The sequence below is a fragment of the Dendrobates tinctorius genome, unplaced genomic scaffold, assembly GCF_039654945.1.
Source record: "Dendrobates tinctorius isolate UK_male_01 unplaced genomic scaffold, ASM3965494v1 ptg000011l, whole genome shotgun sequence".
Classification (NCBI taxonomy): Eukaryota; Metazoa; Chordata; class Amphibia; order Anura; family Dendrobatidae; genus Dendrobates; species Dendrobates tinctorius.
In genome coordinates this window covers 20,561,789-20,633,877 of record NW_027361679.1, presented here as the reverse complement: position 1 = coordinate 20,633,877, position 72,089 = coordinate 20,561,789, and positions in this window count along the sequence as shown.

The window sequence follows — 72,089 nt, the reverse complement described above, 5'->3', positions numbered from 1 at the left end:
AAACAGTTGGCTGTAGGCGTTCGACCCTCCTCCTCCTCCTCCTCCTCCAGAAGCGACAGCTCGTCCACAGAGCGCAGTCGTACGAGCACTCCATCTGCAGCTGCCACTGTTGCACTGTCATGATTTGTAGTCTTGCCCTGTCCTGTATTTTGTATAATAGGTCATTTAACTTTCCTCTGATTCATTTGCTGTAAATTAACCATGTCTCCTTCCCCCAATACTTTGCAATGTCTTGTGATGTACCTGGACCATAATCTAATTTAGGCTTGTGTCAACAGCTAGTGGAACTTTGGCTATTGTTTTCCTAAGCAGAAGATAACCTACAATACACATCCTGTAGACTAAGTGGAGCCCTTACATTTCTAGAATCTTCTGATGGACCAAACCATTGAATAGTAGGTGTGACCCCTACCCCCCTTCAGATGGACTGATCCCAGGAGCCCTGACAATACATTCTTGCTTTAAGATCAGATGTGAGTTGGATGCTGAAAGAGAAGGGCGAGGCTGTCTGAGGAAGCCTCGGCCTTAGTGTGATCGTGGCGGATTTCTGGGACTCTAAAAGGACTATGGTTTTGTGATCTGGCACAAGGATTGTCGGGAGGTGCCCCCGAATCAGTTTCCTGTGGACTTATTTTGGGACTCTGCAAATTACCTTCGTGTTGTTCCTGTGTTCTGGTCAATAAATCTGTTGGATCGTTCCCAGGCCTGTTGTCCCTCCTTGCTCTGGAGAATACTCCCGTCACAAACTGGTGGCAGCGGTGGGATCAGAGCAGAAGAAATGGAGGACAACGGCCCATCAACTTCTGGAACCAGAGCCTCAGAGTACAAGAACTGGACTGCAAAGAACCTACAAACAAAGGCCCGTGAACTGGGAGTCAGCTGCAAGGGACTCTCCAAGGAGCAGCTGATTGAAGCTTTGGAAGCAGTTCGCCTGCAAGATGATGCTGAGGAAGGATCCTCACAGCAAAGAGAGGAAAGGCGGCAGTCGGAGGTAAATACCCAAAAAAGTCAGTGGGTTGTGTGGTACGAGGAGGAGATGGCCTTACTGGGAGAAGAGGCTACCATAGAAGATAAGAGGGAGGTCATGCGCACAGCCAAGGAGAGGCAGCGCAGGATGGAGGAGAGGGCAATGCTGGAGAGGGAGATCGCTTTGGAGGCAGCGAGAAGCTCCAGACAGACTGTACCCACAGCATCCCCCATGAGGGAACTCCCCAGAGTGTCCCGCAAAGACTTCAAGCCGTTTAATGAGGCTTCCGGTGACATTGAGGGCTTCTTCCTGGACTTTGAGCATCAGTGTCGATTATTGGAAGTCCCGGAAAGGGAGCGCGTCCGACATCTTGTGGGGCTCTTAGAGGGTGGAGCTGCCGCAGCCTATAGAGCTATGGACCCTCGGTGGAACTGTGAGTATGCAGAGATTAAACGGACTGTTCTAGAACATTATGCTGTGACCCCAGACACTTACAGGACCCAGTTTCGTACTTTAGCCTGTAATGAGGAAGTGTCTTTCAAGATGTATGCCCACAGACTCAAACAAATATGTAATCGCTGGCTGGAGGCAGAGGAGGCCTTAACCTGGAACACCTGTCTCCAGGTTATCCTAAAAGAACAATTTTTTGCCCAGTGCCCCGCTGAGATCAGGGAATGGGTGCGTGAGAGGAAACCTGCTACAGTGGAAGAAGCTGCATCTCTCGCTGATGAGGCTCTCACCATCAAGCCTCGGTGGAGAGTTCTGTTGGAGGATGGAGAGAGGCCTACCAGCTCCACAACACCGGTGGCCCCCAGTTCTTCTGTCCCCATTGTTCCCCGTTCCTCTGAGCCACCACCTCGTGTTGATACCTGTGTTAATGTGCCTCCTGTTGCTTCCACTGCGTTTTCTGGAATACGACGAGGAGAGGAAGTAGCAGAGCGCAGGTGTTATGGTTGTGGGCATCCGGGGCATCTGCAGGCCTCATGTCCAGCCAGCTCATGGAGGAATCGTCCTCAAACCCCTACAGCACCTTCAGGTGGGAGCCGACCGGCAGGTTCCCTTACTCCTCGCCCAAGAGGACGCATTGGATGGAGTGAGACACAGCACAGATGCTATCGATGTGGGCAGCCTGGGCATCTGCAAGCCTCCTGCCCAGCTGTTCAAATGAGGATTGATCCTGTACCCAATCATATTATTAATTATGTACAGCCAAGTGCCATGGAGGAAGACGTGTCACCACTAAGTGAGGACTGGCCTAGTGCCTCACCCACCCATGTTGCACCACTAGGAGTTTATGGTGTGCGACCCGCAGCTATGACGACTTCAGCTCATCGAGGTAAGCACTTGCAGGAGGTCGTGCTGGATGGACAAAGACTTGTTGGATTTTGTGACTCAGGGGCTTTCCTCACGCTGGCTGATCCCCGAGTGGTTCGGCCTGAGGCAATCCATAGAGGACCTGGAATTGTCATTGAACTGGCTGGTGGACAATGGAGGACTATTCCCACAGCCACTGTGGATCTGAACTTTGGTTTTGGGGTCAGGCGATGTTTGGTTGGGGTGATGGGTGGTCTGCCTGCAGCTGTTCTCCTGGGCAATGATGTGGGAAAGCTACGATGCCAATTCGTGGCTGCATGAAGCCACATGTAAGATACGCCATGCCTGTGTGTACTTAACCAGTGACCTGTAGAGGTCCCTAGTACGTACACAAATTAGGAGGGGAAGGGATTGTCATGATTTGTAGTCTTGCCCTGTCCTGTATTTTGTATAATAGGTCATTTAACTTTCCTCTGATTCATTTGCTGTAAATTAACCATGTCTCCTTCCCCCAATACTTTGCAATGTCTTGTGATGTACCTGGACCATAATCTAATTTAGGCTTGTGTCAACAGCTAGTGGAACTTTGGCTATTGTTTTCCTAAGCAGAAGATAACCTACAATACACATCCTGTAGACTAAGTGGAGCCCTTACATTTCTAGAATCTTCTGATGGACCAAACCATTGAATAGTAGGTGTGACCCCTACCCCCCTTCAGATGGACTGATCCCAGGAGCCCTGACAATACATTCTTGCTTTAAGATCAGATGTGAGTTGGATGCTGAAAGAGAAGGGCGAGGCTGTCTGAGGAAGCCTCGGCCTTAGTGTGATCGTGGCGGATTTCTGGGACTCTAAAAGGACTATGGTTTTGTGATCTGGCACAAGAATTGTCGGGAGGTGCCCCCGAATCAGTTTCCTGTGGACTTATTTTGGGACTCTGCAAATTACCTTCGTGTTGTTCCTGTGTTCTGGTCAATAAATCTGTTGGATCGTTCCCAGGCCTGTTGTCCCTCCTTGCTCTGGAGAATACTCCCGTCACATGCACACGATGTGTCCCCCTATCGAGCAGCTAGTGGAAAGCGTCAGCAGGCTGTGTTGCAGATGATGTGTTTGGGCGACAGACACACCGCCGAGGTGCTGGCCGAGTACTTGAAGCGACAAACTGAGTCATGGCTGGGCAGTGTACATCTTGAGGCAGGCAAGGTAGTTAGTGATAACGGCCATAATTTTGTGGCAGCCATAGCCCTTTCAAAACTCAGCCACATACCTTGCTTGGCTCACACCTTGAACCTGGTGGTGCAGTGCTTCCTCAAAAATTATCCGGAGTTAACAGCCCTGCTCCAGAAGGTGCGAAGACTGTGCGCGCACATCTGCCGGTCGCCTGTACACTCCGTTCGTATGCAGAAGCTGCAGCGATTGCTCCACCTTCCCAACCACCGCCTCATTATCGACATTGCAACAAGGTGGAACTCCACCCTGCACATGGTGGAGCGGCTGTGCGAGCAGAGGCAGGCCATAATGCATTTGTGGGAGGATACACGGCCAGGCACTTTGAGAGCAGACATGGAGTTGACAGGCGTGCAGTGGTCAAAGCTGAAAGACCTTTGTAAAGTCCTTCAGTGTTTTGAGGAATGCACACGGCTGGTAAGCGCAGACGACGCCATCCTAAGCATGAGCATCCCACTTATGCGTCTGCTCATGCAAACTTTGACGCACCTTAAGGAGCAGGCGTCTGCAGCCAATGTTGATGAGGAGGAAGAGGAGGAGGGAATCCTTGATGACATTCAGCCATTGTCTGCTCAGGGACCTCTCCTGGACGAGGTGGAGGAAGAAGAGGAGGAGGAGGAGGAGGATGATGGGAATGATTACTTAGGGGAGGAGGATGCATCTCGTGGGGCAAGTGAAAATGTTGGCGTGGCAAGGTCTGGTACAGGGTTTGTGCGTGACTGGAGGGATGTGGATTTGCCAGAAAGTGCTCCTCCACCCAGCACTCGCAGTGCATCATTGACACCGGGAACATTGGCCCACATGTCAGATTATGCCTTGCGGATCCTAAAAAGGGACCCCCGCATTGCCAAAATGATGAACAATGACAACTACTGGTTGGCCAGCATCCTGGATCCACGCTATAAAGGCAAATTACAAAACATCATGCCACAGGAGAACCTTGACCTAATATTGGCTAATAAACAAGCAACTCTGGTTAATCGGTTGCTTGAGGCATTCCCAGCACACAGCAGCGGTGATGGTTCTCACACGAGCCGTACGGGCCGGGGGCAGCTTGGCAGAGGTGTTCGTGGTGCACACAGCAGAAGTGGCGTTGGAGACCGGGGTTTCATGACAATGTTGTGGACTGATTTTTCAAATACCGCTCACACAACTGGTAATACTGCATCGATGGAAAGTGACAGGAGACAGCAGTTGTCAACTATGGTTACAAACTACTTTTCCTCCCATATCGATGTTCTCCCACACAGGTCATTCCCCTTTGACTATTGGGCCGCTAAACTGGACACCTGGCCTGAATTGGCCCAATATGCCTTACAGGAGCTCACTTGCCCAGCTGCAAGTGTGATATCGGAAAGAGTCTTCAGTGCAGCTGGATTAATCCTGACAGAAAAAAGGACCCGTCTGTCTACCCAAAATGTGGATGATCTAACCTTCATTAAAATGAACCACGCATGGGTTTCCAAGGATTTTGTCCCACCTTCCCCTGATGACACATAGGGTGACAGAAAAATGGCTTGCTTTGGTCCACCTCTTCCTGGTACTTCACCTATTTTGCCTTTTGCATCAGTTGAATGTCCAACATCAACATATGCCACTTTCTAAAACTCCCTAACTGTGCTGCCTCCCCCCCATGGCCGGGGTCACCACCTAGCGCACGACACCGTGCGAGTGCCGTTGCCCTGGACAGGTGGGTAGGCCGACTCTTGGGCGCGGGCACTGGCACAGGGTCCCTCATAGTGCAATCAAGTGTCTCTGACGGTGGTGGTGCACACCCGCCGTCAGACACACCGCTGTACTATGAGGGGCCCAGTGCCAGTACCGACGCCCACGAGTGTGCCCCCCTTGCTTGGCCAGGGCCCCAGCATTTGCAATCTTTACCTCTCCCTGCTCCTCCGCTGTGTAATCTGGGCCGTCAAATCCATACTGTGCCTGACACCGTCTGAGCCTGCCTCCTGATGTATAGACATATATTTTGAATGTGTACGCTATCCATACATGTTATCCGGGGATACGGTACCCTTTCTAACCTTTGTGCAATGACGTGCAATCCATACTGGGCCTAACACCGTCTGAGCCTGCCTCATGCTGTACAGACATATATTTTGAATGTGTACGCTATCCATACATGTTATCCGGGGATGCGGTACCCCTTCTAACCTTTGTGCAATGACGTGCAATCCATACTGGGCCTAACACCGTCTGAGCCTGCCTCATGCTGTATAGACATATATTTTGAATGTGTACGCTATCCATACATGTTATCCGGGGATACGGTACCCCTTCTAACCTTTGTGCAATGACGTGCAATCCATACTGGGCCTAACACCGTCTGAGCCTGCCTCATGCTGTATAGACATATATTTTGAATGTGTACACTATCCATACATGTTATCCGGGGATACGGTACCCCTTCTAACCTTTGTGCAATGACGTGCAATCCATACTGGGCCTAACACCGTCTGAGCCTGCCTCATGCTGTATAGACATATATTTTGAATGTGTACGCTATCCATACATGTTATCCGGGGATACGGTACCCCTTCTAACCTTTGTGCAATGACGTGCAATCCATACTGGGCCTAACACCGTCTGAGCCTGCCTCATGCTGTATAGACATATATTTTGAATGTGTATGCTATCCATACATGTTATCCAGGGATACGGTACCCTTTCTAACCTTTGTGCAATGACGTGCAATCCATACTGGGCCTAACACCGTCTGAGCCTGCCTCATGCTGTATAGACATATATTTTGAATGTGTACGCTATCCATACATGTTATCCGGGGATACGGTACCCTTTCTAACCTTTGTGCAATGACGTGCAATCCATACTGGGCCTAACACCGTCTGAGCCTGCCTCATGCTGTATAGACATATATTTTGAATGTGTACGCTATCCATACATGTTATCCGGGGATACGGTACCCCTTCTAACCTTTGTGCAATGACGTGCAATCCATACTGAGCCTAACACCGTCTGAGCCTGCCTCATGCTGTATAGACATATATTTTGAATGTGTACGCTATCCATACATGTTATCCAGGGATACGGTACCCTTTCTAACCTTTGTGCAATCACGTGCAATCCATACTGGGCGTGAGAACGGCTGGCGAGCTGTTAAGCAAGCTACAGCACCTGTCCAGACAAGTACAGGGATTCCCTAGCGAGGAGACTTATTTGATTGTTTTCTATGTTGGGACAGCAATTTTTGGGGAGCACTATACTCTGGAGAATGATAGATGGGGCCCACCATACACTGGAACATTCCAAAGGTGGACATCAGACACTGGAGCAGCATTTACAGGGCCCATTATACACTAGAGCATTAGAAATGGGGCCCATTATGTTTGTAGCATTATTTGGGCCCATAAGACAGTGGAGCTTCATCCATGGGGACCAACATATACTGTAGCATTATGTGGAGCTCATCATATACTGTTTCAAACATTATATGGGACCAATGATTTTGTATGGAGAAATAGATGGGCCTCGTCATGAGATGTAAAAAGTGAGGTATTTTTCATTGTACTATACCGCTATTTCTCTGCCGTATCGGAGCATGATGAGTTGTGGTATGTGTTAAAGGGGCGCTCTTTCGCCCAGGGCACATGAAAACCTGCAGCCAGCCCTCCCCCCCCACAAATTTAGCTAAATAACCCCCATTTTTCAGTGCGTAACTTGTATTATGAAGTTAATTAAGGTTGACAAGCTTAAGTAAGAAGAATTGATGCTTTTGGCATTCAAATGGGCACTGTAGGTGTGTTTCCTGTCCTCCTCTCACTGCCGACTTTTATTCCCCATTGACTTACATTGGGTTTCGTGTTTCGGGACGACCCCGACTTTTCCCTATAATCGGACGATCTTGCTCGACCCGACTTATGGAAAAGTCTGGTTTCACGAAACGAAACGCGACCCTAAAAAAGCAAAAGTCGCTCAACTCTAGTGAAGAGCAGTATGATACCAGAGATAGCTATGAGACTGATGCCTGCATGTGAGAGACACAGTTGGGTAGGTGGCAAGGGTGTGCAAAGAGTCAGACAATTTACTGTAGGATATTGCTGCCTTAGGGCTTATACCCATATGTGAGAAAAAAAAACGGTCCGATTTCCGGACCGATAAAACGGACGAGTGCTATGTGATTTCCTTGTGATTTTTCCACGGAACATCCATATGACATGTGTATGCAATCCATATGCAATGCGCCTTTAACATGAGGTTTTACATACAGCAGCTCTCTGTAAGTAAAAGCTCATGTTAAAATTGCAGTGTAAAATACAGCTGTACACATCATTTTAAAACCAAATAATCTTCAAAACATATATAGAAAGATAGATAGACAAAAAAGAACCCAGCAGCACATGTGAATGAATCTAGGCCACATGAAAACACAAAAAATACTAAAAACATTCAATTTAGATTATACTTCTCAAAATTTTCAAAATTTTTTTTTACTTACAGTAATAGATGAAAATGAAGGTTCTTAGGGCACAAATTGGCCAACTCTTGTATGCCCATCAACCACAGCAAGGTGACCTCCCTCTGATGGGTCCTTGCTCTACAGTATAAGCCACTTCTAGTCCACCAGCTTATCATTCTGGACAAACTTGTCACTACTGGGCTAAGCCTACAATTTATGGGCAGGCAGAGCTGATTACAGCACCTGCAAGGCCAATGGGAGGGGTGCAAGATCAGACTGGAGGCAGCCAACATCCAGTAATTAAATCAGTAATAAACAAACAACGATCAGCACCTCCTTAGAGAGGTGACTGGTTATACTGCTGAGAAAGTGATGTAAAGACTGTTACAAAGTGACAGCAGAATGTGCTAGGTGTAAATAAATTGTTGTAATTGTCAATGAAGTGTTGCTATTACAAATCAATTGTTGCAAATACCAACTGTCAATCTCTGATAAAATCAACTAATGCCTCTTGTAATACTGTTGACACCAAGCAAGTTGCCTTATATAACATTACTAGCTGAAGAGCCCGGCGCTGCCCGGGCATAGTAACTAACTGTGGTTAGTTATAGAAAATTATAATTATCCTCCATCCCATAGTCCTGTGCCCATGTACCCATCATACATATCCTCCATCCCATAGGCCCGTGCCCATATACCCATCATACATATTCTCCATCCCATAGTCCCATGCCCATATACCCATCATACATATTCGCCATCCCATAGTCCCGTGCCCATATACCCATCATACATATCCTCCATCCCATAGTCCAGTGCCCATATACCCATCACACATCCTCCATCCCATAGTCCCGTTCCCATATACCCATCATACATATCCTCCATCCCATAGTCCGGTGCCCATATACTCATCACACATCCTCCATTCCATAGTCAACCATTATGACATCATAATGAGCGGCGGCAGGGCTTGCAACCTTTGATGACATCAGCGTCGCCATGGCAACCATTGTGACATCATAATGAGGGGTGGGACTTGATACGCACACACTGCTTACCCAGTATGCAAATAAGGGCATTGTGACATCACAATGAGGGGCGGGGCTTGATGCGCACACACTTTCCCCCCCAGTATGTAGATAGGGGCAAAATTGTTTGGTGAATTGGAACGCGCGGGGTTAAAATTTAGCCTCACAACATAGCTTAGGACGCTCTCGGGGTCCAGACGTGCGACTGTGCCAAATTTTGTGGCTGTAGCTGAGACGGTGCGGATGCCTATCCCGGACATACACACACACACACATACATACACACTTTGAGCTTTATATATTAGATGTACCATTTACCTGTAAATCTACTTTTTAATAAAGTAGTAAATCAATTAAAAATTGTATATGACTACACCCTTCCATGATCTCTAATTGGGTAGCTCCTCAGTCATATAGATCCAAAAAGGGGGTAAAGGCCCCTAAAAATTAACTTTCAATAGTACATATTCTCAATACAAAAAAGGTGCTAGGATCAAACAAGGGCCACCCAGTATATCTAATATATAAAGCTCAATGTGGGTGTGTGTGTATCTGTGTGTGTATGTATGTATGTCTGGGATTGGCATCCGCACCGTCGCAGCTACAGCCACAAAATTTGGCACAGTCACATGTCTGGACCCCGCGAGCGTCATAGGCTATGTTGTGAGGCAAAATTTTAACCAAGCGTGTTCCAATTCACCAAAGAATTTTGCCCCTATCTACATAATGGGGAAAAAAGTGTATGTATTGGCATCTGCACCGTCGTAGCTACAGCTACAAAATTTTGCACAGTCACACATCTGGACCCCGAGAGCGTCATAGGCTATGTTGAGAGGCAAAATTTTAACCCCGCGCGTTCCAATTCACCAAACAATTTTTCCCCTATCTACGTAATATGGAAAAAGTGAAAGGAAAAGTGTTGGAGGCAAATTGACAGCTGCCAGATGTGAACAAGGGAGACTTAAAGAATGAGAGCGATGGCGCCAAAGAGTATATACTGTACAGTTGCTAAGGTGGGGCCCTGACATGGGATACTCACCACACACGGGGATATGAACACACACACAAAATGTGCCACACACTACCACGTGCTTCATCACATATACCACCCTCAGCACACATTTCACCACACATACACCAGCCTCGCCATATAAAAGTCGAAACACAAAAGTCGCCACTCAAAACTCGCCACGCTGTCCCAGAGCTGTTTAAAAGATGAAAAATGAGCTGTGATTGGTTGCTATCAGCAACAGTTTTCTTTGTAGACAATTGTGGTAACTGAGGCCTATTATTCTTATCATTTCTATGGTGTTATCGTCCTTCTGTAAAGCTGGAAATAACACAATTTATTACCGTGCCAACACAGACCACCCTCTGACACAGACTGCAGGGGGTGCCCAGTATCACACAGGATAGTATTAGATACACAGCTCAGCAGTCAGTATCACACAGGATAGGATTAGACACATGGCTCAGCAGTCAGTATCACACAGGATAGGATTAGATACACTGCTCAGCAGTCAGTATCACACAGGACAGGATTAGACACATGGCTCAGCAGGCAGTATCACACAGGATAGGATTAGATACACAGCTCAGCAGGCAGTATCACACAGGATAGGATTAGATACACAGCTCAGCAGTCAGAATCACACAGGATAGGATTAGATACACAGCTCAGCAGTCAGTATCACACAGCATAGGAATAAATACACGGCTCAGCACACAGTATCACACAGAATAGTATTAGATACATGGCTCAGCAGACAGTATCACACAGAAGAGGATTAGATGCATGTTTTTACGTGCAATATAATTATAATTTGTTATAACTAACCACAGTTGGTTACTATGCCCAGGCAACACCGGGCTCTTCAGCTAGTAGTGTAATATAAACAATAAAATGTATAATAACCAAATGTAAAGTGAGGAAAGGGGCTACTCTCTCCCTAAAAAAGCCCTGAAAGTAGCCCTACCAACCAGCAAAGGTTGGCACCCTATTTGTTGACGTGACGGTGTGGTAATGGCATGTACGTGGGATGCAGTGACGAGGCGCGACATGGATTGAACTTTGGGTAGTAACTTTTATAGATGGACGATAGCAGGGCTATCCTAAGCAACCAAACAAAATAACAGAAATTGTCCTCGCAGGGACCAAATACAATCAAACACTGATTATCAGAACATGACTACTCCGGCAAAGGCCGGTCACTATAGGGCCGCAGTATGGCCGACTATGGGTCCTTAGTTATTATGTGTCACTTAGCTGTCTTGACGTCCCTCGGCATGTCGCTTGGTGGTGTTCCTACGTCGCAGCCACTGGGCCTACCCACTGAGGATCTGATGTAGTCTTCGGGCATTCCAACACCCAGACAAAGCAGGGGCACAACAGGCTCTTAGAAGAGTTCCTTGGTGGATTGTCCCCCCTGTGGAGGCAGCAGTATACCGCCTGGGAGTGGGAGAGTGGAGGCCGCAGCCCCCGAACAGGGGAGGGCAGCGGCAGTGCCGAGTGGCAGTTGGTAGGCCACCGGCGCAGTCAGCAGCTGCATTATGGGACGCGCACAGGGCGATGGCTTGGCCCCTACCATGGACTGGAGCGTGGCGGTGGTGGCTGTGGACAGCAGTGGACAAGCTGCAGCCGCGGGTGGGAGTGAAGAGGCAATGGCCGTGGGCGGCCCCGGGCAGGCCACAACAGTGGACTGGAGTGAGGCGGCAATGGCCGTGGGTTGGAGCGAGGCGGCAACGGCAGCAGGTCACTGGGAAGCGGTGGTCTTCTGTCGGTCGGCTTGGCGATGTCTCCCTGCTGTCCACCGAGAGTCTCCCTTCTGTCGCTGTTCTCCTCTCTGGTTGCTGCTGGAGACTCTGGCTCCCGGAGTCCCCAGGGTCTTATGCTCCTTCTCTCCCATTCTGCTGACTCACTGTCCCTGGCATTGCCCGCTCCTTTTATTTAGGCTCCTCCCCCAACAGTCCCCTTGGTTCCTCCCCGGACACTCAGCGGGGGCTCCTCCTCCTACACTGGCACCCCCACTCCTCTATCACCAAATGTGACATTCTATATTTTAAAGGGAATAGCATCCTGCAACTTTTCCTTATAAGCAGAGTCCACAATGCACAACATTCAAAAAAATCAACAACCACCTCATGCTTTACAAATGTGTTACTGCTGATTGGAGGACAGGCTACGACTGAGAAATGTCCTCCTATGTCCCTTTCCTACGTATATTTTAGAAACATAGAAAAAGCAGGGGACAGCAACTCAAAACTTTGGTTTGTTAATAAGCAATGTGGTTTATTTCCAAGATAAAAGTAAAAAAGAGGGTTTGTACTGTGTTAGCCAGTTGAAAAAATAATGCTCTCAGTGTAAAAATCAAGATAATCTTGTAGTCATGATACCTTTAAATGGCTAACAAACATAAAAGAAATGATGTTAGAAAGACATGACCATCCTGTAGGTAAGTATAATAAAATTTATTTTTCAGTTCTTTCAGATCGGGATGGGGCCTTTTTATACAGGATTATAAAATGCTGTATATAAGCAATGAAAGGTGATGGCTGTAACTTATATTGACTAAAACTGCTGACAGGTTCCCTTTAAATCAACTCAACTCAAGTACATAATGGAAGTCAAAGAGAAACTCAACCATTTTTCCGGCAGACCCTACCTGGAGGGCCAGAAAATCACTGAGGTAAAGGAAACAGTGCTCAGCCATGCTGCTGCTCAGTTATTATGATGTAAATTGAAAATGAATATTCACTGCTCCACGCTCACCTATCAGCACCTGTGAAGATTTTTATTATCACTGACCTGGAACTGAGAGATGGGTGTGGGGAGCAGTCAATATTCATTTTCAATTTATATCTGATTAACTAGGCAGCATGTGCTCTCACTTCTCTGATGCTAACAGAAGAAATAAATAATAAAAAAAACCGTAGTTTCCCCCACATTTTTTAATAACCATCCAGGTGAAAGCAGACAGCTGCGGGCTGATATTATTAGGCTGGGAAGGGCCATATAACCATGGACCTACCCAGCTTATTAATATCAGTTCACAGCTGTCTCATTAGAATTTGCTGGTTATTAAAAATGAGGTGACCCCAAAAAATGATGTGGGTTTCCCAGCATTTTTGATAACAAGCAAAGGCAAAGCAAACAGCTTTGAGCTGATAATAATACACGGGTAGGTCCATGGTTATCTGGCCATTCACAGCGTAAAATTACCAGCCCTAAGCCACCCCAGAAATGGTACATAACATTAGATGCGCCAAATCTGGCGATTAGCCTTGGCTGTTTCCAATTGCCCTTGCACAGTGGCAGTGGGGTAATGGGTTTTGGGGTGGATGTCTGCAACTAGTGCTGACATCAAACCCAGGGGTTAGCAATGGAGAGGTGTCATTCAGACACCCCCATTACAAACCCAGTAGTTAAAAGAAATAAACATACACAAAAAGAAATCTTTATATAAAATAACACTCCAAGACAAATTTCTTGTCAAGTGTCGTTGCAGTCTCTTGTATGTTGGTGAAACCACAAACCCTGTAAGAGAACACATTTCTAAACACAAATCCACCGTAAGTTACAAAATCCTACTTTTACCTATCACGTACCATTTCAACACATTTGGTCACACTGTGGTCCCACTAAAGTTTCAGGTTATTCGAAAAGGTACATCAACCCTGCTGAGGAGGAGATGTGATCTGCCTACTCAAAAAAAGAAAAGCTTATTGGAGGCAAGAACTCAAAATTCTGAGACCCAATCGCCTTAATCAAGATTATGATCTGAAGTCCTTAATGTGAAATGATGAGATCTTCCAATCTACAATTAACCTATCCTGTTATCATTATGGCTGCAATTTTTCCAGCAAAAGCATCCCAAACATTTTTAATTGGAATTGTTTTTTTATAAAATAAAGGAATTGAAAAAAAATCCCAGGCATTTTTTTCCAAAAGTTTTTTTCAAAACTTTGTACATTTTCAATTCAGGTTATCTATGACTTATATTGCTTACTGTCTTCTATTGAATTTGTGGTTGCTCTCATTTTTTTCTCTGTATCAGGTATATTGGGATTAAAAATATGTTTCCCTCATAAACATTTATAACTCTTTTGGACATGACAGCACCGAGCTATGAACCTATTTCTCAAAGCATTTAACAGTGTTAAATATTTGTATCTGAAATGAATATCTGTCATTTTCAAATACATTATGATAGCCCAAGGCATTGTGTTTTATTCTGTAGATATTTTTTGTGGTTTTCATATCTCTATTAATCCTCTTTTTTCTCCCCTTTTATCACAGAGCCGCAACTAATCTGTCACCATTGTGTTATAACGATCACTGGAGCCTTCATTTGCATACTTCTCATTCCAGCACTTCTGTGTATTGTAAGCATACTTCATATATGTTTATGTCCTTGTATTTATGTCATGGTCCTTGCTTCATATTTTGATGGCTGCACCTTCTCCTCAAAAAGAACAGAACTTGCTTCCTAGCCTTCATTAGTTTATGTTTTACATTCCTCTCCCACCCTCTTGTGTTGAATTTTACTTGTACAACATCTGTTGTTACACTTTTTAGCACCTTTTTCCACTTTAGATTCATATATGCATATTTCCTCATACACTTGTATTCTCTGCTATGTATTTCACTCATTGTCATGCTTTGCTTTCTGCCCCTGTATAAATACACACAATTAATCATATAGCTGTACTTTTAAAACATATATATGTTGGGCATCAAGTTGCCACCGCTGCACAGGGGGAATCGCAAGCCATGTTCTCTGCGGTCTCCCATTCTCCATCAGCCGCAGAGGTTCCTGCTCAGCAGAGACGTCTGTCCCTGCATTTTGCTCAGGATAATGCTATGTGTCTGGATGCTGCTACTGCCGCCCCAGGTTCAGCTAAAGCATCCAGCATTAGTCAGTGGCAAGCAGACGCTCCTGGGACTAAGTCCTGCTTTTCTCCATCTGAACATGCCCATGAGACGAGGTCTCATTGGTGGTCGGAGGTCACATGCTCAGGTCCTCAAGCAACTCAGATTGGGCCATCAGCAAGGTCCTGGAAGGCTGCGGTTATAAAAGGATTGCATGGCCGTGTGCTAGTATAGACCATGTGAAGAGAGAGTTGTATGCACGTATAAATGTCTCTGGTGACTGACTCATTATGAAACCCCTACCCTTGGTATGCATGTGTTGTTCAGCCTTGCCAGTTAGTGCCTGGGCTGTTAGTGCAGGTAGGAGGCAGAGTCAGGGACTAGCTTCAGTAGTGGCTTTGCCTGTACCTCACTTTGCACTTGGTCTGCACTCCACAGTAGCCAGCGTCTATTTGTGGCACTCGCAGGTGCGACGCCGTGCGCTTAGTGGGTCTAGATAGTTGGATGCCTCATCCATCGGTGCTGGAGCAGTCCTCTTCCAAATGGATGCTCAAGGTAGGAAGCATCCTTGCCTCTTTTTCTCCAAGATCTTCACACCGGTGGAGAGAAATTATTCCATCGGGAACAGGGAGTTGTTGTTATGAAGTTGGCCTTCAAGAAGTGGAGACACCTCCTGGAGGGGGCTCGTTTTCCCTTCCAAGTTTACACAGACCACAAGAATTTGGTGTACATACAAACCACCCAGCATCTAAATTCTCGCCTAGCTAGATGGTCTCTGTTCTCCCGGTTCAATTTCACCCTCCATTTTCTCTCTGGGGAGAAGAACATTCGTTCTGACGCTCTCTCCTGCTCTGTTGTGTCATCAGAGGAGGAGGAGCCTCCGTTAATTGTCCCTTCTGAGACCCTGAGGACCAAGGCGTCGGTTTTGCTTGAGTCTGTGCCCCAGGCAAGACTTTTATGTCACCTAATTTGCAACTGGAGGTTCTCTCTTGGGCTCACTCATCCAGGGTGGGTGGACATTTTGGAACCAAGAGGACATCTGAGCTTCTGGCAAGGACGTACTGGTTGCCGCCTATGGCCCGTGACGTCAGAGACTTTATCGGGTGTGTGTCTCCTGCGCCAAGAATAGGTCTTCTCGACTACGGCCTGCTGGGATAATTTACCCCCTGCTGGTGACGGACAGGCCCTGGGAAATGGTTGGGATGGACATTGTGGTGGGTTTACCCAAGTCCCGTAGCTGAACAGTTATCTGGGTAGTCACCGAGAATTTCTCTAAAATGGTGCACCTGGTGCCCCTTCTGCAGGAACCTTCTGCATGGGCCTTGGCAGCGTTGTTTATTAAGCATATTTTTTACCTACATGGTATGCTTGACAAAATCTTCAGCAACCTGGGTCCTCAGTTCACATCTCGGTTCTAGAAAGAGCTTTGTCACCTACTCAGCATTGAGCTGAATCTCTCTTCAGCTTATCATCCCAAGACGAACGGGTTGGTAGAGAGGGCCAACCAGACCCTGGTCACATACCTGTGACATTTTGTTTCAGCCAGGCAGGATGACTGGGCATCCTTGCTACCGTGAGCGGAATTTGTGCTGAACAAAGCCGTAACTGACTCTACTAGACAGACCCCATTTCTCTTAACTACGGCTATGCCTCCACCGCCCAGTCATCCATTGACTCTACAGTGGAAGACTGGGCGGTGGAGGCATGTGACATTTGGAACTGCATACAGGATGCCATCTGGGCCTCCATGGAGAGAATGAGTGTCTCCGCTAATGCACACCGGCACCCTGCTTTGACCACTGCTCCTGGTGACTTAGTGTGGCTCTCCGCCCATAACATCTGGCTGCGAGTTGAGTCCACTAAATTTGCACCTTGCTACATAGGTCTCTTCAAGGTCCTGGAACAGGTCAACCCTGTGGTTTATCATCTAGCCCTTTCCCCACACCTAAGTATCTCTGACACCTTTCATGTGCCCCTCCTAAAACCCATTCACATGTCCCGGTTTTCCGAGTCATCTGCCGGGACATCCGGTTCATCCATGGACAATTAAGAGGTGAATGCTATTGTGGGATACAAGGTGGTACATGGCAAAAAGTACTATATGGTGGATTGGAAGGGTCATGGCCCAGAGGACAGGACCTGGGAACCTATGAGCACATTCGTGCTCCTCAGCTCATTGCAACTTTTGAACATAGCGAGTCCCAAGGAGTGGGGCCCTATGAGGGGGGGTAATGTTAGGTGTCAAGTTCCCACCACTGCACAGGGGGAATCTCAAGCCATGTCCTCTGCGGTGTCCCATTCTTCAGCCGCAGAGGTTCCTGCTCAGCAGAGATATCGGTCCCAGCGTCTTGCTCAGGCTAATGCTATGCGTTTGGTTGCTGCTGCCGCCCCAGGGTCAGCTCTAGCGTCCAGAATTAGTCCTGCTTTTCTCCATCTGAGCATGCCCATGAGACGACCGCTCATTGTGGTCAGAGGTCACATGCTCAGGTCATCAAGCAGCTTGGATTGGGCCATCAGCAAGGTCCTGGAAGGCTGCAGTTATGAAAGGATTACATGGCTGCATGGCCGTGCGCTAGTATAGACCATGTGGAGTTTGTGTTGTTTGTGCGTATGAATGTCTCTGGTGAATGACTCATTATGAAACCCCTACCCTTGGCTCGCATGTGTTGTTCAGCCTTACCAGTTAGTGCCTAGGCTGATAGTGCAGGTAGGAGGCAGAGTCAGGGACTAGCATCAGCGCTAAGTAGTGGCTTTTAGAAATGAGCGACTTTGCCTTTTTAAGGGTCGAGTCAGTTTTCATGAAACCCGACTTTTGCAAAAGTCAGGTCGAACGAAATCGGCTGACTATAGGGAAAAGTCGGAGGCCGACTGAAACACGAAACCCAATGCAAATCAATGGGGAAGCAAAGTCGGCAGGGAGTGGATGACAGTAAACACACCTACAGTGCCCATTTCAATGCCAAAAACATCAATTCTTATTACTGAAGCTTGTCAACCTTAATTTACTTCATAATAATAGTTACGCATTGAAAACTGGGGGTTATTTGGCTAACATTGTGGGGGGTAGGGTTGTCTCCAGGTTTTTGTGTGCCCTGGGCCAAAGAGTGTCAGTGCGCCCCTTTAACACATACCACAACTCATGATGCTCCGATACGGCACAGAAATATAGGTATAGTACAATGCCAAATACTTCACTGCTTACATGACGTGACTGATCTATTTTAAATTGTACAATAGCTCAAAAAAGGACAGTATATTGCTCCATACAGTATTATGGACACCACATTGTGTGCCATCCAGAATAATGAGCCCCATATATTTCTCCATACAGAATAATTGGTCACATATAATGTTCCATACAGTATATGATGAGCTCCACATAATGCTACAGTATAGGATGGTAACTATGGACGATGCTCCAGTGTGTTATTGGCCCAAATAATGCTCCATATATAATGGGCCCCATTTCTAATTCTCCAGTGTATAATGTGCCCCATAGATGTTGCTCCAGTGTCTGATCTGCCCCATTTAGAATGCTCCAGTATATGATGGGCCCCATGGATGATGTTCCAGTGTCTAAGGGGCCCAAATAATGCTCCATATATAATGGGCTCCATTTCTAATGCTCCAGTGTATAATGGGCCCCGCAAATGCTGCTCCAGTGTCTGATGTCCCCCATTTGGAATGCTCCAGTATATGACGGGCCTCATAGATGATGCTCCAGTGTATGATGGGCCCTAATTATGCTCCATATATAATAGGCTCCATTTCTAATGCTCCAGTGTATAATGGGCCCCGTAAATGCTGCTCCAGTATCTGATGTCCCACATTTGGAATGCTCCAGTACATGATGGGCCCCATTTTTAATGAACCCAGGCATGGTATGTGAAAAGAGCTCCATGGAGTAATCTGAAGTGTGTGCTGCTGCATCCTTCACTTTTGGTGTGGGTGAAGGACACAAGTAAAGGGGTTGCTCCTGACCAGAAGCCTGCACTGATGACTCAGTGCTTGCATTTTTTGCAACTTCAGAAGAAGAGGCGACAGAGCTGGAGGCTGTTTCAGCAATGTAAGCCAATAACAGTTCCTGATGCTCCGGCTTTAAAAGCAGTCTACCTACTCCCTGAAAAGGGAGCCTTACAGGCCTTCTGGAGCTACACCATGACGTAGGCTCAACACCTCCTGCCTTAGCTGCTATTGTGTTTTTGGCACTACCAGCAGATGCACCACCACCACCATCAATACCAGGTGGCCCCCCATGCCCATGTCCGTGTCCTCTTCCACCATACTTCCTCATGTTTTGGAAAATGGACCCAAAATACCAACATATATATGGTACTATGTCAGAAGCGTACAGCTCTATACAGTCTAGGGATAACAGTAAATCTCCATATATATCCTCCTCCTCCTCTTCCTCTTCTTCCTCCACCTCATCCAGGACAGTTCCCTGACCAGACAATGGCCCAGTGTCAGCAAGGCTTCCCTCCTCCTCCTGTTCCTCCTCCTCTGCTGCAGATGCCAGATCCTTAATGTGCGTCAAACTTTGCATGAGCAGACGCATAAGTGGGATGCTCATGCTGATGATAGCATCGTCTGCGCTTAACAGCCGTGTGCATTCCTCAAAACACTGAAGGACTTTACAGAGGTCTTTCAGCTTTGACCACCGCACACCCGACAATTCCATGTCTTCCCTCAAACTGCCTGCCCGTGTATCCTCCCACAAATGCATTACAGCCTGCCTCTGCTCGCACAGTCTCTCAACCATGTGCAGGGTGGAGTTCCACCTTGTTGCAACCTCTATGATTAGGTGGTGCTTGGGGAGGTGGAGCAATCGCTGCAGCTTCTGCATACGACTGGAGTGTATGGGCGAGCGACGGATGTGCGAGCACAGTCTTCGCACCTTATGGAGCAGGGATGTTAACTCTGGATAACTATTAAGGAAGCACTGTACCACCAGGTTCAAAGTGTGAGCCAGGCAAGGTATGTGTGTGAGTTTTGCAAGGGCTATGGCTACCACAAAATTACAGCCGTTATCACTGACTACCTTGCCTGCCTCAAGATGTAGACTGCCCAGCCATGACTCAGTTTGTCGCTGCAAGTAGTCGGCCAGTACCCCTGTGGTGTGTCTCTTGTCGCCCAAAGACATCATCTTTAACACAGCTTGCTGACACTTACCACTAGCTTTTCGATAGTGGGACACCTCATGTGCAACACTGCCAGCTGCGGATGGAGTGCTTGTGCGACTTCGCTCTGTGGACGAGCTTTCGCATATGGAGGAGGAGGGTCAAAATCCTACAGCCAACTGTTTCCTACACCATGGGCTAGGCAGCACTGTTCCACCACCCCTGTCCCCTGTGGAGCCTGCATCCACCACATTAGCCCAGTGCGCAGTGATGGACACGTAACAGCCCTAGCCATGCCTACTGGTCCATGCGTCTGTTGTGAGGTGCACCTTTCTACTCACTGGTTGCTTGAGTGCATGGACAATGCGGTCTGTCACATGCATGTGGAGGACTGGGATGGCTTTTTGAGAAAAGAAGTGCCGACTGGGTAGGTCATAGCGTGGAACTGTGTAGGCCATGAGCTCGCGGAAAGCTTTGCTTTAAACCAAACGGTAGGGCATCATCTCTAATGAGTTTTGTTTGGCAATGTAGGCATTCAAACAAAGAGTATGCGGATGAGAGGATGATTACTTTCTTGTCCTACTCAGAGTGTCTGGTAGGGTGAGCTGGACTGGAGAGCTGCATATATATGGGGGAAGTAGCGGTGGACCGGATGGAGTGAGAGGGGGTTGGTGATGGTATTGGTGGTGATGGCCTAGATTCAGTATTGTGTTGCAAAACCATTGTGATTCCCTGAGTGGTTTGGCCTTGCGACGACACCTCAACATTTAGTGCTGGTGGTGTGCTTAACAGTGGTGGTGGTCTTACAGTGGGGGAAGTGATGGAGCGTTGCTGGCTACCTTCAGTCGGAGCAGGTGCACATGTGCTAACTGAGGTTTTGTAGTCCGTCCACACTTGCAAGTGCATGTTAGTTAAATGTCTAGGCATGCAACTGGTATTCAAATTTATGAGCTGTTTACCTCGGCTAAAGGTCCTTCCGCACTCCTTACAGGTAACCTTTGCCTCATCAGTAGGATTTTGGACATATAAGTGCCACACTGCACTCTTCCTCCTATGTATACATTTTCTGGCCTTGCACGCTGTGCTAAGTTGACCGTCTGGCCAAGATATCCTGCAACTCTTAGTTTTTGGTCCACGTTTTTGGACAGCTACGGGCCTGCCAGATAACCGCTGCAGCGATGTCAATGCCTGCTGCGGATCCTTCTCCTTATCTGAACTATTGCCAGCGCCACCCTTCTCCACCAATGGATGCCAATCCGGATCAAGAACTGAATCATCCGTCACCTCCTCTTCAAAGTCATCTGCACCTTCCTCTTTACCTTCCTCTGTAAGGTGGTATAGTATGCAGGAAGGGGCACCTGAGTTTCATCAGGGTCAGATTCTGGCTCAGTAGACTGCGAGGGCAATGTAGTGCTCTGGGTCAATATACCAGCAGAATCATCTAGCAGTGGCTGTGCATCAGTGCACTCCATGTCAGATTGATCTGGAGAAGTCAGGATTTGACTGGATAACCCAGGCATGGTATGTGAAACGAGCTCCATTGAGTAATCTGAAGTGTGGGCTGCCGCATCCTTAACTTTTGGTGGGGGTGAAGGACACAAGAAAAGGTGTTTTTCCTGACCAGAACCCTGCACTGACGACTCCGTGCTTGCAGGTTTCGAACATTCAGAAGAGGAGACAATAGAGCTGGTGGCTGTTTCGGCAATGTATGCCAAAACCTGTTCCTGATGCTCCGGCTTTAAAAGCAGTTTTCCTACTCCAAGAAAAGGGAACATTACAGACCTTCTTGGGTCAGATGATGACACTGGCTCAACACCTCCTGCCTTAGCTGCTATTGTGCTTTTGCCAGAACCAGTCGATGCACCACCACCATCAGTACCAGCCGCGCCCCCTGCCCACGTCCATGGCCTTTTCCACCATACTTCCTCATGTTTGGGAAAATGTAGAGAGATGGTACTGTATGAGTAGCGTCCAGGTGTGTAAGGTGTATTAAAAAAATTAAATCTACATATATATTTTGTTAGTCACAGACCCTCTCCCAGTATGTATTTGACCGTAATACAACAAGCAGATATATGGTACTGTATCAGAAGTGTACAGCTGTATAAGTTTTTTGTGTAACTTACAATCTCCATATATGTTTATGCGGAGTGTCATACACACACGCTGACTCTGTATAGATGTGACTGTAATGCGAACAGCAGATATAAAAAAACTGAGAATCAGACAGCTCAATACGGTGTATAGAGAAATGGAAATGTCCATATGTGTATTTACGGAGTGTCACACACACACGCTGACTCTGTATAGATGTGACTGTAATGCAAACAGCAGATATACAATAATGTTTGAGAATCGGACAGCTCAATACGGTGTATGGAGAAATGGAAATGTCCATATATGTATTTACGGAGTCTCACACACACACACCGACTCTGTATAGATGTGACCATTATGCGAACGGCAGATATACAATACTGTTTGAGAATCAGACAGCTCTATGTGGTTTCTGTATGGAAAATTGTAAATCTCCGTCTATTTTTATGCGGAGTGACATACGCTGTCTCTGTCTAGTTTTGACCGTTATCAAAAAGCAGATATACGAAACTGTTTGAAAAGCAGACAGCTCTATACTGTGTAGGTCTGGAAAAATGGAAAATCTCCTCTGTTTGTTTTTCCAGAGTCACAGACAGATAGCTTGTATTTGTCTGTGATACCAGCCAGTACACTGTAGTGTGTGAGGAGCGTACACTGCTATACGGTGTATGTATGGAAAATTTTAAGTCTCCGTCTACTTTTATACAGAGTGACACACGCTGTCTCTGTATAGTTTTGACCATAATCAAACAGCAGATATACAAAACTGTTTGAAAAGTGGACAGCTCTATACGGTGTACGTCTGGAAAAATGGAAAATCTCCTCTGTTTTTCCAGAGTCACACACGGATAGCTTGTATTTGTCCGTGATACCAGCCGGTACATGGTAGTGTGTGAGGAGCGTACACCGCTATACGGTGTGTGATAAAATGAATGCACAGTGAAAAGCGCTATCAGCAGAAGCTATTTTTTTCTTCTTCCCTGCCTAACGCTCTCCCTATTCAGAATGAGCAGCAGCACCTCTCCCTATTCTAAGATCGGCAGCTGTAAGATGGCGGTCGGCGGTCACGGCCTTTCTAGCCACTGTGACGCCACACAGTCAATCACTTCAATGCCCTTCTCTAAGATGGTGGTGGCCGCTGCCCATATCATTGCGTTGCTCACAGTGTGCGTCCTCCATCATTGGCTGAGAAAAGGTGCTGGGCCACTGTGCACTTGGTCTGCACTCCAATGTAGCCAGTATCTATTAGTGGTGTTCGCAGGTGCGATGCCGCGCGCTTAGTGTGTCTAGAGGGACTCTAACCCTGTGTCTATTGGGCAGAGTTCTGCGACTGTACACTAGCACTCACTTTGCTGAGCTCTGTGAGCTTTATCAGGCTATGGCATTTATATTTCGCCCTAGTGTGGTTCTGTGAAGCAATAGAGTCTGCCTCTCTACACACCGGGTGACATTAACCTGCGTGTGTTCTTCTATTATACCGCCATATAGCTTCCACCTTTACCGGGCAGCAGGTAACATCTCTGCACGGTTTACCCCGGCCTGCGAACGCACCTTTTTACTACCTTATTATTTGATGCGTTTCGCCAGCCCTAATAATGTGGATGTTGTGATGCTCGCCAACGCTGTGTTACAGATCAGTGGATCTCGTTCTTGCTTCCTGTCAAAGTTTCGTCAGTGCGCTACACCACTGATAAACCCAAACAAGTGCAAAGATTTTATGGGTTAGCTGGCAGACAAATGCTCCAGCCTGTTGACAAGCAGCACCACCAAGTCTTCCACATGGTCCAGTCTCAGTATCCAAGAGACTGGGCATCTGAATCCTCAATCTAGTCCTACTTCCTTCTACCTTCAAGAGTCTCAGGAGACATATGACATCTTGGCAGTGGCAGCCCCATGGTACTCAATTCCCAGCCACCACTATTTTTCTCCTTCCCCCATGACAGCAGCATGGAGAGAGGGGATCTGTCCTTCAAGGATAGGAAACCTACAGATACCTCTCTCCCACATCAGTTTGTTTCCTGTCATTGATGGGGAAGCTACAGTCAACATACCTGTAAAGGCATACCTGAGTGCCAGAAGAGAAGGATCATCGTGGGATGTCAGGCTTGGCCAGACCAAAAAAGGCAGTGGGGTTTTCTTTGGATGGTGTGATGTCGTGAGGCACCACCACTGGGGTAAGTGAGCCTCTAGTGTGTGCGAGGAAAGGCATCAGAGTAGATGGATCATCGCTGTGGATGTGCTGCCTCTCTTTGGATCCTCACCGCCTGCTCTGCAGGCAGCCCTGGCTGGTGCTGGTGAGAAGCATGCATCAGAACTTTTGGGTTCCAGTGGGCATGCATGGGTGCCCCTATGGTGCAGCGCCGCAAGGCATGACTGGGAATCCAGTTGATGCCTGCGTGCGTCCTCTTCCAGAGATGCTGTGAGTGAGGTGCTTATTTACCACCAGAAAGAACTAGGAGAGTGCTTATGATAGAGTTCTGGCAGTCTTCCCTTCAGCAATGAGCGAGCAGGAGTACCAAGAGGTGCAGACTTCAAGAATGGTTCCTCATCCTAACCAGGGAAGGAAAAGCGTGGGCAATTCCAAAGACAGGATCTGTGCACTTTGCACGGAGGAGATACCCACTAAGTGGGAAAAAAGACTCTGCAGCTCTTGTATAGATTTAAATTAATTTTGTCCCAATACAAAAATCTAAAACTGGCACTTTAAGACAAACTCCAGACACAAAATCGGACTTATACCACATAGTAACCGAAAAAAAGCAATCCAGTAACAGTAGAACAAGTAATTTTATTGAAGAAGCCAGTGCAAAACACGCATTGGGGTGGAGGAGGTCACGCCACACTGAGTCACCAATGCCCTGTCACCTGAGGTAATATACTTTTTTGGGCTGTTCATATGTTGTTAATATCCCTGCTATTTGAAAGCGCTTTCATTGATACAGATACTCTGCATTTATTAGGATATAGCTCTGCGGGTTATTGGCTAACTTTTTGACAATGAGATTAGTTATATAGGCAGGATTCTAGTATATGAGATTTTGCATCTATAGGCTCTTGTAACTTATTTTGATGCTATCTTGCAATAACTAAAAGATTGATTATTCTCACACTTTATATTTTATGTAGCTCTATTTATTATAGTTATTATGTTTAGGGCAAATATACATAGTTGTGGTGACTTTGAACATTTTTTTGTGGTTTCAGTGCCTCCTACTGGGCTTTTCTGTTATTTAATCTTTTCCAAAATTTTCAATAAAATTACTTGTTTTATTGTTACTGGATCACTTTTTTTTCGGTTACCATGTGGTATAAGTCCGATTTTGTGTCTTGAGCTCTTGTATAGAGCAAATAATCTGTGACGAAACCCCAAAGTTTGCCTGAAAGCTTAGGTCCACGATAAAATCACAGGTAGAGGACACCTTTAGGTCCCTTCATGACAAGGGGAAAAAACAGCGAAAGTCCTGGAACAGAAGTCCCCTGTGTCAGGGTTTAGCATTTAAGTGGATGACGAGGGACATTCAGATACGTTCAATTTATCATCATCTTCATTCAGGGACAGAGGCGATGGTAACTGCTTCCCTTTAGAGGAAACAACCTCGTTAAAGCCATCAGGACCACCATGGGGCTGATAGACCCTTGTCCAAAAAGATCAGTTTAGGACATAATGTTTGGCAGACTAGAAAAAAAAAAGAAAAGATGTTTTCCTCTTAATAAGAAAATCCAATCCCTAATTAGAAAAGAGTAGAAGAAAACAAAGAGAAAGGGCCTTTTATCTCCAAAGAGGAAGTATCCATTTGATGACTCAGCATGTTTATTCTGGGAAAAGGTGCCAAAATTAGATGCGGCAATTGTTAAAGTTTCCAAAAAGTTCCCCCTTCCCTTTGAGGACATGGAGGTATTGAAGGACCACATGAACACAAAAGCGGATACCTTCCTGAACAGTTCATGGGAGGCCACGGGGAGGCTAAAACCTGCTGTAGCTGCCACTGGTACAGCCAGATTACTGATGGTCTGGCTAGACTAACTGGAATCACAGCTGAGAGAAAAACATTTAGGGAAGCTATACTAGACTCCATCCCAGTAATGAAAGTGGCAGCTGCTTTCTTGGCTGATGCATTGGCGGACTCGTTCAGGCTGGCAACCAGATCAGCATTTTTTTTAATGCAGCCCAGCGAGTCCTCTTGCTTAAATGTTGGCCAGGAGACCTCCAAACAAAGTCAAGATTATGCTCCATTCCCTGTGAGGGCAAATTTTTATTCAAGCCTAGGCTTGATGATTTTCTGGATAAAGTGGGGGATAATAAAAAATGCTTCACTGTCCTCTCCAATATCTCTTATAGGAAATCTTTTCGGAGTAAGAATTTTATCTGGAGGAAGCCCCCCAGGGACCAGGATAATTGGGAGGATAGAAGGAGAAAAACCAAATGTTTTTTCTTCAACAGACCTCCCAATGACAACAGGAAGCTATCCCAATGATGTCTTTTCTCAGGTGGGGGGAAGGTTATCTCTCTTTCTCCCAGCCTAGGAAAGAATATCCAATAGCTCTTGGATCTTAGACCTAATAAAATGATGTCTAAAATTTCAATTACACTCAACTCCCCATAATTTCATAGTGACACCACAGAGATCCTCAAACAAAGAACAACTAACCTTAGAGCAGGAGGTTCTATACCTAATAGGGACAACAGTCTTTCAAGAGGTCTCTTAGTGGGGAAAAGGCAAATGATTCGACTCCCCTCTGTTCCAAAGGAGAGAAACAGATGCATCCTTCAGGACAATCATAAATCTTATGAAACTGAACAAGTTACTGAAGGTTGAAACCTTCAAAATTGAAACAATAAAAACATCTGTAAAAATGTTGTTTCTGGACTGTTTTATGATTATTCTGGACGTTAAGGAAATTCCTCAGGGTAGCAGTCCCGGTAAAAGGGGTAGTAAAGCACTATCAGTTCATGGCCCTCCCAATCGGTCTAGCCATAGCTCCACAGGTGTTCTCCAAGATAGTGGCAGAGGTAATGGCACACTTGAGGGAGCAAGATATCCTAATTGTCTCGTAACTGGACGATTTTCTAATAATGAGCAACTCCCTTCATTAATGCAAGAACCAACTAGAGAAAGTCATGGATTCCTTGACAAACTTAGGCTGGCTTTTGAATCTAAAGAAATCCAAAACTGTGCTGAACCAAGTGCAGGACTATCTGGGTATCATATTAGATTAAAAAAATCAGGAGTGTCGCCTCCCAGCAGAGAAAGTTCAGAAGATCATTGCTCTGATATCCTTTTGGAACAGAACTGCTCCAGCACTGACGGATGAGGCAGCCACCTCCATTATAAGTGGTTTATCTACATTGGGGCAATGTAAAATGGGAGTGCTAGCGAAGTGTGAAATATTAGAGAAAAAAGTCTTGGAGACCTCCTCCAACCACAATTTGAGATTTGCTCCCTTCTTGGTGAGGTCAACAAAGGGATCTACCATAGTTGAGAAGTGGGGAATGAAATGATGATAGTAATTAACGAACCCCATAAAGCGCCGCTGCAACACTTTGAAGGAATGGGGCTCCTGCCAATTCATCACCACCTGTAGCTTGGCAGGATCCATGGCCAATCCCTGGGTGGAGATGATGTAGCCCAGGAAAGGCAAGGACTCCTGCTCAAACACACACTTCTCCAACTTGGCGGAGAAGGGAGTTAGCCCATACGAGGTCGAAGACTTTGCAAATATCTCTCCGGTGGGAGTTTATATCAGGAGAGTGGATGAGAATATCATCCAGATAGACTACAACCGAGGTGGTGAGCATATCCGCGAAGATGTCATTCACAAATTCTTGGAAGATGGCAGGGGCATTACAGAGTCCGAAGGGCATCACCAGGTATTCATATTGCCCATCCCTGGTGCTAAATGCCATATTCCATTCGTCCCCCTCACAGATGCGAATCAGGTTGTAAGCATTGGCAGATCAAGTATAGTAAAAGCCCTCTCTCACCACAATCTATTGAAAAGCTCAGATATCAGGGGCAGAGGATACTTGTTCTTAATGGTGACGGTGTTAAGACCCCTGTAGTCTATGCATGGACGTAGTTCTCCATTCTTCTGCACGAAAAAGAACCCTGCCCTGCATGTGACACTGACTTCCTAATGAATCTTCTTTCCAGATTCTTCTGGATGTACTGAGTCATTGCCTCCATCTCCGGGAGAGATAGTGGATAAACTCGACCCTGGGTAGGCTCAGCACCAGAGGTCAATAGGGCAGTCATAGAGGCAGTGAGGCGGAAGGGTATCTGCAGCCTTCTTGAAGAAAATGTCCGCATAGGGCCAATAGTCTTTGGGGAGAGAGGAAAGATCTGTGGGTACCTCTGTGGTAGCAACCTGAATGCACTCCCTCTGACTTCTACCCTCACAGGATTTACTCCATCCCAGAATTCTCCCTGAGGCCTACTCTATATGAGGGGAGTGGTAGCATAGCCATGGTGTCCCTAAGAGGACCTCATCAATTCCCTCGGGAATGACAAGTAGGGAGATGATCTCCTAATGGGATGGAGACATGGATAGTGTAAATAGTATGGTCTGATGAGTTATTTGTGAGGTCAGTGTCGACCCATTTATCACCCGTATGGTCACTGGTTTGGTGAGCATCACCAGTGGAATTGTGGGCCATCGTGCAAAGGCAGAAGACAAAGTTGCCCTCCGCTCAGGAATCCACGCAAAGCTCTACCACATGGGTGGATGGGCCAATAGTAATTGTCCCCTTGAAGGACAGTTTGGAAGAAAGCACCGCTGCGTCTAGTGAACCAGCTCCTAAGGTCACTGTCAGGAACACCGCACTGCACTTGCTCACTGAGCCAGTGCGCGTGTCCTGAGTACAAAAACTGTTCACAAAGATACCTGTGGAGCGGGGCAGCAGTGGTGACGATGCATGCTCCAGGCTTACAGGACCTGAAGCATGTGACTGCTGAGGGCGTGGTCTAAACTGTAGAGAGCTAGGAGCTGAGGAAAACTCCTAAAAGGGTAACTACTGGACAATGTTACCAAGGGGCACAGACAGAGACAGAAACCAGATCACACCAAGGTCAAAGCACAACAGTACCAAAGGGTTAGACTGAATGGATAGTCAGGACGTAGCAGTAGATCAGAAACCAAAACGGGCAATAGATGGTACAATAGGGACAAACTTTAACGGAGTAATGATAGCCAAGCCAGGAGGTCAGAACCGGAGAAGACAATAGTACCAAAATGAGAGACGGAGTACAGAGTGAGGGGAAAGAACGGTCATACATGGGAAGCAAACAAGCAATGCAGTATACACACACACCAGGGGGGTCAGACACACAGCCAGAACAACAGTATAGCTGACAGAGAACCCTGGAAAAGAGTGAGTATAAATACCCCTCCCAGATCCAGAAAGAGGCCACGTACACTTAACCCTGTGAGTGCAGGGCAAGAACCCTGTTCAAACCAGGACAGTCACTAAACAAGGACGTTCTACAGACTGTTGAGGACATCTGGAGTTGAGATGTCCTGACTGTCGGCAGATATGACAGACCTTGAGTGCACGAGAGTTCTGGGATTAGATCAATGTTCGATCATATAGCAGATAATTGTATGTGGGGACATCCTTCCATAGATCTATTTGCCCACAGTCAGAACAGGAAAGTAGACACATTCTGCTCAATAGACCCCCAAAGGGACCATGATTTCATGGGTCCACCATCTAGCCTATGCTTTTCCTTCAATTGCCCTGATTCCGGTGGTTTTGATGTAGATCCGGGAAGACAGGGCAAAAGTGATCTTAAGAGCCCCCTTCTGGCCAAAGAATATGTGCACCAGGGGCCGGGCAACAAGTGGAAAAATTGCGCAGAATGCGCGCCGCTAAACTTACTGTGTTTAACCCTTCAAGTGCCAGTTGCACATTTCAGGGACTGTTCCGCATCCCCTCAGGGTAAAGGGAACCCTGCAACGCTCTTGCGGAGAGCCTCTGATGGTCTATGGGACCTTTTTTGTGACAATGCTTTTTTCTTTCGTGTGTTTTTCCAAGGAGCCCTGATGCGCTCTCAAGGTTGGGAGTAATGTGGCCGGTACGTCCTATAGAGAACATTATTTTGTAAATATGTTGTTATGGCCTACTGAATTTTAGGACTTGCCTTGCATGGGGCAATAGGTCCTTGGACTTTGGGACCAAATGCAGCTGCAGCAACAGACTGCGTTTTATTACCAGGCAGCCTGCACATGTAGCACCGGACTGTGCTGTAAACCAAGGAAGGGGGTGTACCCCTTTAAGAATTGCTAAATGTGGATATGTTGCAAAGATGGACTAACGGTGTGCCTGGGAGGACTGTTTCAGTGCACCAGTGTGTGGTATGAAAATAAGTGGTGCTCCCCTCACAGGAATGGGGGGACAGGACACTTTTGTTTTTCCTTGAAGAAGATTTTTACATATGTGTGGACGTTTTTCTTCTCAAGATTTCTATCATTTTTTCAAAGTGAAGCATGGACATACACGGTGCTCCCCTCAAAAGGAAAAGGGGAAGGCATCTTTTTGTGAGAAGTTTTTTTTACATATGGACAATATTGTTTTTCTGATGAGAAGTATTTTTGCAATGAGTATTCATGCTAGTGGTAAAGAAAAATGTATATATCTAATATTTGAGTATACATGCTAGTATGCTGGTTTCAAAGAAAAAAGGACAGATTTTCTGTGTGAGAAAAATGTACAGTATATCTATGTTTTATAGTGCGAGAATTTGATATACTTGCAGGCAAGAAAAAGAGAAAAAAAGTTTAAAAAAAAAAGAAAAACGTAAAATTTCAGTGATATATAGAAATGTATATATTGTGTAGACTAGTCTTTGTGAATTTTTGTAAACTTTGGCATTGCTGGGGATGGCAATGATTTGAGGAAGGGGGACTGTAAGGATGTCAAGGGCCTAGCCCTGTAGAAGTGAATATTGGTTGTATTCCTTACATGTTTGTGTGCGGTATGAATGTCATGTGTATATGTGTGTTTGCGGACACATGGCATTAGGTTGTTTAGTTAGGTGTAATATTAGAAAAGGGCCACTAGGTGGGGGCACTGAGCGCAACTAGTGTGAAGACCATTAGAAGGGTTAACTTAGAGGAGTGGCTAGACAGGAGCAAAAAAGAGATAGTTTTCCCCCATGAGTTAGTTGAGCTGGGGGTAGCCATACTGGACAGTAGAGTACAGCAGATGCCTACAGCAGTAGCCAGTGAGGAAGGTCACTGGAGGTCCTACAGTTAGAGACTGGGAACTGCAGGACTAGGGAGACTAACGGAGGAGTCTCAGTGGTCAAGTCAGCTAGCAAAGAAGATCTGAATTGACATCCAAGCCAGTCTATGGAAAACCAGCCCATATCTGGAGTTATCAAGCCAGGGAGGTCAGTGGGTGAGCCCCCTGTAGAAGTGGCAGCTGGAGTACGGGAGCTGTGTGGAGAGTCTAGAGAGCTGCAAATCTAGGACACTTACAGGAGCAACAGTGCTGTAAAGGGGTGAGCTGTAACGGATAAGACATGTACCTTCGTGGGCTGAAGTCAGTCTCAGGAAGAAAGGTCATAGTTCCATGTTCACCGTGTTCCGTGTGACGTGTCTGCATGTTTGTGTGGTTCATATGTGTGTAACGGAGGAAGAAGTAACGTACTGCTGTAGATGAAAATGTATTACTGATACCGAGTAAAGAGCCCTGTAGCCATTGTGGATATGTTGTGCCCTGAAGAGAATAAAGCTGAGTTGTTCAAGTTGTTTCCAGCCTCTGTCTGCAGTCAATTGAGTGCCCAAAGTGAACAGTATACCGGAGATGGATTACCCTCCAGCACAGTGAGTACTGGAGCAACCGAAGAAGCTACCCCCCGGCAGTGGTCAGAAAGTGCCTAATCCGAGGCCTAGCGGCAACACAGCAGTGCAGGTAGGATAGGACTCTCTTTAAGTGCTTTCAGGGACCTCGAAAGGAGCAAAAAGCTTCTAAACGCACATTGGCAAGATGGATAAGAGATGCCATCACCCTGTCTTACTCCTCATGTGGAGAGGCCACCCCAGGGAAACTGAAAGCTCATTTGACGAGGGCAGTGGCAGTGTCCTGGGCAGAAAGAGCCGGTGCCTCAATAGATCAGATATGTAGAGCTGCTACATAATCTTCCCCTCTGCATTCTTCAATCACTACCAGCTGTACCTAGTCTCTTCTTCACACCTTACTTTTGGTGGAAGTGTTCTGGGAGTGGTGGTCCCTCCCTAATGATACATTTCTCTGCAATTTTCTACATGGCGCCATCATGGCTGAAGGAGAAAGATGTAGTTACTTACTGGTAAGGGGATTTCTCAGAGCCCATGATGTCACCTATACATTCCCTCTCTTTATGTGTGGATGTGCACACTTATTTTTTGTTATTTATACAACCCCTGGCAAAAATTATGTAATCACCGGCCTTGGAGGATATTAATCAGTCTGTGACTGAACTGTAAGAAATCGCCTAAAGAAAATGGGATTTACATACAGAAAAGCTAAACGAAAGCCATCATTAACAGAAAAAAACAAGGTTACAAAGGGCTAAGGAAAAGTAGAGTTGAGCGAAACGGGTCGAAAAAATTCAAAAGTCGCCGACTTTTGGCAAAGTCGGGTTTCATGAAACGAAACCCGACCCTAGGATGAGGTCGGCCACGAGGTCGGCGACTTACGCGCCAAAGTCGCGTTTCAAAAGTTTGTTTTGCGCTCTTTTTCAGCCAATCAGGATCCACGGACACTGTGGGCAACGTGATGACCTAGGCACGGGTCACCACCATCTTTCAGAAGGGCATGCAAGTGATTGGCTTGCTTTGGTGGGCGTCACAGGGGGTATAAAAGGGCGTGCACGCCGACCGCCATCTTACTTCTGCCGATCTTAGTATAGGGAGAGGTTGCTGCTGATTCTGTAGGGAGAGCGTTAGGCAGGGAAGAAGACAAAAAAGCTGCTTCTGCTGCTAGCGATTTGGCCTGCACAACACACAAGTCACTGTGTGTGCAGTGCAAGGGGAGGCTATATAGTGGTGTATCAGTGGTGTTGGTTGTTGGGCTGCCTTTTCAGGCTTCCTGACACGCTGGCATTGCTGTTTACCCACTGCTCCGCAAACTGCTTTTTTAAAAGCAATCCAATCTCCCTTATCCTCTAGTCACTTCTGTCACAGCTGTGCCATCGAGCCTGTCACATAGCGCTCAGATATCAGTGGGCCTCACACAATCCACAAGTGTCCAGTGTCCAAAAGTGTGCGCAGAGATTCAAAATCTCCATTATCCTCTCGTCACTTTTGTCACAGGCAGCTGTGCCATCGAGCCTGTCACATAGCGCTCAGATATCAGTGGGCCTCACACAATCAACAAGTGTCCAGTGTCCAAAAGTGTGCGCAGAGATTCAAAATCTCCATTATCCTCTCGTCACTTTTGTCACAGGCAGCTGTGCCATCGAGCCTGTCACATAGCGCTCAGATATCAGTGGGCCTCACACAATCCACAAGTGTCCAGTGTCCAAAAGTGTGCGCAGAGATTCAAAATCTCCATTATCCTCTCGTCACTTTTGTCACAGGCAGCTGTGCCATCGAGCCTGTCACATAGCGCTCAGATATCAGTGGGCCTCACACAATCCACAGGTGTCCAGTGTCCAAAAGTGTGCGCAGAGATTCAAAATCTCCATTATCCTCTCGTCATTTTTGTCACAGGCAGCTGTGCCATCGAGCCTGTCACATAGCGCTCAGATATCAGTGGGCCTCACACAATCCACAAGTGTCCAGTGTCCAAAAGTGTGCGCAGAGATTCAAAATCTCCATTATCCTCTCATCACTTTTGTCACAGGCAGCTGTGCCATCGAGCCTGTCACATAGCGCTCAGATATCAGTGGGCCTCACACAATCCACAAGTGTCAAGTGTCCAAAAGTGCGCGCAGAGATTCAAAATCTCCATTATCCTCTCGTCACTTTTGTCACAGGCAGCTGTGCCATCGAGCCTGTCACATAGCGCTCAGATATCAGTGGGCCTCACACAATCCACAAGTGTCCAGTGTCCAAAAGTGTGCGCAGAGATTCAAAATCTCCATTATCCTCTCGTCACTTTTGTCACAGGCAGCTGTGCCATCGAGCCTGTCACATAGCGCTCAGATATCAGTGGGCCTCACACAATCCACAAGTGTCCAGTGTCCAAAAGTGTGCGCAGAGATTCAAAATCTCCATTATCCTCTCGTCACTTTTGTCACAGGCAGCTGTGCCATCGAGCCTGTCACATAGCGCTCAGATATCAGTGGGCCTCACACAATCCACAAGTGTCCAGTGTCCAAAAGTGTGCGCAGAGATTCAAAATCTCCATTATCCTCTCGTCACTTTTGTCACAGGCAGCTGTGCCATCGATCCTGTCACATAGCGCTCAGATATCAGTGGGCCTCACACAATCCACAAGTGTCCAGTGTCCAAAAGTGTGCGCAGAGATTCAAAATCTCCATTATCCTCTCGTCACTTTTGTCACAGGCAGCTGTGCCATCGAGCCTGTCACATAGCGCTCAGATATCAGTGGGCCTCACACAATCCACAAGTGTCCAGTGTCCAAAAGTGTGCGCAGAGATTCAAAATCTCCATTATCCTCTCGTCACTTTTGTCACAGGCAGCTGTGCCATCGAGCCTGTCACATAGCGCTCAGATATCAGTGGGCCTCACACAATCCACAAGTGTCCAGTGTCCAAAAGTGTGTGCAGAGATTCAAAATCTCCATTATCCTCTCGTCACTTTTGTCACAGGCAGCTGTGCCATCGAGCCTGTCACATAGCGCTCAGATATCAGTGGGCCTCACACAATCCACAAGTGTCCAGTGTCCAAAAGTGTGCGCAGAGATTCAAAATCTCCATTATCCTCTCGTCACTTTTGTCACAGGCAGCTGTGCCATCGAGCCTGTCACATAGCGCTCAGATATCAGTGGGCCTCACACAATCCACAAGTGTCCAGTGTCCAAAAGTGTGCGCAGAGATTCAAAATCTCCATTATCCTCTCGTCACTTTTGTCACAGGCAGCTGTGCCATCGAGCCTGTCACATAGCGCTCAGATATCAGTGGGCCTCACACAATCCACAAGTGTCCAGTGTCCAAAAGTGTCCGCAGAGATTCAAAATCTCCCTTATCCTCTCGTCACTTTGGTCACAGCTGTGCCATCGAGCCTGTCACATAGCGCTCAGATATCAGTGGGCCTCACACAATCCAAAAGTGTCCACTGTCCACAAGTGTGTGCAGAAATTCTAAATCTCCCCTGTCCTATAGACACCTTGTACCTTGTTTTACATTACTATATAGTTTGTTGGATTTTGTCTACATTTCTACCAAAAATGAGGAAGGCTGGTGGAAGAGGCCGTGGAATTGGGCGGGGGTTGGCAGCTGGTAATGATGGTGTTGATGGTGGATCTGATGGTAGTGGCAAGAGCAAAATAGGACCGAATGCAGGAGGTGCTGACCCTGCGTCATCGTCTGGCTACATAAGGCCTCGAACGCTTAGTTTTCTAGGAGTTGGCAAACCGCTTTTAAAGCCAGAGCATCAGGAAAAAGTTTTGTCTTACATTGCTGACTCAGCCTACAGCTCTATTGCCTCCTTCAGTTGTAAAAAGTTAAAAGCACTGAGTCGTCATTGGAGGCTCATGTTCATGAACCACACCTTTCCTTGTGTCCTTCACCCCAACCAAGATTGAAGGATGACGCAGGCCATACTACTGATTACTCCATGGAGCTGTTTTCACATACCATGCCTGGATTATCAAGTGAAATGGTGAATTACCCAGGCCAAGATGAATCTGACATGGAGTGCACTGATGCACAGCCGCTGATGGATGATTCTGCTGGTACATTCACTCAGAGCACTACATTGTCCTCGCAGTGTACAGAGCCAGATTCTGACCCTGATGAGACTCAGGTGCCCCTTCCCGCACACTATACCACCATACACAGTGACACAGAGGAAGGTGCACATGACATAGAAGAGGAGGTGATGGATGACCCAGTTGTTGACCCAGATTGGCATCCATTGGGGGAAGAGGGTGCTGCTTCCAATAGCTCAGATGAGGAGCATCCACAGCAGACATCGACATCGCAACAGCTGTTATCTGGCAGGTCCGGAGCACTCCAAAGACAGGTTCCAAACATCAAAAGAGTTGCTGGACAGCTTGTCCAGAGGGTCAAAAGATCACAGCGTGCTAGGCCGCAAAATGTCTGCCAAAGTAGGAAGAGTGCAGTGTGGCACTTTTTTGAACAAAATCCTCATGATCAGGCCAAGGTTATCTGTAAGAAGTGCGCAAAGACCTTTAGCCGAGGGAAAAATCTGAAAAATTTGAATACCAGTTGCATGCTTAGACATTTAACCAGCATGCACTTGCAAGCGTGGACACAACACCAAACCTCAAGTGCCACATGTGCAACCGATCACAACGAAGGTAGTCAGCAAAGCTACATTGTTTCCCCCACTGTAAGCCCACCGGTTAGCACAGCAGCAAATGTTGAGGTGTCGTTGCAAGACCACAGCAGTCAGGGAATCCCACTGTTATATCAACGAAAGACTGATTATAGGCCATCAGAAAGAACACCAACTCCATCACCATCATCAACCCTCTCTCAGTCCGCCCTGTCCACCGCTACTTCCACCATATGCAGCTCTCAAGTCCAGCTCACCCTCCCAGACACTATGAGTAGGTCAAGAAAGTACTCAGTCTCTCATCCGCGTACACTGGGTTTGAACGCCCACATTGCCAAACTAATCTCGTTTGAGATGATGCCCTTTCGGTTGGTGGAAAGCATAGCTTTCCGCGAACTCATGGCCTATGCAGTACCACGCTATGACCTACCCAGTCGCCACTTCTTCTCTTGCAAAGCCATCCCAGCCCTCCACCATCATGTGAAAGACCGCATTGTCCATGCACTCAAGCAGTCAGTGAGCGGAAAGGTGCACCTCACAACTGATGCATGGTCCAGTCGGCATGGCCAGGGCCGTTACGTGTCCATCACTGCGCACTGGGTTAATGTGGTGGATGCAGGGTCCACAGGGGACAGCGGTGGTGGGACAGTGCTGCCTAGCCCACGGTATAGGAAACAGTTGGCTGTAGGCGTTCGACCCTCCTCCTCCTCCTCCTCCTCCTCCAGAAGCGAAAGCTCGTCCACAGAGCGCAGTCGTACGAGCACTCCATCTGCAGCTGCCACTGTTGCACACGATGTGTCCCCCTATCGAGCAGCTAGTGGAAAGCGTCAGCAGGCTGTGTTGCAGATGATGTGTTTGGGCGACAGACACACCGCCGAGGTGCTGGCCGAGTACTTGAAGCGACAAACTGAGTCATGGCTGGGCAGTGTACATCTTGAGGCAGGCAAGGTAGTTAGTGATAACGGCCGTAATTTTGTGGCAGCCATAGCCCTTTCAAAACTCAGCCACATACCTTGCTTGGCTCACACCTTGAACCTGGTGGTGCAGTGCTTCCTCAAAAATTATCCGGAGTTAACAGCCCTGCTCCAGAAGGTGCAAAGACTGTGCGCGCACATCCGGCGGTCGCCTGTACACTCCGTTCATATGCAGAAGCTGCAGCGATTGCTCCACCTTCCCAACCACCGCCTCATTATCGACTTTGCAACAAGGTGGAACTCCACCCTGCACATGGTGGAGCGGCTGTGCGAGCAGAGGCAGGCCATAATGCATTTGTGGGAGGATACACTGCCAGGCACTTTGAGAGCAGACATGGAGTTGACAGGCGTGCAGTGGTCGAAGCTGAAAGACCTTTGTAAAGTCCTTCAGTGTTTTGAGGAATGCACACGGCTGGTAAGCGCAGACGACGCCATCCTAAGCATGAGCATCCCACTTATGCGTCTGCTCATGCAAACTTTGACGCAACTTAAGGAGCAGGCGTCTGCAGCCAATGTTGATGAGGAGGAAGAGGAGGAGGGAATCCTTGATGACATTCAGCCATTGTCTGCTCAGGGACCTCTCCTGGACGAGGTGGAGGAAGAAGAGGAGGAGGAGGAGGATGATGGGGATGATTACTTAGGGGAGGAGGATGCATCTCGTGGGGCAAGTGAAAATGTTGGCGTGGCAAGGTCTGGTACAGGGTTTGTGCTTGACTGGAGGGATGTGGATTTGCCAGAAAGTGCTCCTCCACCCAGCACTCACAGTGCATCATTGACACCGGGAACATTGGCCCACATGTCAGATTATGCCTTGCGGATCCTAAAAAGGGACCCCCGCATTGCCAAAATGATGAACGATGACGACTACTGGTTGGCCAGCATCCTGGATCCACGCTATAAAGGCAAATTACAAAACATCATGCCACAGGAGAACCTTGACCTAATATTGGCTAATAAACAAGCAACTCTGGTAAATCGGTTGCTTGAGGTATTCCCAGCACACAGCAGCGGTGATGGTTCTCACACGAGCCGTACGGGCCGGGGGCAGCTTGGCAGAGGTGTTCGTGGTGCACACAGCAGAAGTGGCGTTGGAGACAGGGGTTTCATGACAATGTTGTGGACTGATTTTTCAAATACCGCTCACACAACTGGTAATACTGCATCGATGGAAAGTGACAGGAGAAGCAGTTGTCAACTATGGTTACAAACTACTTTTCCTCCCATATCGATGTTCTCCCACACAGGTCATTCCCCTTTGACTATTGGGCCGCTAAACTGGACACCTGGCCTGAATTGGCCCAATATGCCTTACAGGAGCTCGCTTGCCCAGCTGCAAGTGTGCTATCGGAAAGAGTCTTCAGTGCAGCTGGATCAATCCTGACAGAAAAAAGGACCCGTCTGTCAACCCAAAATGTGGATGATCTAACCTTCATTAAAATGAACCACGCATGGGTTTCCAAGGATTTTGTCCCACCTTCCCCTGATGACACATAGGGTGACAGAAAAATGGCTTGCTTTGGTCCACCTCTTCCTGGTACTTCACTTATTTCGCCTTTTGCATCAGCTGAATGTCCAACATCAACATATGCCACTTTCTAAAACTCCCTAACTGTGCTGCCTCCCCCCCCCATGGCCGGGGTCAACACCTAGCGCACGACACCGTGCGAGTGCCGTTGCCCTGGACAGGTGGGTAGGCCGACTCTTGGGCGCGGGCACTGGCACAGGGTCCCTCATAGTGCAATCAAGTGTCTCTGACGGTGGTGGTGCACACCCACCGTCAGACACACCGCTGTACTATGAGGGGCCCAGTGCCAGTACCGACGCCCACGAGTGGGCCCCCCTTGCTTGGGCAGGGCCCCAGCATTTGCAATCTTTACCTCTCCCTGCTCCTCCGCTGTGTAATCTGGGCCGTCAAATCCATACTGGGCCTAACACCGTCTGAGCCTGCCTCCTGAGACATATATTTTGAATGTGTACGCTATCCATACATGTTATCCAGGGATACGGTACCCTTTCTAACCTTTGTGCAATCACGTGCAATCCATACTGGGCCTAACACCGTCTGAGCCTGCCTCATGCTGTATAGACATATATTTTGAATGTGTATGCTATCCATACATGTTATCCAGGGATACGGTACCCTTTCTAACCTTTGTGCAATCACGTGCAATCCATACTGGGCCTAACACCGTCTGAGCCTGCCTCCTGAGACATATATTTTGAATGTGTACGCTATCCATACATGTTATCCAGGGATACGGTACCCTTTCTAACCTTTGTGCAATCACGTGCAATCCATACTGGGCCTAACACCGTCTGAGCCTGCCTCATGCTGTATAGACATATATTTTGAATGTGTACGCTATCCATACATGTTATCCAGGGATACGGTACCCTTTCTAACCTTTGTGCAATCACGTGCAATCCATACTGGGCCTAACACCGTCTGAGCCTGCCTCATGCTGTATAGACATATATTTTGAATGTGTACGCTATCCATACATGTTATCCAGGGATACGGTACCCTTTCTAACCTTTGTGCAATCACGTGCAATCCATACTGGGCCTAACACCGTCTGAGCCTGCCTCCTGAGACATATATTTTGAATGTATACGCTATCCATACATGTTATCCAGGGATACGGTACCCTTTCTAACCTTTGTGCAATCACGTGCAATCCATACTGGGCCTAACACCGTCTGAGCCTGCCTCATGCTGTATAGACATATATTTTGAATGTGTACTCTATCCATACATGTTATCCAGGGATACGGTACCCTTTCTAACCTTTGTGCAATCACGTGCAATACATACTGGGCCTAACACCGTCTGAGCCTGCCTCATGCTGTATAGACATATATTTTGAATGTGTACGCTATCCATACATGTTATCCAGGGATACGGTACCCTTTCTAACCTTTGTGCAATCACGTGCAATCCATACTGGGCCTAACACCGTCTGAGCCTGCCTCATGCTGTATAGACATATATTTTGAATGTGTACGCTATCCATACATGTTATCCAGGGATACGGTACCCTTTCTAACCTTTGTGCAATCACGTGCAATCCATACTGGGCGTGAGAACGGCTGGCGAGCTGTTAAGCAAGCTACAGCACCTGTCCAGACAAGTACAGGGATTCCCTAACGAGGAGACTTATTTGATTGTTTTCAATGTTGGGACAGCAATTTTTGGGGAGCACTATACTCTGGAGAATGATAGATGGGGCCCACCATACACTGGAACATTCCAAAGGTGGACATCAGACACTGGAGCAGCATTTACAGGGCCCATTACACACTAGAGCATTAGAAATGGGGCCCATTATGTTTGGAGCATTATTTGGGCCCATAAGACAGTGGAGCTTCATCCATGGGGACCAACATATACTGTAGCATTATGTGGAGCTCATCATATACTGTTTCAAACATTATATGGGACCAATGATTCTGTATGGAGAAATAGATGGGCCTCGTCATGAGATGTAAAAAGTGAGGTATTTTTCATTGTACTATGCCGCTATTTATCTGCCGTATCGGAGCATGATGAGTTATGGTATGTGTTAAAGGGGTGCTCTTTCGCCCAGGGCACATGAAAACCTGCAGCCAGCCCCCCCACAACTTTAGCCAAATAACCCCCATTTTTCAGTGCGTAACTTGTATTATGAAGTTAATTAAGGTTGGCAAGCTTAAGTAAGAAGAATTGATGCTTTTGGCATTCAAATGGGCACTGTAGGTGTGTTTCCTGTCCTCCTCTCACTGCCGACTTTTATTCCCCATTGACTTACATTGGGTTTCGTGTTTCGGGATGAACCCGACTTTTCCCTATAATCGGACAATCTTGCTCGACCCGACTTTTGGAAAAGTCGGGTTTCACGAAACGAAACGCGACCCTAAAAAACCAAAAGTCGCTCAACTCTAAGGAAAAGCAATTGTGGACTGTGGATGAGTGGATGAAAGTCATATTCAGTGATGAATTGCAAATCTGCATTTGGCAAGATGATGATGCTGGTACTTTTGTTTGTTGCTGTTCCAATGAGATTTATAAAGATGACCACCTGAAGAGAACGTGCAAATTTTCACAGTCATTGATGATGTAGGGCTGCATGTCAGGTAATGACACTGGGGAAATGGCTATCATTACATCTTCAATATATGTACAAGTTTATGTTAATATTTTGGACACTTTTCTTATCCCATTAATTGAAAGAATGTATGGGGATGATGAAATCATTTTTCAAGATGATAATGCATCCTGCCATAGAACAAAAACTGTGAAAACATTCCTTGAAAAATGACACATAAGTAGTGTTGAGCATTCCGATACCGCAAGTATCGGGTATCGGCCGATACTTGCTGTATCGGAATTCCGATACCGACTTCCGATATTTTTTCAATATCGGAATTCGGCATCGGAATCGGAAGTTCAGTTGATTGACAGCCTGACGTCATCATGATGCGCGGTGTGTGCGCATCATGATGCGCCGTCATTTCTGGCCTTCCGGGGGTCTCTGCCGGCCTGCCGGGGGGCTGTGCCGGCCTGCCGGGGGGCTGTGTGGACTGCCCGGGGTCTGTACCGGCCTGCCGGGGGGCTGTGCCGGCCTGCCGGTGGTCTGTGCACCCTGTGGGGGTCTGTACTGGCCTGCTGGGGGGCTGTGCCGGCCTGCCGGTGGTCTGTGCACTCTGTGGGGGTCTGTACCGGCCTGCCGGGGGGCTGTGCCGGCCTGCCGGTGGTCTGTGCACCCTGTGGGGGTCTGTACCGGCCTGCCGGGGGGCTGTGCCGGCCTGCCGGGGGGCTGTGCTGATGTCCGGGGGTCTGTGCAAGCATCGTCCGATGGGACTACAAGTCCCATCTGGCGATGCCTGCTACCATGACAGTGATTGACACATTAGCCAATGATGGGACAGTAGTAGTCCCATCATCTGGCTAATGTGTTAAATGTTAAAAAAAAAAATACTACATACATACTACATGCTACATACATACTACATGCTACATACATACTACATATATACTACATACATACTACATACATGCTACATACATGCTGCATACTACATACATACTACATGCATGCTACATGCATGCTACATACATACATGCATGCTACATACATACTACATGCATGCTACATACATACTACATGCATGCTACATACATACTACATGCTACATACATACCACATACATACTACATACATACTACATACTACATATATACTACATGCATGCTACATACATACTACATGCTACATACATACCACATACATGCTACATACATACTACATATATACTACATACATACTACATACATACTACATGCATGCTACATACATACTACATGCATGCTACATACATACTACATGCTACATACATACAACATACATACTACATACATACTACATACTACATATATACTACATGCATGCTACATACATACTACATGCTACATACATACTACATGCTACATACATACCACATACATACTACATACATACTACATACATACTACATGTTACATACATACTACATATATACTACATGCATGCTACATACATACTACATGCTACATACATACCACATACATACCACATACATGCTACATACATACTACATGCATACTACATGCATACTACATACATACTACATGCATACTACATACATACTACATGCTACATACATACCACATACATACTACATACATACTACATACATACTACATATATGCTACATGCATGCTACATACATACTACATGCTACATACATACCACATACATACCACATACATGCTACATACATACTACATGCATACTACATACATACTACATGCATGCTACATACATACTACATGCTACATACATACCACATACATACTACATACATACTACATACATACTACATACATACTACATGCTACATACATACTACATATATACTACATGCATGCTACATACATACTACATGCTACATACATACTACATACATGCTACATACATGCTACATACATACTACATATATACTACATGCATGCTACATACATACTACATATATACTACATGCATGCTACATACATACTACATATATACTACATGCATGCTACATTCATACTGCATGCTACATGCATGCTACATACATACTACATACATACTACATGCTACATACATACCACATATATACTACATACATACAATACATTCATACAATACATACATAGACATACAGTACATATAACATAGAGTAACATACTTACCAATACTTGTCACATTGTTCCCCGAAGCCATTGTCTTTTCCGGAATAAATATTAACATAACAAACCACAAAAATACTCACCCACGATCCGAAGCAGTCCACGAGTGTGTCCCACGACGATCTTGGGTAGAGAACTGCAGCATCAGATGATGCTGCCGTTCTCTACGGGCTGCAGGAATCCAATGACGGAAGGTAGGTATCCTTCCGCACTGTATTCCTCCGCCACTTAAAAAAAAAAAGTCCCTAGTCTCACTTTATGCCATTGCTGTGTGGGAATTTCCCACACAGCAATGGCATAAAGTGAGACTAGGGACTTTTTTTTTTTTTAAGTGGCGGAGGAATACAGTGCGGAAGGATACCTACCTTCCGTCATTGGATTCCTGCAGCCCGTAGAGAACGGCAGCATCAGCTGATGCTGCAGTTCTCTACCCAAGATCGTCATGGGACACACTCGTGGACTGCTTCGGATCGTGGGTGAGTATTTTTGTGGTTTGTTATGTTAATATTTATTCCGGAAAAGACAATGGCTTCGGGGAACAATGTGACAAGTATTGGTAAGTATGTTACTCTATGTTATATGTACTGTATGTCTATGTATGTATTGTATGAATGTATTGTATGTATGTAGTATATATGTGGTATGTATGTAGCATGTAGTATGTATGTAGTATGTATGTAGCATGCATGTAGCATGCAGTATGTATGTAGCATGCATGTAGTATATATGTAGTATGTATGTAGCATGCATGTAGTATATATGTATGAATGTATGTAGCATGCATGTAGTATATATGTATGAATGTATGTAGCATGCATGTAGTATATATGTATGAATGTATGTAGTATGTATGTAGCATGCATGTAGTATGTATGTAGTATGTATGTAGTATATATGTAGTATGTATGTAGCATGTAGTATGTATGTAGCATGCATGTAGTATATAAGTAGTATATATGTAGCATGTAGCATGTATGTAGTATGTATGTGGTATGTATGTAGCATGTAGTATGTATGTAGCATGCATGTAGTATATACGTAGCATGTATGTAGCATGTAGTATGTATGTAGCATGCATGTAGTATATATGTAGTATGTATGTAGCATGTAGTATGTATGTAGCATGCATGTAGTATATATGTAGTATGTATGTAGCATGTAGTATGTATGTAGCATGCATGTAGTATATATGTAGTATGTATGTAGCATGTAGTATGTATGTAGCATGCATGTAGTATATATGTAGTATGTAGCATGTAGTATGTATGTAGCATGCATGTAGTATATATGTAGTATGTAGCATGTAGTATGTATGTAGCATGCATGTAGCATGTACTATGTATGTAGCATGCATGTAGTATATATGTGTTATATATGTAGCATGTAGCATGCATGTAGCATGCATGTAGTATGTATGTAGTATGTATGTAGTATATATGTGGTATGTATGTAGCATGTAGTATGTATGTAGCATGTAGTATGTATGTAGCATGCAGTATGTATGTAGCATGCATGTAGTATATATGTAGTATGTATGTAGTATATATGTAGTATGTATGTTGCATGTAGTATTTATGTAGTATGAATGTAGCATGTATGTAGCATGTATGTAGTATGTAGTATGAATGTAGCATGTATGTAGTATGCATGTTGTATGTATGTAGCATGTAATTTTTTTTTTTTTTTTTTACATTCAACACATTAGCCGGATGATAGGACTATTACTGTCCCATCATTGGCTAATGTGTCAATCACTGTCATGGTAGCAGGCATCGCCCGATGGGACTTGTAGTCCCATCGGACGATGCCTGCACAGACCCCCGAAGCCTGCACAGACCACCGGCAGGCCGGCACAGCCCCCCGGCAGGCCGGCACAGCCCCCCGGAGCCTGCACAGCCCCCCGGCAGGCCGGCACAGCCCCCCGGCAGGCCGGCACAGCCCCCCGGAGCCTGCACAGCCCCCCGGCAGGCCGGCACAGCCCCCCGGCAGGCCGGCACAGCCCACCGGAGCCTGCACAGACCACCGGCAGGCCGGCACAGCCCCCCGGTAGGCCGGCACAGACCACCGGAGCCTGCACAGACCCCCTGGCAGGCCGGCACAGCCCCCCGAAAGGCCCGTACAGACCCCAGAGAGGCTGTACAAGGGCAGGAAAGGGTTTTTCTTATTCCGATACCGGAAGTCCCATAGACTTGAATGGGACTTCCGGTATCGGAATCGGCGATACCGATACTTTTTTTAAAGATCGGCCGATACCATCCGATACGATACTTTGAAGTATCGGACGGTATCGCTCAACTCTACACATAAGGTCAATGTCATGGTCTGCAAATAGTCCGGATCTCAATCCAGTTGAAAATCTTTGGTGGAAGCTGAAGAAAATGGTCCGTGACAAGGCTCCAACCTGCAAAGCTGATCTGGCATCAGCAATCAGAGAAAGTTGGAGCCAGATTGAGGAAGAGTACTGTTTGACACTCATTAAGTCCATGCCTCAGAGTCTGCAAGCTGTTATAAAAGCCAGAGGAAGTGCAACAAAATACTAGTGATGTGTTGGAGTGATTTTTTGTTTGTTTTTCATGATTCCATAATTTTTTTCTTCAGAATTGAGTGACTCCAGACTACCACATGTTTTGTTCTTGATTTCTTTAAGTGTTTCTTAAAGCCAGAAAGTTGCCTTTTGAATTGACTTTAGTTTTGTGCCATGCCTGTGATCTGCTTATTTTCTACCAAATTAAACAACTGAATGAACATCCTCCAAGGCCAATGACTACATAATTTTTGCCAGGGGTTGTATTGTGAAGATCTAAGGTTGTGGGTAGGGATGAGCGACATTGCCCAATATCGTATCGGAATTCCGATTTCCGATATTGGAAAATATTGGATATTGGAATTTCCGATTTCTGATCTCAATGGAAGTCAATGGGAGAAAAAATCAGAATTACAAAATGACCACTACAGTGCTATATAATGGATAAAATGTAGGGGAAACACCTCAGGATAATGGGGAAGGAGTTTGCAGAGGCAAAGGAGCAAAAAAATTGCTAGAAAAATGCACAGAGCGAAAGCTGTAGCAGGAAAACTGGTTGCCATCGGTGTTTTTTCTTTGGGTTAGGATTAGTTGGGGTAGGGTTGGGGTTTATGGTTAGTAGGGTAAGGGTTAGGGGTTAGGGTTAGTAGGGTTAGGGTAAGGGGTTAGGGTTAGTTAGGGTTTGGGATATGCGTATGGTTAGGGTTAGGGGTTAGGGTTATTAGGGTTAGGGATAGGGGTTATGGTTAGTAGGGTTAGGGTTAGTAGGGTTAGGGATTAGGATTAGTAGGGCTATGGTTAGGGGTTAGGGTAAGGGTTAGGGGTTAGGGTTAGTAGAGTCAGGGTTTACGGTTAGGGTTATGCTTATAGTTAGTAGGGTTAGGGGTTAGGGTTAGTAGGGTTAGGGTTTAGGGTTATGCTTATGGTTAGTAGGGTTAGGGTTAGTGGTTAGGGTTACGGTTATGCTTATGCTTAGCAGGGTCAGGGGTTAGGGTTTAGGGTTAGTACGGTTAGGGTAAGGGTTAGGGTTAGTGGTTAGGGTTAGTTAGGGTTAGGGTAAGTGGTAAGGGTAAAGGGTTAAAGGTTAGGGATAGTTAGGGTTAGGGTTAGGGCTAGAGGCTCAGAGGCTGAAGGATTATGGGATTTCCGATTTCCGATGTGAAAAAAATATCGGAATTGGAAATCGGAATTCCGATATCGCAAATATCGGGTCGATTTCCGATATTTCAATATCGGAAAGCTCATCCCTATTTGTCGGTAATGAAAATCACTTAGCCAAGTTAATGATGCAACTATTTTTATTCCATACATCCATTGTTGCACAACAAATCCATGTAGAGGGCCAGCATACAATGTCCTCAGTCCTCAAGTTCCCAATCTGAGATTACCAGAAAAAAGAAATGAAGCAGTCAGCTTATCCGAACTTCCTTTGACTTTATGAATCCAAATCAACTCCCCGCATGGATTCAGGCGGAGCAACCAATAAAGTACAAAAAAAAATCCAGCGTGGAATGGAATGGTAAAAAAATGCTTTATTAATTAGTTAATTTTAAAAAAAGAGAAAACAATTCAACATATTCATGCAGGCAGATATAGCTCCATAAGGACAGATCAACGCGTTTTCAAATCTTTACAAAGATGTCAAAACGCGTTGATCTGTCCTTATAGAGCTGTATCTGCCTGTATTAATATGTGGAATTGTTTTCCCTTTTTTTAAACGTAACTAACTAATAAAGCATTTTTTACCATTCCATTCTGGATTTTTTTTTCCCCCAATCTGAGATTGGTGGTTCCACTGGCCCCATACCAGGCGATACCCACTGTCTCCCAACTTTTAGTTGGCCCACAGCTTTTGGTATATCCAGCTGGTATAGTGTGCAGTCACAGCCTATGTTCTTCCAGACGATGGATGTCACGAATGTAGTTCATGGATACCCCTCAAGCCAACAATCTCCAAAACTCCATAGTCCATCGATCCACCCCAGCTCGGATCCTTTTACATCAAAGTCACTTCAACATTTGCCTGATTCAACCTATGTTTCTCTTTCTCCCTCCCCCTCAAATATTTTTCTTTAGCTTACAGAGCAAAGCATATTCCATCACATGGGATTTTTTGGTATGTCCAGTTGGTATATATTACAGTCACTCCCTCTGGCAATAGTAAGGGCCACCTGCCGGCCCTATAACAATAGTAAGGGCCCCTAGAGGGCCCGTTATAAATAGTAATGGCCACCAAATGGATCTGGAAAAAAAACTATTGTGACTTTCAGAGTCCCTCCTTCATAAATTAGGGCACCGGTGGAATGTTCGAGTTTCCCATTGACTTCCATTATACTCGTTATTCGGGTCGAGCACCTGATCATTACAATTTGCTCAACTCGACTAATGAGTACCTGAGCATTTTAGTGCTCGCTCATCACTAGTTCTAACATTCTTGACATGAAGAGCCCTCTATTTTGGTTTGTTTTTCCAAAAATTGAAAAAAGACTCAATTCCAATTTTTCTTTTGCTCTGCTCTGGGAAATTATATTTGTGCTTTCATGTAAATTCCAAAAACCATAATTCAAATAATAACACTGATGGAACCACTAACTATAATGATGTAGATGGAGTCAGTTTGAACTCGATATGACCCTTGTTTTAACACACAAGTATTGTCAATCTTCTGTGCATGCCTAAAAGAATGGATACCACTAGAACTGACAATAAGTGGAGTCCAAAGAGTCTAGACTAGAGTTGAGCGACTTTTGGTTTTTTAGGGTCGCGTTTCGTTTCGTGAAACCCGACTTTTCCAAAAGTCGGGTCGAGCAAGATCGTCCGATTATAGGGAAAAGTCGGGGTCGTCCCGAAACACGAAACCCAATGTAAGTCAATGGGGAATAAAAGTCGGCAGTGAGAGGAGGACAGGAAACAAGCCTACAGTGCCCATTTGAATGCCAAAAGCATCAATTCTTCTTACTTAAGCTTGTCAACCTTAATTAACTTCATAATACAAGTTACGCACTGAAAAATGGGGGTTATTTGGCTAAAGTTGTGGGGGGGTAGGGCTGGCTCCAGGTTTTCATGTGCCCTGCGCGAAAGAGCGCCCCTTTAACACATAATACCACAACTCATCATGCTCCGATACGGCAGAGAAATAGCGGTATAGTACAATGAAAAATACTTCACTTTTTACATCTCATGACGAGGCCCATCTATTTCTCCATACAGAATCATTGGTCCCATATAATGTTTGAAACAGTATATGATGAGCTCCACATAATGCTACAGTATATGTTGGTCCCCATGGATGAAGCTCCACTGTCTTATGGGCCCAAATAATGCTCCAAACATAATGGGCCCCATTTCTAATGCTCTAGTGTATAATGGGACCTGTAAATGCTGCTCCAGTGTCTGATGTCCACCTTTGGAATGTTCCAGTGTATGGTGGGCACCATCTATCATTCTCCAGAGTATAGTGCTCCCCAAAAATTTCTGTCCCAACATTGAAAACAATCAAATAAGTCTCCTCGCTAGGGAATCCCTGTACTTGTCTGGACTCCTCGTCGTCCCCATCTTCCATCTCACTGCACAGTATTTCAACTTTGCAAGTGCTGTGATCCTGAGCAAGCAGGGGGGGGGCCCATTCATTGGCGATGGCACTGGCACAGGGCCCCTGATAGTACGGTGGTGTGTCTGATGGCGGGTGGGCCGAACCTGCACTTTCATCTGCAGCTTCCTCTTTGTCACCGTGTAAGATGGAACTGTATATGGGAAGGGTAACCTGAGTTTCATCAGGGTCAGATTCAGGCCGTGTAGCGTGCGAGGGGAATGTAGTGGTCTGGGTCAATGTACCAGCAGATTCATCGAGCAGTGGCTGGGCATCAGTGCACTTGTGTCGCCCCCAGGAGTACGGTCGCCACAGTGGCATTACCTTCTTCCTAGGGAGTGTGATGTCAGGCTTGGGAGCAACGAACGATCTCTCTAGCAGGTTAACTGATTGGGCGGCGTTATTCCCATGAGTCATGACCCTCCAAACAGCGTTCATGAAGGCAAAGTGTTTGTTTTACGTGGGCAGTATGGTTGCAAAGCTGAACCTTAAAGGAATGTCCAGAAGGACACCACCAGGAGTGGAGCCTACGGTTAAATTTGACTCCACCTGGGAAACCTCAACCATGCCAGCTACAGAACAGATGCACACATTGCAAGCTTAATTCCGTTAACGAATGAGACTCCGTCATGCCCCGCGGTCCGAGTCCGGCTTACTAGAGGGACACGTGAGGCTCTGGCACATGAGATTGGCCAATAACTGGTGTGTCATGCCATTACATGTCCGTGGCTGCATGTGCGCTACACTGAAAAGGCCAGCATTTGTCGCTTACAGGTGCAGATAACCCGCTGAACAACGTTAGTGATGGGGATCACTGATGACAATTATTACCCGCGAACAATGATTTCCCAGTAAGTGCAGGTCAACCGCAGTTCCGGAATTAGGCCTAACCGTCATTCCTGGAAAAATGAAAAACTTACGTGTGCAAACCACAGGTGCTGTAGCTTGCTTAACAGCTCGCCAGCCGTTCTCACGCCCAGTATGGATTGCACGTGATTGCACAAAGGTTAGAAAGGGTACCGTATCCCCGGATAACATGTATGGATAGCGTACACATTCAAAATATATGTCTGTACATCAGGAGGCAGGCTCAGACGGTGTTAGGCCCAGTATGGATTGCACGTGATTGCACAAAGGTTAGAAAGGGTACCGTATCCCCGGATAACATGTATGGATAGCGTACACATTCAAAATATATGTCTATGCATCAGGAAGCAGGCTCAGATGGTTTTAGGCCCAGTATGGATTGCACGTGATTGCACAAAGGTTAGAAAGGGTACCGTATCCCCGGATAACATGTATGGATAGCGTACACATTCAAAATATATGTCTGTACATCAGGAGGCAGGCTCAGACGGTGTTAGGCCCAGTATGGATTGCACGTGATTGCACAAAGGTTTGAAAGGGTACCGTATCCCCGGATAACATGTATGGATAGCGTACACATTCAAAATATATGTCTGTACATCAGGAGGCAGGCTCAGACGGTGTCAGGCACAGTATGAATTGCACGTGATTGCACAAAGGTTAGAAAGGGTACCGTATCCCCAGATAACATGTATGGATAGCGTACACATTCAAAATATATGTCTGTACATCAGGAGGCAGGCTCAGACGGTGTCAGGCACAGTATGGATTGCACGTGATTGCACAAAGGTTAGAAAGGGTACCGTATCCCCGGATAACATGTATGGATAGCATACACATTCAAAATATGTCTGTACATCAGGAGGCAGGCTCAGACGGTGTTAGGCCCAGTATGGATTGCACATGATTGCACAAAGGTTAGAAAGGGTACCGTATCCCCGGATAACATGTATGGATAGCGTACACATTCAAAATATATGTCTGTACATCAGGAGGCAGGCTCAGACGGTGTTAGGCCCAGTATGGATTGCACGTGATTGCACAAAGGTTAGAAAGGGTACCGTATCCCCGGATAACATGTATGGATAGCGTACACATTCAAAATATATGTCTGTACATCAGGAGGCAGGCTCAGACGATGTCAGGCACAGTATGGATTTGACGGCCCAGATTACACAGCGGAGGAGCAGGGAGAGGTAAAGATTGCAAATGTTGGGGCCCTGCCCAAGCAAGGGGGGCCCACTCGTGGGCGTCGGTACTGGCACTGGGCCCCTCATAGTACGGCGGTGTGTCTGACGGCGGGTGTGCACCACCACCGTCAGAGACACTTGATTGCACTATGAGGGAACCTGTGCCAGTGCCCGCACCCAAGAGTCGGCCTACCCACCTGTCCAGGGCAACGGCACTCGCACGGTGTCGTGCGCTAGGTGGTTACCCCGGCCATGGGGGGGGAGGCAGCACAGTTAGCGAGTTTTAGAAAGTGGCATATGTTGATGTTGGACATTCAGCTGATGCAAAAGGCGAAATAGGTGAAGTCCCAGGAAGAGGTGGACCAAAGCAAGCCATTTTTCTGTCACCCTATGTGTCATCAGGGGAAGGTGGGACAAAATCCTTGGAAACCCATGCATGGTTCATTTTAATGAAGGTTAGATCATCCACATTTTGGGTTGACAGACGGGTCCTTTTTTCTGTCAGGATTGATCCAGCTGCACTGAAGACTCTTTCCGATAGCACACTTGCAGCTGGGCAAGTGAGCTCCTGTAAGGCATATTGGGCCAATTCAGGCCAGGTGTCCAGTTTAGCGGCCCAATAGTCAAAGGGGAATGACCTGTGTGGGAGAACATCGATATGGGAGGAAAAGTAGTTTGTAACCATAGTTGACAACTGCTGTCTCCTGTCACTTTCCATCGATGCAGTATTACCAGTTGTGTGAGCGGTATTTGAAAAATCAGTCCACAACATTGTCATGAAACCCCTGTCTCCAACGCCACTTCTGCTGTGTGCACCACGAACACCTCTGCCAAGCTGCCCCCGGCCCGTACGGCTCGTGTGAGAACCATCACCGCTGCTGTGTGCTGGGAATGCCTCAAGCAACCGATTTACCAGAGTTGCTTGTTTATTAGCCAATATTAGGTCAAGGTTCTCCTGTGGCATGATGTTTTGTAATTTGCCTTTATAGCGTGGATCCAGGATGCTGGCCAACCAGTAGTCATCATCGTTCATCATTTTGGCAATGCGTGGGTCCCTTTTTAGGATCTGCAAGGCATAATCTGACATGTGGGCCAATGTTCCCGGTGTCAATGATGCACTGCGAGTGCTGGTTGGAGGAGCACTTTCTGGCAAATCCACATCCCTCCAGTCACGCACAAACCCTGTACCAGACCTTGCCACGCCAACATTTTCACTTGCCCCACGAGATGCATCCTCCTCCCCTAAGTAATCATCCCCATCATCCTCCTCCTCCTCCTCTTCTTCCTCCACCTCGTCCAGGAGAGGTCCCTGAGCAGACAATGGCTGAATGTCATCAAGGATTCCCTCCTCCTCTTCCTCCTCATCAACATTGGCTGCAGACGCCTGCTCCTTAAGGTGCGTCAAAGTTTGCATGAGCAGACGCATAAGTGGGATGCTCATGCTTAGGATGGCATCGTCTGCGCTTACCAGCCGTGTGCATTCCTCAAAACACTGAAGGACTTTACAGAGGTCTTTCAGCTTCGACCACTGCACACCTGTCAACTCCATGTCTGCTCTCAAAGTGCCTGGCCGTGTATCCTCCCACAAATGCATTATGGCCTGCCTCTGCTCGCACAGCCGCTCCACCATGTGCAGGGTGGAGTTCCACCTTGTTGCAATGTCGATAATGAGGCGGTGGTTGGGAAGGTGGAGCAATCGCTGCAGCTTCTGCATACGAACGGAGTGTACAGGCGACCGGCGGATGTGCGAGCACAGTCTTCGCACCTTCTGGAGCAGGGCTGTTAACTCCGGATAATTTTTGAGGAAGCACTGCACCACCAGGTTCAAGGTGTGAGCCAAGCAAGGTATATGGCTGAGTTTTGAAAGGGCTATGGCTGCCACAAAATTACATCCGTTATCACTAACTACCTTGCCTGCCTCAAGATGTACACTGCCCAGCCATGACTCAGTTTGTCGGTTCAAGTACTCGGCCAGCACCTCGGCGGTGTGTCTGTTGCCCAAACACATCATCTGCAACACAGCCTGCTGACGCTTTCCACTAGCTGCTCGATAGGGGGAAACATTGTGTGCAACAGTGGCAGCTGCAGATGGAGTGCTCGTACGACTGCGCTCTGTGGACGAGCTTTCGCTTCTGGAGGAGGAGGAGGAGGAGGAGGAGGGTCGAACGCCTACAGCCAACTGTTTCCTATACCGTGGGCTAGGCAGCACTGTCCCACCACCGCTGTCCCCTGTGGACCCTGCATCCACCACATTAACCCAGTGCGCAGTGATGGACACGTAACGGCCCTGGCCATGCCGACTGGACCATGCATCAGTTGTGAGGTGCACCTTTCTGCTCACTGACTGCTTGAGTGCATGGACAATGCGGTCTTTCACATGATGGTGGAGGGCTGGGATGGCTTTGCGAGAGAAGAAGTGGCGACTGGGTAGGTCATAGCGTTGTACTGCATAGGCCATGAGTTCGCGGAAAGCTGTGCTTTCCACCAACCGAAAGGGCATCATCTCAAACGAGATTAGTTTGGCAATGTGGGCGTTCAAACCCAGTGTACGCAGATGAGAGACTGAGTACTTTCTTGACCTACTCATAGTGTCTGGGAGGGTGAGCTGGACTTGAGAGCTGCATATGGTGGAAGTAGCGGTGGACAGGGCGGACTGAGAGAGGGTTGATGATGGTGATGGAGTTGGTGTTCTTTCTGATGGCCTAGAATCAGTCTTTCGTTGATATAACAGTGGGATTCCCTGACTGCTGTGGCCTTGCAATGACACCTCAACATTTGCTGCTGTGTTAACCGGTGGGCTTACAGTGGGGGAAACAATGTAGCGTTGCTGACTACCTTCGTTGTGATCAGATGCACATGTGGCACTTGAGGTTTGGTGTTGTGTCCACGCTTGCAAGTGCATGCTGGTTAAATGTCTAAGCATGCAACTGGTATTCAAATTTTTCAGATTTTTCCCTTGGCTAAAGGTCTTTGCACACGTCTTACAGATAACCTTGGCCTGATCATGAGGATTTTGGTCAAAAAAGTGCCACACTGCACTCTTCCTACTTTGGCAGACATTTTGCGGCCTAGCACGCTGTGATCTTTTGACCCTCTGGACAAGCTGTCCAGCAACTCTTTTGATGTTTGGAACCTGTCTTTGGAGTGCTCCGGGCCTGCCAGATAACAGCTGTTGCGATGTCGATGTCTGCTGTGGATGCTCCTCATCTGAGCTATTGGAAGCAGCACCCTCTTCCCCCAATGGATGCCAATCTGGGTCAACAACTGGGTCATCCATCACCTCCTCTTCTATGTCATGTGCACCTTCCTCTGTGTCACCGTGTATGGTGGTATAGTATGCGGGAAGGGGCACCTGAGTCTCATCAGGGTCAGAATCTGGCTCTGTACACTGCGAGGACAATGTAGTGCTCTGAGTGAATGTACCAGCAGAATCATCCATCAGTGGCTGTGCATCAGTGCACTCCATGTCAGATTCATCTTGGCCTGGGTAATTCACCATTTGACTTGATAATCCAGGCATGGTATGTGAAAACAGCTCCATGGAGTAATCAGTAGTATGGCCTGCGTCATCCTTCAATCTTGGTTGGGGTGAAGGACACAAGGAAAGGTGTGGTTCATGAACATGAGCCTCCAATGACGACTCATTGCTTTTACTTTTTACAACTGAAGAAGAGGAGGCGATAGAGCTGGAGGCTGAGTCAGCAATGTAAGACAAAACTTTTTCCTGATGCTCTGGCTTTAAAAGCGGTTTGCCAACTCCTAGAAAACTAAGCGTTCGAGGCCTTATGTAGCCAGACGATGACGCAGGCTCAACACCTCCTGCATTCGGTCCTATTTTGCTCTTGCCACTACCATCAGATCCACCACCAACACCATCATTACCAGCTGCCAACCCCCGCCCAATTCCACGGCCTCTTCCACCAGCCTTCCTCATTTTTGGTAGAAATGTAGACAAAATCCAACAAACTATATAGTAATGTAAAACAAGGTACAAGGTGTCTATAGGACAGGGGAGATTTTGAATTTCTGCAGACACTTGTGGACACTGGACACTTTTGGATTGTGTGAGGCCCAATGAATATCTGAGCGCTATGTGACAGGCTCGATGGCACAGCTGTGACCAAAGTGACTAGAGGATAAGGGAGATTTTGAATTTCTGCACACACTTGTGGACACTGGACACTTTTGGATTGTGTGAGGCCCAATGAATATCTGAGCGCTATGTGACAGGCTCGATGGCACAGCTGTGACCAAAGTGACTAGAGGATAAGGGAGATTTTGAATTTCTGCACACACTTGTGGACACTGGACACTTTTGGATTGTGTGAGGCCCACTGATATCTGAGCGCTATGTGACAGGCTCGATGGCACAGCTGTGACAAAAGTGACGAGAGGATAAGGGAGATTTTGAATTTCTGCAGACACTTGTGGACACTGGACACTTTTGGATTGTGTGAGGGCCACTGATATCTGAGCGCTATGTCACAGGCTCGATGGCACAGCTGTGACCAAAGTGACTAGAGGATAAGGGAGATTTTGAATTTCTGCACACACTTGTGGACACTGGACACTTTTGGATTGTGTGAGGCCCAATGAATATCTGAGCGCTATGTGACAGGCTCGATGGCACAGCTGTGACCAAAGTGACTAGAGGATAAGAGAGATTTTGAATTTCTGCAGACACTTGTGGACACTGGACACTTTTGGATTGTGTGAGGGCCACTGATATCTGAGCGCTATGTCACAGGCTCGATGGCACAGCTGTGACAAAAGTGACGAGAGGATAAGGGAGATTTTGAATTTCTGCAGACACTTGTGGACACTGGACACTTTAAGATTGTGTGACGGCCACTGATATCTGAGCGCTATGTGACAGGCTCGATGGCACAGCTGTGACCAAAGTGACTAGAGGATAAGGGAGATTTTGAATTTCTGCAGACACTTGTGGACACTGAACACTTTTGGATTGTGTGAGGGCCACTGATATCTGAGCGCTATGTCACAGGCTCGATGGCACATCTGTGACAAAAGTGACGAGAGGATAAGGGAGATTTTGAATTTCTGCACACACTTGTGGACACTGGACACTTTTGGATTGTGTGAGGCCCACTGATATCTGAGCGCTATGTGACAGGCTCGATGGCACAGCTGTGACAAAAGTGACGAGAGGATAAGGGAGATTTTGAATTTCTGCAGACACTTGTGGACACTGGACACTTTTGTATTGTGTGAGGCCCAATGAATATCTGAGCGCTATGTGACAGGCTCGATGGCACAGCTGTGACCAAAGTGACTAGAGGATAAGGGAGATTTTGAATTTCTGCAGACACTTGTGGACACTGGACACTTTTGGATTGTGTGAGGGCCACTGATATCTGTGATATCTGAGCGCTATGTCACAGGCTCGATGGCACAGCTGTGACAAAAGTGACTAGAGGATAAGGCAGATTGGATTGCTTTTAAAAAAGCAGTTTGCAGAGCAGTGGGTAAACAGCAATGCCAGCCTGTCAGGCAGCCTTAAAAGGCAGCCCAGCAACCAACACCACTGATACACCACAATATAGCCCCTCCCCTTGCACTGCACACACAGTGACTGGTGTGTTGTGCAGGCCAAATCGCTAGCAGCAGAAGCAGTTTTTTTTTCTTCTCAGCAGGACAAAAAAAAAATTGGGATTGCTTTTAAAAAAGCAGTTTGTGGAGCAGTGGGTAAACAGCAATGCAGGAATGTCAGGAAGCCTTAGAAGGCATCCCAACAACCAACACCACTGATACACCACTATATAGCCTCCCCTTGCACTGCACACACAGTGACTGGTGTGTTGTACAGGCAAAATCGCTAGCAGCAGAAGCAGTTTTTTTTTCTTCTCAGCAGGACAAAAAAACAAAATTGGGATTGCTTTTAAAAAAGCAGTTTGCGGAGCAGTGGGTAAACAGCAATGCAGGAATGTCAGGAAGCCTTAGAAGGCAGCCCAACAACCAACACCACTGATACACCACTATATAGCCTCCCCTTGCACTGCACACACAGTGACTGGTGTGTTGTACAGGCAAAATCGCTAGCAGCAGAAGCAGTTTTTTTTTCTTCTTCCCTGCCTAACGCTCTCCCTACAGAATCAGCAGCAACCTCTCCCTATGCTAAGATCGGCAGATGCAAGATGGCGGTCGGCGTGCACGCCCTTTTATACCCCCTGTGACGCCCACCAAATCAAGCCAATCACTTGCATGCCCTTCTGAAAGATGGTGGTGACCCGTGCCTATGTCATCACGTTGCCCACAGTGTCCGTGGATCCTGATTGGCTGAAAAAGAGCGCAAAACAAACTTTTGAAACGCGACTTTGGCGCGTAAGTCGCCGACCTCGTGGCCGACCTCATCCTAGGGTCGGGTTTCGTTTCATGAAACCCGACTTTGCCAAAAGTCAGCGACTTTTGAAATTTTTCGACCCGTTTCGCTCAACTCTAGTCTAGACTGTTTGGGTAAGCATACAAGGACAGAACAATGGAAAGGACACCATTATAGGCATTTACTACAGGCCGCCTGTGCAAGCTGAAGATATGGATGAACTCTTTATGCATCAAATGGCCAAGTTCTCCAAAAAATATGACATAGTTGTCATGGGAGATTTCAACTATCCAGACATTTGTTGGGAATCTCTCTCAGACAAAACTAACAGGTCAAGGAAATTCTTATCTTCTCTTGCTGACAACTTTATCTTCCAAAGGTAGAGGATAAAACAAGGGGAACTGCTACCTTAGATCTAATCCTTATAAACAGGGAGGAAATGGTTGAGGAGGTAAAAGTGGCTGGGACCCTAGGAGGTAGCGACCATGCTATTTTAGAATTTTGGATAACTAGAGGAGGAAGACCTGTCAAGACTCAGACGTCAAGGTTAGATTTCAGAAAGGCAGATTTTATGGGATTCAGAAAGAGAATTGGAGGGATCCAATGGCTGGATATCCTTAAAGACAAAAATGTCCAGGAAGGATGGGAAATCTTGAAAAATGAAATTCTCAAAGCACAATTGTTAACAATTCCGAAAAGAGGGAAGAATAGGAAGCATTTAAGGAAACCAGGATGGATGAACAAAGAACTTAAGCACATGCTAAAAAGGAAGAAAAAAATGTTTATAAAATGGAAAGAGGGAGGCATATCTAAAGAAGAATATAATGCTGTCTGCAGAACCTGCAGGGCACAAATCAGATTACTAAAGCTGAAAATGAATTGAGGCTTGCAAGAGATGTCAAATGCAATAATAAAGGATTTTGGGGATATGTCAAAAGTAAAAGAAAAGTCAAAGATGCTATAGGATTTTTACAGTATGAAAATGATGAAATGGTAAGACAGGATGTTGAGAAGGCCGAACTTTTAAATTCCTATTTTGCATCTGTTTTCTCTCAGAAAGGAAATGTAACATCAACTGTTCTTCACTGTCCTATTAAGGGAATAGAAGAATCAAGGATATCTATAAACAGAAAGATAGTGAGGAAACACTTAGCTAACCTAAATGAATTCAAGTCTCCAGGTCCAGATGAATTACACCCCAGAGTACTGAAGGAGATAGCAGAAGAAATTTTTGAACCCCTCTCCATAATCTTTGAAAATTCTTGGAGAACAGGAGAAGTCCCAGAAGACTGGAGAAGAGCAAATGTTGTTCCTATCTTCAAAAAGGGGAAGAAGGTGGACCCAGGCAACTATAGGCCGGTGAGTCTGACTTCTATACCAGGAAAGATCTTTGAACAAATTATTAAACAACATGTATGTCAATACCTGGATAAGAATGAAGTGATTAAACAGAGTCAGCATGGGTTTGTAACTAATAAGTCATGTCAGACTAACTTAATTTCCTTCTATGACGGAATCACTGATTGGGTGGATCAAGGAAATGCTGTATAGTATATCTTGACTTCAGCAAAGCATTTGACAAAGTATCTCATACAATCCTTATTGAAAAAATGGCTAAGTATGGAATGGACAAGGCAACTGTTAGGTGGATTCATAACTGGCTTAGTGATCGGACCCAAAGAGTGGTCGTAAATGGCTGCACATCCAGTTGGAAGAATGTCTCAAGTGGGGTACCACAGGGTTCTGTCCTGGGCCCTGTATTGTTCAACATCTTTATCAATGATTTAGATGAAAGAATTGAGGGTAAACTGATTAAATTTGCTGATGACACAAAGCTAGGAGGGATAGCTAACACTAGAGAAGAGAGAGAGAGGATTCAAAAAGATATAAATAAACTGGAGCAGTGGGCAGCAACTAACAGAATGGTTTGTAACAGGGAAAAATGTAAAGTACTACATCTGGGCAATAAAAATGAAAAAAGCATATACAGAATGGGAGGAATAGGGCTAAGCAACAGCACATGTGAATAAGACTTGGGTATACTAATAGATCATAGACTGAGTCAACAGTGTGATGCAGCAGCAAAAAAGGCAAATGCAATTCTAGGATGTATTAACAGAAGCATACAGTCTAGATCACGTGAAGTCATTATTTCCCTCTATTCCTCTTTGGTCAGACCTCATCTGGAATATTGTGTCCAGTTTTGGGCACCACATTTTAAAAAAGACATCAACAAACTGGAGCAAGTTCAGAAAAGAGCGACCAGAATGGTGACCAGTCTGCAAACCCTGTCTTATGAGGAAAGGTTGCAGGATTTGGGAATGTTTAGTTTGCAAAAGAGAAGACTGAGAGGAGACTTAATAGCTCTCTACAAATATCTAAAGGGCTGTCACATTGTAGATGGATCAACTTTATTCTCATTTGCACAAGGAAAGACTAGTAGCAATGGGATGAAACTGAATGGGAGGAGACACAGATTAGATATTAGAAAAAACTTTTTGACAGTTAGAGTGATCAATGAGTGGAACAAGCTGCCACGAGAAGTGGTGAGTTCTCCTTCAATGGAAGTCTTCAAACAGAGGCTGGACAGACATCTGACTGGGATGATTTAGCGAATCCTGCTTTGAGCAGGGGGTTGGACCAGATGGCCCAGGAGGTCCCTTCCAACTCTACGATTCTATGGTTCTATGATTCTATGACCTGCCTCACTATAGTGAGCGGTTCCATCAGTAGTTTTACCTGAATTGCATTTCTGTGGGATTGATACACAAACCCCAAGTACTGTGTTTTTTGGGCCATAAGGTGCACTTTTTTCCTCCAAATTTGGAAGAAAAGTGTGGAGTGTGGCTTAAGATACGAATGTAACATGTGGGGAGGGGGCAGAGGCGGAGTAGGTTCACACTGAGATCACACTTGCAGGAGACAGGAAAATGTCACCGCTGCAGGAATCCGGTGCTGGGGATAACCACGTGGTCACAATGCTTAAAGTGAAGGAATATTCCTTAGCTGCTTCCCCGCACACCTGTCAGCATCGAGCAGTGAGCGAGGAGCAGCAAATGAATATTCTTTCACTTAACCTTCATCAGGCTGCATAATTTTACAACGTTAACAGGCTGCAGAGGTACAATTGTACCTTCATATATACCTCCACTGTGGGAAGACTTTCTCCTTTACTTGGTTTCAGAAACTAAAGTTCATTCAGCTACAAATGTTATGCTGATATCTATTGGCCAGTGTTGTTACTGCTCACTTATGTTGCTGTCAATTAAGTTGATTCAAACTGGGAGTGGCTTCTACTTCTCTTCCTGCCTCCCTCCTCTCAGTAGCCATTTTTCTGTTCATCTCATTGCTGTGAGCACACACATTTCTAGGCTTGTGAAGTCTTCAATTTCTTGGATACGAAGGTCGGAAAGTCTCACAGCATCTAACAGCCAGTTATATCTTCATTCGCCTTATGTGGGGACAGAACAGTCAGAAATTGTCTTTGAGCCTGGACTTGGCTTACATATATTTTGTATGAAACTTATCACTATAGGTATGATTTTTATACGAAAAATGGATAATAATTAGTATCTACATATTGTTTTATGATGTTTTACTTATATTCAGCACAAAATAAAGATGGTGGCTCTGTTACAATTTTCCTATTGGTCGAAAAAACAGTCGAAGATGGAATGAAAATTCTGAAACCATATACGGTTTACATAATATATAAATGACATTTATAAATAATTATCACTAGAAATAATTTACTTTTTTATCTGCACTTTAGAATTGAGCTTCATTCTACTTGCCACATGTTACTGAACTAAATTACGAAGCCAAAATTCATCTACCAAGTCATCATGAGTGATAGTGATGCTGGATCTAGTTTCCGCCATAATCCAAGAAAACGTGTTTGCAGGTTAGTATCATTTTGTGAAAAACCAATAATGTAGTATTGTGTAGTATTTCGGAAAATTATTTATTTTTCATTTTTTCATATTTACAGATTTACGTCTGATGAAATAATGCGAATGCTAGAAGAATCTGATTCTGAGCATGAGGAAGAACCATATGTTGCATCTGATGATGAAAACTATGTACCACAAGTGGATGTTACTGAAGAAGATTCAGACATTGAACAAGAAATGGTCATAGAGCAGGAAAAAGAATATGACTCAGACGAAAGTGTTGAGGATGAGTCTGTGCCTCAAAGTGCAGGCGACATTTGGACTGCTAAGGATAAAACTCAATGGTGTAGTGATCTACTGCCAAATGCACAAACAAAATCTCGTAATGTCCTACGACAAAGAGGTGGCCCTGCAGCAATCAGCAACCTGTATACAGCAAAAGAGATATTCAAGTCAATCATGACTACCGAAATGTGTGACATCATATTACGAGAAACTAATCGAAAGGCCAAGAGAGTGTGTGATGCTTACAACAACGAACTGGTACAACGTTTTCCTGATTCTTCTGAACGACCACCACAAAAAACATTCAAGCAATTTACTGAAACTGAACTCCATGCATTTTTGGGCATACTGATTGCTGCTGGTGTGCACAGAGACAACAAAGAGAATCTGGAGGAAATGTGGAATGTTGATGCTCTGCCTCTTATACGTGCAGCCATGTCTCGTGATCGCTTCAAGATGATACTCAGATTTATCAGATTTGACAACGAAAATACACGTGCAGAACGTGTGCAAACAGATAAAGCTGCACCAATACGGGACATCTGGACAATGCTGAACAGAAATCTGAAGAGAGCCTACAAGCCATATAATTGTATCACCGTCGATGAGCAATTATTTCCATTTAGAGGCCATACTAAATTTACCCAGTATATACCTTCAAAACCAGCTACATATGGCATAAAAATTTTCTGGGCTTGTGACTCGTCAAACGCCTACCCATTACAAGGTCAGCTCTACACTGGGAAACCAACTGATGGTCCTCAACAAGTAAACATTGGTGAACGAACAGTATTGGACCTAGTGAGCTCGTATAAGGGCTCTAGAAGAAATGTCACCACCGATAACTTCTTTACAACCATGGAACTAGCTAAGGTACTGAACTCCTGGAACATGACACTAGTTGGTACAGTGAGAAAAAACAAAAGGTTCCTACCTAGCAACATGCAGCCTGCCAAAGAAAGGCCTGTAAACTCGACAAATTTTGCCTACAATCATGATGCAACAGTCTGTTCATATGTACCAAAGAAGAACAAATCAGTCGTGCTTCTATCATCTATGCACATGACGGGAGACGTTGAAGAGACACTAGCAGCCAAGCCAGAGATAATAAAATACTACAACAAAACAAAAGGCGGAGTTGATGTTATGGATAAAATGTTGGGAGAGTACACTGTGAAACGACGAACATTACGTTGGCCTCTGACATTTTTCTACAATATGATTGACGTCACTGGGTTTGCATCCTACATCATCTACAGAGAACACAATCCAAGCTTCAGGACAAAGGATCAGCGAAGAAAGTTCCTGAAAGATCTCGCAAATCAGCTGTGTATGCCTGCAATTGAAGATCGTAGTACAAACCGAATGATGATAAGAAACCATTTTCTTCGAGGTGCAGTAGAAATGGTGCTTGGACGATGCATTCTGGTAGCATCGCAAGCAGCAGCTGGCCCTCAAATACCTCATGGTAGTCGTGGACCCTCCCCTGTTGTTGGTAGTTGCTATGTCTGCCGAGAGCTGAGGCGAAAACAATGTAAGACTAGAAAGTCTTGTGTGGTTTATGCGAATCCCATTTTCAATGAACACTCGGTAGCAAAGACAACATGCATTACTTGCGAAGAAAATCAATAAAAAAAGTTTCTTACATTTTCTTTTATAATGTAAATGAACAGTTTTTTTACTTGTTTATAATAATAAAATAGCATTATCATTAAAAAAAATATTATTCTTTTTTCCTTGCATTATCTTCATTCAAAATATATGAGGGTACATTTGTACCTATGCAGCTTGTTAAGGATGCAACTATATCTCGACCCCTTATCTCGGAAGGGGGTGGAGATATTTTATTGAAATTTGGCCAATATATTCTGGACCAAAACTGCAGAGATGTCACGAAATTTCAGCCCTCTACGGCTTTTCGAAACAAAGTTATTGCAATTTTAAAAAGGAATAGGTACAATTGTACCTACTCAGCCGGACGAAGTTTAAACAGCGGATCCACATGATTTCCCCAACGCTGGATTCCTGCAGCGGCTGGGGAGATGTATATCCGGTGGAGGAGGGGCAGGAGCAGGGTGCCACAAGAGGGATCGCCGCATACCTGACAGCACAGCGCGGGCTCCTGCTGATGCTGAGTGCTCCTATATAGGACCTGTGTGATGTAATCAAGAGGGCGGGCTGGAACATCACATGACAGCTTAGAGCCCTCCCTCTTTTCTACATCACAGATTCTGCAGACACAATGCTAGAAACAATGCCTGTGGTGAGGTAAGGGAGGGGGGCTCTGTGCGGTCATGTGATGCTCCAACCTTTCTTTACCTCGCTATAGGTCCTGTCAGCTGTAAAGAGAGAGAGAGACTTTGGCCGGGGTCACACTAACCGACGAAAAATATGGTCCGTAGTTTACATGCGTAAAACGGATGAATGACCCCTAAATAGTGCTCCGTATATCATCCGTAAGCAAGGTGTGGTTGCATATTTTGCGCATGTCTGCATCCGTATGTAATCCGTATGGCATTCGTATGCCATCCGTCTGGCGAGATTTTCTCGCCGCCTTGCAAAATGGACATATAATGGAGCCCTATGACAGAGTTTCTAAACAGAAACGAAATAAGAGATATAGACACATAGAATGCATATATATATATATATACACACACAAGTCATTGAGACAAACATATATATATATATTTCACAGAGTTCTTCATAGCAGAATAGCCCCTAATTAAATTGCCGGCTTCTATCAAATCATTCCCCAGCCCGACATGAAATGACACATGGTTTACATTCAGAAAAGCATTTCATTTCATGTTTTTTAATATGTCCCTGACTAATAATTAGATGAGCGTTTGTGTGCAAAATTTGGGAGTTGTAGTTGTTATTTTAAGGGGTTAATTCGATGTTAAAAAATGCGTAGGCTTCCTATTGCCCTGTCTCGGTGGCGAATGGGTTAATCTAACAAAGGGTTAATGTCACCTTACAATCGAATGGTGACATTAACCCTTTGTTAGATTAACCCACTCGCCACCACTATAGGGCAATGGGAAGCCCACGCATTTTTTAACAACGAATTAACCCGTTAAAATAACAACTACAACTCCCAAATTTTGCACACAAACACTCATCTAATTATTAGTCAGGGACATATTAAAAAAGATGAAATGAAATGCTTTTCTGAATGTAAACCATGTGTCATTTCAAGTTGGGTTGGGGAATGATTTGATAGAAGCCGGCAATTTAATTAGCGGCTATTCTGCTATGAAGAACTCCGTGAAATATAAATATATATATATGTTTGTCACAATGAGATGTATGTATATATATATATATATATATGTATTCTATGTGCATATATCTATTCTTTCGTTTCTTTATTAAACCTGTCAGTGTGAGTTTACTGTATAGCGCACTGAATTGCCGGCTTTTCTAAAAGACACCGGGTGCGTATTTTTCGCAAGTCACACGTGTGGTCCGTGTGTAATGCGTATTTTTAGTGCACCCATAGACTTGCATTGGCGTATTACGGGCATAGTACGCTGACAATCGCAGCATGCTGCGATTGGCACAGACCGTAGAATACGCCCGAGAAATATACGGCTGTTGGGAGCAAACCCATAGAGAATAATTTGTCCGTGTGTAATGCTTGCTTTTAACGCCTCTCACTCGTCCGTATTCCTCGCCAGTGTGACCCCGGTCCGTATTCCTCGCCAGTGTGACCCCGGTCTTTCTGTTTTCTAGCATGGCTGGCTGCAGGAATTACAGTGAGCACAGCTTGTTCAAGTAAGAATTATTTCAATGTTTGTTAATTGCAACACATAAAAATGCACTCTGCCACTACTGTGGTGAACTCTAACTACCAGCATGATATAGGTTCTGCAGGACATGCTGTGAGTTACAGTTCTCCCATGGGTTCTTAACCCCTTAGCCAATTTTATAAATTCTGAGTAATGTCAATTTATGTAGTGGTAACTCCGGAATGCTTCAAAAAATCCAATTGATTTTGAGATTCTCTTTTCGTGGCACATTATAATTTATGATAATGGTAAATTTAGGTTGCTGTGTTTTGTGTTTATTTATAAAAAATATCAGAAACTTGAGAAAAATGTAAAAAAAATTGCAATTTTCAAACTTTGAATGATTATTCCTTTAATCCAGATAGTCATACCACACAAACATTAATAAAGAACATTTCCCACATGTCTGCCTTACATCAGCATCATTTTTAAAACGCTAATTTATTTTGTTAGCCTTTTAGGAGGTTTAACAATGTGGCAGTACTTTTTCATTTTTTCAAGGAAATTTACAAAATTTATTTTTTGAGGGACCTATCCAGGTTTGAAGTGACTTTGGGGGTGCTATATATTGGAAAAGCCCAAACGTGATACCATTTTAAAAACAGCACCCTCTGACATTTTGAAAACTTCTGTCAGATAGTTTATTTACCCTTCAGGTGATTTTCAGGAATTAATGCAAAGTGGAATAGCAGCAATGGAAAAGTGTTTGTTTACCACCTAAATGTCGCTAACTTCTGAACCGGTCGCTATAGCCGGGAGTCTCGAAGGCTGCTATTTGGCCATGAGCTGCTATGGCAAACATCAGGACTACACAATCATAATCTCGGTGTTAAGTTAGGTTAAAGTGGAAGCCCCCACGAACTATTAACCATTTAACTGATGTAGTCACTTTTGACGGCAGCAACTAAGGGGTTAAACAGATATGGATGGTGCCAACACTGAGCGTTTGTGATACAGCAAGTTGTCAGCTATAGTGTACAGCTGACAGCTGCTGGATTGTCACCTGTATGGGGTTTATATTCTCTTATATCTCAGGTCAGTAAAAAGATGTATTGGCGGTCATTAAGGGGTTAAAGCAGTGTTATTTTTCAGTGCTGGAGTGGTGCTTTAAATATGAGCCCTGTGCCCCATTCATATTCTCACCCTCCAGTGTCTTCATATATTACTTTACAGACACCGCACTAGTCCCACACTATTCCCGCAGCATCACCTGCTACCTGTATCTTTCAACCAACATAATAACATACTATTATATATAATAACACCACATATAATAGTATGTTATTTATGTTATTATTTTACCACATTGTTTGCTTCAAATATTTTTTCCCTATTTTACACCTCCAAAACCTGGGTGCGTCTTATAGTCCGGTGCAGTGCATAGTCTGAAAAATACGGTAAATGCTCAGCATAGAACAAAAGAATGCAATCTCAGTTGTATACTAAAAGTCATATTACAAATATTAATAAATCCCCTATCTTACACTGCACAAAACCAGCTAGCGCTCAGGTCCATAATCAAGACCTGAGGGCTGGCTGGTTTGGAAATATAGAGGTTTCCACATTATTGAGAAATGAAACTTCCTGCTTCTACATATAGCAGAAAAAAAAAAAAAAAAAAACTAAATAGGCAAAAAAGCAATTGAAATTACAGTGCTTTATAATATGATGATTTTGATATATTAGAATGATATAATCTTTGATGGGAATGTTATTCTATCTTTCTCAGATTCTCTTTCACATTTCATATGTCTAGTTGTTTATCTCCCTTCACCACCTTGCGATTTTCATTTTTTTGCGCCCCTTTTTCCCAGAGCCAGAACTTTTTTTCCCCATCAATATATCCAAATGAGGGCTTGCCTTTTGTGGGACGAGTTGTATTTTTGAATGACAACATTGATTTTACCATTTAGTGTACTGGAAAAAGGGAAAAAACTCCAAGTTCAGTGTAAAATTCCAAAAAAAGTGCAATTCCACAATTGTTTTTTTTTATTAACCATGCTCACTAAATGCTAAAACGGACTTGGCAATGTGACTCCACAGGTCAGTACGAGTACACAGACATCAAACATGTATAAGTTCTTTTTTATTTAAGTGGTGAAAAAAAAATTGTAAGAAAAAAATCTTACTATTTTCTGAGACCTATAGTGTCTCCTTTTTTTGGATCTGGGGCTGGGTGAGAGCTTATTTTTTTGTGTGCCGAGCTGGCATTTAATGGTACCATTTTGGGACGGATATGTTGCTTTCATTACCTGTTATTACATTTTATTGCAATGTTGTGGTGGCCATAAAGACATAATTCTGGCTCTTCCATTTCTTTTCTCGTTATGCCACTTACCACACTGATTAATTTACTTTATATTTTCTCTGACATTTCTGAATGCAGTGATACCAAAAATGTGAATTTTTTAATTGTTTTATTTTGAATGGGGCAAAAGAGGGGTGATGTGAACTTTTATGTAAATTCTATTTTTTCATATTTTTAAAACCTTTTTACTATTACTGGCTTCAATAGTTCACTTAGGAGTTTTTAAGGTGCGATCATCAGATTGCCTGTGCTACACATGGCAGAGCTTCAGCACTGCCATGTGTAGCATAAATCATGATGTCCTATGAATGCCAACCACAGGCCGGCATTCATAGGATATTTACAGTAACAGGCAAGGGGGTCTTCTGCAGAACCACAGCTGTCATGACAACCCATCAGCACCCTTTGATCATGTGATAGGGGTGCTGATATGCAGGTCTTGTGACTTGTGACTTCTAACAGGTGTGGGTGTTAAATGCCAAGGTCAGAGATTGACAGCGACAATTAACTTGTTAACTACAGCGGGAGGATCTCGGAGCCACCTACTAGTGTTAGAGGCACTTGACAGCTGATCATATCAGTTGTCATGTGCATGTAAATATGCGGGCTCAGCATCGATGCCTGCATCAAATACAGGGACATGACCTTAGACGTAGCGGTCATGAAGGGATTGATGAAATTTTATGAAAGAACTTAGTGGTTAAAGAAGAACAGAGGAATCCCTAAGGTTCTTTAAACTGTACTTTATTTTTAATCTGTTGCTAACTCGTAGACCATTTGTTTTTTAAAAAATGCTCAGTACACCCTTAAATTTCTTGAAGGGTCTATTTTCCAATATGAAGTCTCTTGTGGGGAGTTTCACCTGTTTTGGCATATGCAACATGGCATTCACAATCTGTTCCAGCCAAATTTACTCTCCAAAAATAAAATAATACTCTTTCCTTTACGAGCCCGGTCATGGGCTCAAATGGCAGCTTTTGAGCACATATGGGGCACCACTGCATTCGGGAGAAATAATGTTGTCTATTTTCCCCTACTAACTCTGCTGTTCTGTTCATATTGGCTTTACACTTGTACTGTTCAGGACAATTTGATCCAACCTATTAAAGTCTGTTAATTTTGACATTTAGCTACTTAAAGCATATTACTTGAATACCAGTTCCATTATTTAACTATATGTGAACATGTTTGGTCAAAAATAAATTAAAATCAAAGCTTCAGTTTGCTTTTTTTTGGAAAATGGTTGTACAGGTTCACTTATTTCCATATTTAGGCATTCTTACATTCTGGACAGAAATAGCTCACATGTGCTTTACACAAGTATCTACTATAACTAGAACATATAATATTTGTTTTGTTATCACACAAAAATGGATAAATGCTGCATTTTTTTCATTTTTAGGCTTTTTTCGGTGCTAGTGGAGGTCATGGGTTCATCTTGTTGAGCATGTTGCTGGATATGGTTTACTATGGCTGCTGCTTCTTCACTTTCAGGTTTTACTTTTCTTCCTAAAATAGATGGCATAAAAAATTACTTTCCTAATTATTCCAGAAAGAGTCTGTGTTTATTTATTTTATTCACTTATATAGCGCCATTAATTCCACAGCGCTTTACAGACATTATCGGCTTATGCAGTTTATTGGCGTTCTAATTGGGTTTATTTCACGCCATAAAACAAATGTATTGTAGGCAGATAGATCAGCAATGTTATAAAATAAAACCATTGACCACCAATTGGTTTTGTATTTGCTGGTTTATGTAGATATTAGTTCAAAATGCCTAGATGAATTACATGATGGATCTAGTATTCAAAATTGTTTCACTTGTGGGAGTTTCTTATTTTTTCGTACCTCAGGGGCTTTGCAAATGAGATATAGTGTCTGCAACCTTGTGATAATGAAAAATTGCAGCTAAATATGTTAGTGGAAAACTAATTCGTAATTTTTTCATTCCGCTTTACATTAATTCCTATTAAGCTCTTGAAGCCTTAATACATTTCTTACAGCAGATTAGAATAATTTTAGGGGTGCAGTTTTAAAAATGGTATCAATTCTAGGGTTTTCCCAATTATATAGGCCCTTCAAAGTCGCTTCGAAAATGAATAGGTCCATAAAAAATTTGATTTGTATATTCTTTTGAAAAAGAATTTAAAATTTGCTGCTAAATTTTAACCTTTCTAACATCGTAACAAAATAAATAAGACATTTGAAAAATTCAGCTTTTTACTCACCATTTTGTATCGCTCCTGCTTGTGCAGATCACCAGCAGAGCAGAAGAGAATGATGAGAGACGTGTTCAGCACTCGGCACTGGGGAACAGAGCTTACTGCAAGGCTTGTTCCTTGGCGCCCATCCTTGTGGTACTGATGTGGCATACGCATGCCACACGTGTCACACGTGTCACACGTATTACACACACGGACACTGACATCTCTGGTACCATAAATAAAAGGACGTGCGAAAGAGGCATTATATCGGGTTTTTATATTTGGCTGCTGTCAAACACTAAAAGAAGCTTTTTATTGCAAAAAATAGTTTTTGCATCACCATATTTTGAGAGCTATAATTTTTCCATAATTTGGCCCACAGAGTCATGTGAGGTTTTCCGCGGGACGAGTTGACGTTTTTATTGGTGTCATTTTCAGGCAAATGACATTTTTTGATGACTTTTATTCCAATTTTTGGGAGGCAGAATGAACAAAAACCAGCAATTCATGAAATTCTTTTTGGGGGGTGTTTATACCTTTCCGCATGTGGTAAAATTGATAAATTGATAAAACGGTTTTATTTTTCGGTTTAGTATGATTACAGTGATACCTAATTTCTATTTTTCCATGTTTTGGCGCTTTTATAAAATAAAAACTATTTTATATAAAAAAATAATTATTTTTGCATCGCTTTATTCTGAGAGCTATAACTTTTTTTATTTTTCTTGTGAGAGAGCTGTAAGGCAGCATGTTTTTTGTGGAACAAGATGACCTTTTCAGCTGTACCATGTTTAAGTTTCTGTATTCTATTGCCTCCTCTACAATTTCATGGAATCTGTTCTATGAATGGATAATGTTCTTGTGAGATGGAATGATAAAATTGAAAGGGATGACTAGCATGAATCTCTTAAGGTACTGTCACACTTAGTGATGCACCAGCGATCCTGACCAGCGATATGACGCGGTCAGGATCGCTGGTGCATCGCTAAGTGGTCGCTGGTGAGCTGCCAGCCTGCCACACAGGCAGATCTCACCAGCGACATCGCTGGAGTCGGGGGTCGCTACTTACCTGTCAGACGAGGCGATCCTGATGTCCTCCCGCCCGGCTCCACGCTCGTCGCTCGTCTCTCCACAGGAAGCGCCGCAGGAAGCTGACGACGAGAAACAGTCCAGGACGTTCTCGCGCGATCAGCGATAACCAGCGGGGGAGCGGGTCGTAGGTAAGTATCACACACAGCGATATCGCTAGCAATATCGCTATAACGTCACAAGTTATAGCGATAATGCTAGCGATATCGCTTAGTGTGACAGTACCTTTACACTAATATTCAATTTGTGTTGGGATATACAGTCACAGCTATTCTGAGTAGTTTTCCAAAGATATTCGGGACAGCAGGTACAGTACACTCGATC